Raw genomic sequence first — 72,089 nt, forward strand, 5'->3', positions numbered from 1 at the left:
TTGGAGACTTCATGGAGTTTTACTTTTATTTACTTTGATTATTTAATATTTTAATGATAAGTTTAGATAACTGTTAATGTAATTAGCGTTCTCTATTCAATTTTTTATATTACGCTTAGTTAAGAAATGCGTTCTCTTTATGTCTGGAGAACAGTTATTTAACTTAACCGTTCTCTATTATGTGTTACTTATTCTTGTTTTTGTAGTAGTAGTGGAAGGAGCCTACGGAAAAGAAGCCTTATAAAATTGGACATCCCGACTCACAAAAATATCCCCAGTAGTAATATCATACACACGCCAAGCCTTTTTATTGTGAGGATACCCAATAAAGACACACTTACGACTTCTCTTCGCAAATTTATCGCCCTTGGTATGTTGGTTATGAACGAAACAAAGACAGCCAAAGACGCGTAAATTAGCATAGGAAGGTGGTGAACCAAATAAAATTTCGCAAGGAGTTTTATTGTGAAGGAGATGAGAGGGTGTGTGATTGATCAAATAAGCAGCTGTTAAAATACATTCACCCCAAAAAGAGACCGGTAAATGACCTTGAAACATAAGAGCGCGAGCGACATTAAGAATGTGACGATGTTTACGCTCGACACGACCATGTTGTTGAAGAGTCCCGACACAGGAAGTTTGAAATAAAATGCCGTGTTTAAAGAAAGAGTCAGACATTTCATTAAACTCCGTACCATTGTCAGATTGAACAATTTTAACTTGCTTGGAAAATTGAGTATGAACCATGGCTAAAAAACTCATAAACATGCCTGTAACCTCGGATTTATCGAGTAATAAATAGACCCAAACAGCCCGAGAACAATCGTCAACGATGGTCAAGAAATATCGAATGGTCAAGAAATATCGAGTAATAAATAGACCCAAGCAGCTACTTTATTCGAATTCAAACTAAAGCTTTGACGACATTGTTTTGCAAGATGACAAACATCACAAATATGATCCAAATCAGACGAATTTAAATTGCTAACATTCTAAAAAAAAACGAAGGACTTTATTGAAGGGATGACCAAGACGCATATGCCATGTATCGACTGAAAAATCCATGCACACCCGGTTCACAACAACCCGTTCACTAGCACGCAAATAATAGAGCCCGTCTCGCAACTCACCGACTCCAATCTTCGTCTTCAAAGAAGCATCCTGAATGTGACAAGATAAATTCGTAAAACTGAACACACAAGAAGTAGAAGCCACAGTTGAGAAACGGAAAGCGAATTGCAAGTTAAACTCGAAACAAATAGAACATCACGAAGAATAAAAGAGTCACTAATTTGTACCGAGCCAGCTACAGTGGCAGAAAGCGTGTGGCCATTGGGAAGGCTAATCGGGCACGGTGTAATAGTCTGTGACTCTGTTAACCAACGAGCATCACCTGTAACATGACGGGATGCCCCTCGTATCAATTATCAAATCAAGAGACATACCACTCAGACGGTCTTAAGAAGAAGAAGAAGGTTCGGTCAGTAGGGCATTAGCATGAGCAGAAGACCGAGAACCAATCCGTTGTTTCGATTGAAGCTCCTCAAGAGTACGCGGGCGATCACCCTACCAGTCCGGGAATTTCTGTGTTTTAATAAAACAGTCATTAACTTCATGACCGGAGGCTTTACAGTGAGAGCATGTCAATTTTCTACGCTCTTGTCGCTCCGCATCTCGTAAAGCGCACCAATCGGGAACAGAGGATTTGAGGCAGAGGAAGCAGGTTGTACAACAAGGCCCATGACATCAGAGGCTTCGGGGACTGCCGCAGCACCAACTAGCAGTCGCTCTTCTTGTAAAACCGCGTGATTGACACGGTTAAGGGTTGGCAAAGGGTCGAGAGCGAGCTGATGATTACGAATGGGACCATACAGCGATTTATCAAGGCCCATAAGAAATTTATGCAAGCGCTCTGAATCCTGCCGAGCTAAAGCATTTTTGGTAACACCACAAGTGCACCCACTGGTCGTGCACGAAAACGGGGCTTCGTGGGTGGCAAGGGCATCCCATAAAGCCTTTAAATTACCATAATACGTAGTAACCGACATACCTTTCGCTTGACGGCACTCGTGTACTTGGGTTTTGAGGGCATGTATTCTCGCCCCATCAACAACAGCATACTGGTCTTCCAATTCAGTCCAAAGAAGACGAGCATCCTCGGTATCCGATACACTGTCCCAAAGAGACGGATCGATCGAATTCATAATCCATTGAACGACGGTGCAGTGTACAACTTCCCATTGACTAAGCATAAAATCATCTGTCGGTTTAGCAATAGACCGTCACAAAAACAGAACTTGCGTCGTGATTTAAGGGACCGACGCATAGAACGACTCCATTCCTCATAATTGTCGCTCCGGAGTTTGATATGGGTTATTGCTTGACCTGGACCCTCCTGATTAACAAGAGAAAAAGGGGAAAGAGAATCGATTTTAGAGGTAGAAGAAGAGGAAAGAGATGTGTCCGTGTCCGTTCCCGTCATCGTTGATCAGAAAAGAAGGAATTCCGAGCAGGCGATGATCAAGGACGGACGACAGTGGTAGGTTTTGTGGGAAAATATGATTTCACTGACTCTCCTGATACCATGTTACGAAATGTATTAGGTTAATTGTATTGTGTCGATTCTCATTAGCTCATCGGTTAATATAAATACAAGAGTTTAGTCGTGTGTCGAAGCCCATACATAAGTCACGGCGTAGTCGGCCTATTACTGGTTGTAGGATCTACTAACTGTTCGTAGTTCTTATGTCCTCCTACGCACAAGGTCAACAATTTTGGAAGTTCTACGCACAAGATGCAGAAGATACTTGTTATTTGTTTGTTGGTGAGAGAAAACGTTTTTGGACGTAAATAAATATATTTGTGTTTCATTTGTTGGCTTTAGTTTGTTCTAACGCTTTTGTTTCCTCATGAGATTAATGGGTTATAATCCTTGTTATGCAATTAAAACCGTTTGTTTATTATTCCCTCCATTCAACTCCACTTTGCAATTAAAACCGTTTGTTTATTACTCCCTCCATATGAACAAATAATCATATTAGATAAGTTATGAGTGAATCGACTTACAACTAAACATGAGATCATACGTGTTTAAACCAACAAGGATAAAAGAAATGATGGAATAAACAAGTAAGGCATAAGCAGCAATAAATAGATGGAGGAGAAAGAGAAGGAAACAGACACGACCACTTAGCCACGAGCACGTATTTCAAGGAGATATGACCAAACTAACCATCCAAATAACGCAAGACATTTATCACTCTTAGACTATGATTTCCCCGGGTAGGACTACGATAATAATACGGTCCTAGTCTAAATCTACAGATTCTCGGGTGTACATCTCGATTCGACGTGCGCCAGCACAGCACGCACCCAAGACTCGACTACTAAGGAGATCGAGTACCCCAGTAACACCCCCACACACCAGGACGCCTTACCAAGGACCATCCCAATGTATGAAGGTGTTACCATCTCGGTTACCTGAGGTAGTAGATCAAATAGACAATAAAAGAACTCTTATGTTATATTACTGTAACTCTTTACAACCAAACACAAAACTGATTACAAGTGATAACAATTACTACTATGAACTAATGCCTCCACATTTCTAGACCGGTAGCGTGATGACTCGACTCCCTCCATGCCCAGCAGTAACAGACCAACTATACCTACTAAGCCAACTGCTCACCATCCCCGAATGGATCACCACAGTTTTGAAAACATAACATGGGGTCAGTACTGCACAATCGAGATATGACAGATAAGATAAGTAACCAGCTGATCATCCACCATCTACAGTCTCCCGAACTCACACAGTACCCGACTACACACTGAAGTGTGTAGCCCTGCCAGATTACCCATCGCAACAGGTATTCCTCGCCGCCAGTGGGGGACCGCAGCCAATCCCCACCTAAATCCCGCTCATCAACGAGCGATAACCCTGTCCCTTAATGTGCACATCCCCTCCGGTGGCGGGTTCCACAGAGGGCTAACTAGGGCGTGAAGCCACTCCCGCAAGTGACTCCACCACAATCATCACAACACCACCATATCACAACCACCACCACCACACCAACGCTCCGATGATCAGCAGATAACAGTAAACACAATACAATCACATCTTAATTCAATCAACAGAAACTGAGTAGGGAAACCCTAACTTATTGCCAACCATGAAATGCATCCACACATATCCAAGCAAGACTCCGAGAAGAATCCTACAATGATGACCACATCCTATTATACAACTACTTCCAACAATCTATTGTAGGAATCCACAAGACAGCGATTTACCTAATGACGCGGACCGACGGTGACACGAACGACGACCACGCACACATCCTTCCTATGCAAATCCCGTCTTTCCCATGGTTGAGATGTAGGCTACATGTATGAGAGTGTATGGAGGTAAGGGTGATTGGTGAGAGAGAGGTGGTCTAGGGTCAGAGGAAGAGGAACCGTCGAAAATGGGAAAATGAAATAAATCTTGCGGATTCATGTTTTTATATCAACGCGTCAACAGCAGCCATACTCGGCCGAGTATACACAATACTCGGCCGAGTAGTCCCTGCTAGGTCGAGTAAACTCTCTCGTAACGCACCTATCCTAACCTAGGCCCTCACCTATCTCTTCATAACCGTCCTTCCTGGTCAAAGGGTCAGTCAAAAGAGTCCTTAAATATCCTGGGTATTACAGTCTTCCCCCCTTAAAAAGAACTTCGTCCCCGAAGTTCAGCCCACTCGTCTCAACAGCGAGGTTAGCTACCTCAAAGACGTTCCCCCTAGCATAAGGCGTACTAACATCGACCACCACAAAATAATACCACAAGTATTATCCCTAAACCTTCATTGTATAAGACAGCGATCAACACACAACTGGCCAATAACCCCACTATATCACTAAAATCTTATTCTCTTGTCGGTTATGACACTTTACTTCACCACAAGACAACATAGCCAGAAGATGAACATACAACATTGCCGGAAAATGATCATAGAAGACAAGCATATAAGGAAAGAAGGCTACGCACACAAGAACTTTGTTGTGACTTTAATTTATATGGACACTTTTATATCGCCGTGATATGTTATATCTACCCCACTAAAAACGAACTTCGTCCCCGAAGTTCAGTGCACTCAAAGACAACGCTTACCCGTAGATAGACATACTCGCAAGTCATACCTTTAGTGTATAATCACGAGACGTCTCCACTCATAATCCACGCTATACTATAACTTCTAGGAAAGAAAAGATGCACACGTACATTCCACCGAAAGAGCTACATAACAAGAAACATCATGATTCTAATGTCATGTCAACTCAGGCACATGACACATTACTTTACTACTACAACTAGGCCAGGTACTCTATAATAGCAATATAACATAGTACACACACGACTAAATAATTAAACATACGAATCTAGAACAAATTACATCACCACATCATGCGACACACAGATACTCGGCCGAGTATTAAGGATCACTCGGTCGAGTAAGCGTTACTCGGTCGAGCATTTGAGTCTACTCGGCCGAGTAACCTCTACTCGATCGAGTATTCTTTATACTCGGTCGAGTGTTGACAGGCAGAGAGCGATTTCCGTAGTGAAATCAATTTCACCCCCCGAGCTAACCTGCAAAAGTCACAATTCCATACCAAATGCATGTCCAAAACTAATCTGTCATACCCAAAGTATGCTAAAACAAGTAACGACCTTAAGGCCAAGTACAGTCATCCGAAATAAGAGTGTACAACAGAAACGATAAATATCCATCCACAATCGAAATAAGTCCAGACGAAACAAGAAAATCACTGATATGGACCCCCATCCATCTCATCATCGCCGCCTACACCTGAAGCTCCGGCTCTCGAAGTACTAGCTCCCTGATAACCCGTTGCTGAGTAATATCCTCCTCCTAGCTGGCTGCCATAGTTGGCTCCCCACGGTCCCGCGAGGCAGCCAAACTCGGTCTCCTCAGGTGGCCTCCAAAAGCCGGGGACAACTCCATAGCTGTGGAAGACTCCCATGTCTACCCCAGGTCCTCTCCACCAGACGGGCTGTGCAAGCTCAGTCCATATGCCCTGATTATGTGCCATCTCATGCATGTTGCGGAGCACCAAGGTGGCGGAGATCCGCTCGGTCAAGTTGCTCACCTGCATCCTTGGGTCATGAACTGTGGGGTAGAGCGGGTACTTCTGTGGGTAGAAGCTCGTCATATAGTAAGAGGACTCAGCCTCAACCGGGTCCGCCTTAGGTTGTCTGACCCTACGACGCTCTCGAGGTGGGGGAGGAGTCTGCAGTCCCTCAGGTACCAAGGTAGGCTCAGGTAGGTCCAAGAGGATGGTGGGATCAATCAAGTAGTACTGGGTCGAGGTCTAGGCACCCCAACTACAGGCTCCCACTCAGCTAGGTGGTCAACAACGGGAAGACGGGCAGGGTTGGGAAGTACCATCCACATAGATCCTCTCACTCTCCAGGCATCTTGCCATAGATGAACTATTTTTTTTTTTTATTGTATACAATTTTGAGACAAACTTTTAAGACAAAATTTTTCACCAAAACATCAATTATTTTACTCAAAAACATCATTCTCAATATCAAGGGGCTTTGAAATAGCATGTTAAAACAAGAAAAAGACTGAAATTTTCGACTTAAGAAAACCTTAGAAAATTCAAAAAGCAATTTCACCCATTAAATTGTTCTAGTGACGGCGTAGACGATGTTTATAAGCAATTAAATCCAAAGAATCAGAAGAAAAAGCTTGATTTCAGTTAAGCATAATGGGGATTCGAAGTTGGAACAAAAACATACCATAACTTTGACAATATAGGAAGAAATTGATTTAAAACCTTACACTGAAGGAAATTTTGGCAAGCAAAAAGCAAATAATCACCAAGGAATCACCCAAGAGCTTGAGAGATGCGAGTATGAGATATGAAGGTTTAGAGGGAAGAAGAAGGAAGTGTTGGAGGCGGAATGAGACGAAAGAAGAGGCATTATAGGGTTTTTTTTTAAATAACCCGGCTGAGCCACGATAAAACCGTACTCGGTCAAGTATGGGGCTTACTCGGCCGAGTATGGTCTACTCGGTCGAGTATCCTGAATACTCGGTCGAGTACTCGAAAACATTAGCGATTCTAATCAGACAAGAATGAGCACTCGGTCGAGCACCACCATACTCGGCCGAGTGTAGACTACTCGGTTGAGTATGCGTCTTTACTCGGTCGAGCGTCAGAGAGCAGGAACGAGATTTCGAATTTTAATACACCTGCAAAACAAGTAGCATTGTTTGGAGTTCCGTGCAATAGGCTCGTCACTGTTAGAGCTTACTTCTAACACATGCACACACATCATACACAAATTATGCATATCCCTTACCAGTTCCATCAACATTTCCACCTACATTCCTTGCTTCACTACCCCCACAATTACATCATAACCCTTATGTATAATTATTCAACTAATCACTACACCTGAAAAGGGTAATCTATATAGCCACAACATTACACACTCCACAATTCATCTTATACTCACCTTAAGCAAGACGTTTGTGAGACATTAACCATCGTATAACGCAGTCATTATTAAACAGGTCATTCAACTTAATCTTGCCATACGCAACAAAATTTCACATTGTACCACTCGAAATCTCTGATCACATTTCCGCAATCCTATTTACCAATTCAAGACTATTCCAATACCACAATCACTACATGCAAAATTCGTATTGATGCACATTTATTAATTCACAGATTCACACGACAACAGTTCTCACGCAACAACTCCTATCAACTACCCTTTCCTAGTGACTGGCTTAAGCACGATGGGGCCGTGATTTTGAAATGAGGGCGCCTAATTACCCAAAATCTAGCATCGGCTAGGGCTCCCAACGCACATACACCAGGTTCATTTTAATTTGACACCCTATATTCATTTGATTCATTGGTTCAGGTTCCAAAATCGTCGGCTCTGATACCACTTTGTAACACCCCCGCACACCAGGACGCCTTACCAAGGACCATCCCAGTGTATAAAGGTGTTACCATCTCGGTTACCCGAGGTAGTAGATCAAATAGACAATAAAAGAACTGTTATGTTATATTACTGTAACTCTTTACAATCAAACACAAAACTGATTACAAGTGATAACAATGACTACTATGAACTAATGCCTCCGCATTTCTTGACCGGTAGCGTGATGACTCGACTCCCTCCATGCCCAGCAGCAACAGACCAACTGTACCTGTTAAGCCAACTGCTCACCATACCCGAATAGATCACCACAATTTTGAAAACATAACACGGGTTCAGTACAGCACAATTGAGATAAGACAGATAAGATAAGTAATCAGTTGATCATCCACCATCTCCGGTATCCCGAACTCACACATTAACCGACTACACATCGAAGTCTGTAGCCCTGCCAGATTACCCATCGCAATAGATAATCCTCGCCGCCAGTGGGGGGCTGCAGCCAATCGCCACCTAAATCCCGCTCATCAACGAGCGATAACCCTGTCCCTTAATGTGCACATCCCCTCTCGTGGCGGGTTCCACGGAGGACGAAATAGGGCGTGAAGCCACTCCCGTAAGTGACTCCACCACAATCATCACAACACCACCACATCACAACCACCACCACCACACCAACGCTCCGATGTTCAGCAGATAACAGTAAACACAATACAATCACATCTTAGATAAATCAACAGAAACTGAGTAGGGAAACCCTACCTTATCGCCATCCATGAAATGCATCCACACATAGCCAAGCAAGACTCCGAGAAGAATCCTACAACAATGACCACATCCTATTATACAACTATTTCCAACAATCTACTGTAGGAAACCACAAGACAGCGACTTGCCTAATGACGCGGACCGACGGTGACACGAACGACGACCACGCACACATCCTTCCTATGCAAATCCCTTCTTTCCCATGGTTGAGATGTAGGCTACATGTATGAGAGTGTATGGAGGTAAGGATGATTGGTGAGAGAGAGGTAGGCTAGGGTTAGAGGAAGAGGAACTGTCGAAAATGGGAAAATGAAATAAATCTTGCGGACTCACGTTTTTATATCAACGTGTTAACAGCAGCCATATTGGGTCGAGTACTGCCATACTCGGCTGAGTAGACTCTACTCGGTCGAGTATACACAATACTCGGCCGAGTAGTCCCTGCTAGGTCGAGTAAACTCTCTCGTAACGCACCTATCCTAACCTAGGCACTCACCTATCTACCTAACGGTCCTTCCTGGTCAAAGCGTCAGTCAAAAGAGTCCTTAAATATCATGGGTATTACAACCCCAATCGCCAGAACAACACGAAAGTGGCGGAAAGACTAAGATAAGACTCACTTGCCAGAACAATACAAGTGGCCAAAAGCCGTACTTGCCAGAACACCACAAGTAGGCCAAACCCGTACTTGCCAGAACAGCGCAAGTAGGTCAAACCCGTGTTTGCTAGAACAGCACAAGCAGGGCGAAAATGTATGTCAAGCACATACGATAGTATTATGGAATTTCTACAAGAATACGACTCTTTACAAGTAATAATTTGTAGTGAATATTTCATACTTATATTATATTACTAAATGTTTCACTTTACAATTTAACATGCCGGTTAAATAAAATATAATAAGTGATAATGAATAATTTACGTTATATGAAAATTACGGAATAAATTTTGACCAAGCCCACAAGACTCATTTATGAGTCCATCAAACAAGTTATGAAAACCCAATACTTGAAGTCACAAGAAATCCATCAAGTTAATCATGCAAAGTCCAACCATGTAATCATGTGAAGTCCAACATTTAAAACATAGCAAGCCCAAAAGAAGATAGTATGTAAATTCCCCATATAAGTTATAGTGAACCCAATCTATAAAATATAATGAGCGGTAATGAATAATTTACGTTACGTGAAATTTACGGATTAAAATGGAAACTCACACAAGTGATTTCTTCATGAGCCTACTACAAAACATGACATTGGCCCAACCCATTCAATCATATAAGTCCAACAGAAGAAATATGGTGAGCCCAATAATTAACCAAATGAGCCTAACTTTTAATCTCAAATGAGCCCAATTGAAATAATATGCAAACGAACGATATTAACGAATTACGTTATATAAAATATGAGACGGAAATTAATTATTTCAAATAAACCGAACATGCGCCAAGAGCACTCATACCACGGCTCAATGGACCGTTTGACAGCCCTAAAAGCGACACAACAAGCAGCCATACCCGGCCTCACAACCCGCCACTACACAGCTTGCAAGAGGCCACCTGTGACCACTACCCAAGGCTGCTAAACAGCCGTTAAACCACCCCACAACCATAATAAAAATGCGGTCTAAGTGTCCAGTTTTGCGTTCTCAAAAACCCACTTACCTACACTACTTTAGCCAACAAGAACAACCCATGAGTAACCTCGGTCCAACCACCAACACTCGACTAAAGCAGACCCATACCACACCCGAACGACTCGCAACACGACCTCTAAAACAGAGCCCAAAATAGGTCGTGTCATGTCACCCATGATCACCATAACGACTACCAAAACAACCTGAAGTCCATCTAACCCGGCTCCCACAACGACACCCCAAACCTCGCTCAGACAAACCCGGATTATCCGTCCCAAAACAGCCATTACCAACAACAAATTAAGACGGAAATTAACATATAAGGGTGGAAAAGACACAAAGAACCAATCTTTATCGGATAAGAGCATGTAAAACGATTACAACAAGACAGAGTTTCGACATTTGTCGAGTAACCTATCACTGTTACCTTAGCTTCTCGAATTTCCGAGGATAACGTCTAAAAACATGAGCCTTTCTTCAGTCTTCAAGGTTTTCAACTAAAAGGAGGAAAAATGAGTTGTTTAAGACGGGAAACCGAGTTGTCTTTTAAGAAGACATTTTCGAAAACTCAACAAAATCGAAGCTTTCTTACCTTGAAAGAATGAGGAAGGAAAGAGGAAGAGAATGGAGTAAGAATTAAGGAAAAAGGTTGAGAAACGAAGTCGGGATCTGCAGATGAAACTCGCGAGAATGGTGGTGTACTGGCTCTGTTGCTTCTGTTTTGTTTTTGTTGTTGCAGGTGAAATGCGAAAAGAAGGAGGAGAAGAAATGAGGGAGTGGGTCACGGTATTACAACAACAACAATAATAATAATAATAATAATAATAATAATAATAATAATAATAATAATAATAATAATAATAATAATAATAATAATAATAATAATAATAATAATAATAATAATAATAATAATAATAATAGTAATAATAATAATAATAGTAATAATAATAATAATAGTAATAATAATAATAATAATAATAATAATAATAATAATAATAATAATAATAATAATAATAATAATAATAATAATAATAATAATAATAGTAATAATAATAGTAATAATAATAATATATAAATGTAGACTGTGGGGTGAGTGTATGAGTGAACAATTATTAGATTAGTTAGGTGCAAAAAGTAAGTGGTGTGTTGTCGGTATGGGATAGGTCAAGAATAGATTAGCCTCACATGTGAAAATGTGACGGTCTATGTTAGACGGAAATTAAGGTGAGAATCAATGTGTGTGTGTGTGTGTGTGTGTGTGTGTGTGTGTGTGTGTGTGTGTGTGTGTGTGTGTGTATATATATATATATATATATATATATATATATATATATATATATATATATATATATATATATATATATATATATATATTATAGGCTTTTTTCAGGCAATTCTAGAGATTCCAACTATTTTAAAACACGATTTTTATTTTTAATAATAAACTCAGCTGAAGATAATTATTTTTGAGCTAATAAAATAATAGATATAATAAATTACAAAAAAGATTGAGTTTGATGTTTCACCATCGTTCACCAACACCACTACCCGACCACAACAACCACCCAATTCAATTCTCCATCTTCAATTCCGAACTCGGAATTAAAACCCGGGTTCACTTCACCAACATCAGCATAAAAAAAAACAGGTCCACATCAACTCGATTCGCTGCTGCTCCTTCATCTGAAGTCCTCCGTTCAATTCGACAACCAGCAGCAGCAGCTTCACTGATTCGCCCTCCTCTGTCCACCGCAACAACAATCAGTAGCAGCCTGCCACCGTACGACCGCCATAAATTCGAACCATTGTCGCTTGGCCTCCATTTCTCCTGTGCTCCGTTCTACAACCACCATGTCTCGATTCATCTCCATCAAACCGCCAGTTCGACTGCCAGCACTACCACTTCATCATTCATCATCTATTCCGAGCAGTTGAACCGTGACCTGCAACCAATCTGACCACCAAGTTCGACAAATTCAACCGAAGTGGCAGCAGAACCCGAGTCCACCACTTCGACAGCCACCAGAGCACCGAGCTTCTTCTGCCACCCATTGATTTGTCTCGGTGATATTCATAATCCACGGTGTTTCCTGTGTGAATCGAGTTTTGGATTTAGACATTCACTTGGCTGAGTTTTGAGAGGGATGAGAAGGAAGACGGAAAAGACTATTGAGCCCCTGACAATTCATTTCTTTCATCGAGTTTAAGTGAGGGCAGTTTTGTAATTTGCTGTTTTGTATTGAGGGGATATAAAAGGCAGTGTTCTATTTCGTTACTCGTGCATAGCGATTATAACTTTTATATACACAAATCATAAAAAAAAGGTTAATTTATTTGTATATACTCATATTCTAAAAAAAAATATTTTAATGTATTTGTATATACTCACATTCTCACGAGAAAACTAATGTTAAGAAAGTAAACATAACTTCTCAATTGCGAAGATACAATTAGAGACGAATCAATATTATAACCCGTACAACGTACGGGCACAAAATCTAGTTATTATTATTACTGTCACTATTATTGTTCGACCAAAAATATGTATACATATATTCTTATATAAATTATGCCTTAATAATATATTTTAATAATACGTATTTTTATATAAATGAACTTTTATATATTACTTTTATAAAAATCGTGTTTGAAATAACATTAATTAAATTGAATAATTCAAAAATATAAAATAAAGTAATCAAACGGTTTAATAAATTTTAAATCTCAAAATGGGAAATTCGCGTGTGTTACAACACCAGTTCACTCATCTTCGATTGAAAAGGACATTTCTGACTTGAAATCTTCTGACTATGCCATTGTTGCGATTACTTTTCCGAAATTCAATTTCGTTTTAAGTAGATCTGGGATTAAAATTACAGAAATTTCGAAATTAGAGGAAAAGGTAGTTAAGGAGCATAATCGACATATGCGTCATCATCATGATGAACAATATGCGATTCCACACAGTTTCGTACAAATGTCGACTACCCACCACCACCACCTCCTGCTTCACTCTCTCCCCACACTCTTGGACACTCTCTCCACCACAACCCGTCACCAAATGCAGCCGTTCTTACCACAGAAGACTCCGACAACAACGCCGACCACCACGACATATGTGCTCCCGTGTCTCTAACTTCCCTTTGCCAAGTAAACAACCAGATTAGCGGACCACCACCTTAAACAACAATACTGACAATAAAAAAGGATGCCGACATCACCCGCCCAAAAACCCGAATCTGACGACCATCCCGGAATCTTCGTCGAAGAAGAGAAAACGAGGGTACTGTTGGGTTCCTTTTATTGATGATAACATGCCCATTTAATGTGAATTCTCTTAGTTTACCTTTTCAGGTTTTTTGATCAAATCAAGATTGGATTAAGATGTGTTGAATTGTTGATCACCCAAAGTTTTGAGTCATTTGTGTCATCTAATGTACAAGTTAGGGAGTAGAGTATTTAAAAGCAATAATAATAGTCAAGACCACTGTTACCCTTACAAGTAACAATGGTCTGGACTGTCACCATGATCCGTAACACTTGAAACTCAATTTCACTTTTCGAAAATCCTTTTTTTTGTTTTTCTAAAGTGACTTGGACTTAAAAGATAACCTTCAGATTTCTTTCTAAGGATTTGGGTTTTTAGAAAAAAAGGTTTAGCTAATTGTCAATTCAAATTGTTTCCTCTTTGTACCAATTTGTCTCCTTGGTCTTTTGTAAAACAAGGATTGCTTTTTGCCATTTTAGTGAAGGCTTGTCATCTTGTGACTTGTTTTCCACTCTTTGTTTTCTGAAAAACCAAAGGCTTATTTTGGATAATTACAAACCTTCTTTTCTTCTTTTGCCTTTTGAAAGAGTACCCTCTTTTGTGCAAGTTTGGGGAAGAGTTGGTCTTCATCACATGTGAAGACCTTTGAATTTCAAAACCCTAAATCACCTACCTTGCTTGCCCTCTCTATAAAAGGAGTGCCTCATCTCATCTTTTCCACAAGACTTTTCAAGAAAAATTAATTCAGTTTGCAAAGTTGTTTTTCAAAGTTTAAAACCGTGTCATTATTTTGCAAAGCTTTCAAAAGTCTTCAAGTGTTACAATCATAACCATTGTTGCTTTAAGTACTAAACTCTCTCACTTATGAACCGTTTGATCTTGTAAAGTTGTCCATATCAATTCTTGTTAAGAATCAGTCCGTGGAAACTTGATCCTTAAAACGTTCTAAGTTAGTGTGTAGAGTTTAGGACGGAGTAGTCCTTTGACTCTTTGGCAACCGGAGTAGGTTGCGAGTTACCTTGTTCTAGGACGGAGTAGTTCTTGAACTTGTGTCACAACCGGAGTAGGTTGTTGGTCTTTTTATTATACGGGTTTTTTAGTAGTCGGAGTAGATCACTAAAATTAATCAATAAAAAGTAGATTGGACGTAGGCATTTGAGTTCTTGCCGAACCAATTCAAAAATCCCTTGTTTGATCTTCATTTGTTCTTTATTCCGCTGCTTTTATCTTGTTTAGTCTTATTATTTGCTTAACTCTTGAGTAACAGTTCCACATACTGTCACATTCGGTATGTAGCCTATACTCCATACGCTGAGACGAATAGCAACACTCAGAACCATTGTTATCTTCAGACTTTAGCAAACTTATCTTTTCATACTCGTTTAATCCTTCAATATTAATCGATGTATTCACTTATCTCCCATATTATCAAACAACTTACTTTAATTCAACTTTAATTCAATAAATTTTAAGTTGATATTTTTAAATAGTACCTAATTCACCCCCTCCCCCTCTTAGGTACTTGAATCCATAAACTTTTCAATTGGTATCAGAGCCTCGTGCTCTTGATCGAGGCTAATCGCCTTAGAGTTTGATTCTTGGGTAATGGATTCCGAGAAACACTCCAAGATCCCGGTCTTTACCGGTGCGAATTTTGGATGGTGGAAACTCAAAATGGAACATTACATCAAAAGTATAGACTATCAATGTTGGACCATCATCCAAAATGGACCTCTTGTTATTGAGGAAACCGATATATTAAACGGTTTCACCAAAACCAAAGAGGAAAAAGAATACAATGAAAATGACTTCAAACTTGCCGAAAAGAACTCCAAAGCAATGTCGATTCTTCAACGTTGTGTTGGTGAGGGGGAAGTTAATCGAATCTCTGGATGTCCTACGGCAAAATTGATTTGGGATTCTTTTGTACTTATTTATGAGGAGACTTCCCAAGTTAGAAAACACCGTATTGACCTTCTCATGCAACAATATGAGATGTTTAGAATGTCAAAGGACGAGTCCATAAATAGCTTTTCTTCACGTTTTTCTTGTATCATTAATGAGCTAAAGAGTCTAGGAAGGAATTTCGAGTCCGAGGACATCATTCGAAAAATCCTTCGTAGTCTAACCTCTAAGTGGCAACCCAAAGTCACCGCCATAGAGGAAGCTAAAGATTTGTCAACCCTATCTCTTCATGAACTAATGGGATCACTAATGGCTCACGAGTTTAATCTCGACAAGCATTCTAGTGAGTCCTCAAAGGGAAAGAGTCTCGCCCTCACATCTTCTCCAAGTGATGAAGAAGATGAGGAAGAAGACGAGTTTGCTATGTTCTCAAGGAATCTAGCCGAGTTAGTCAATGGTAAAGGAAACAAAAGGTTCAATAATAATTACTCGAAAAAACGCTTTCCTAAGAAACGGTCTAATTCCACCGTGGGATGCTTTAAGTGTGGTGATAAAACTCACCAAATTAAAGAATGTCCCAAGTGGGATGAAATCAAATCTAAGGAAAAACGAGATAAAGTTAAAAAGGACTACAAACATAGAGTCATGAGTGCTATTTGGGGAATGTCCGGCTCCGAGGAAGATGAGGAACTCATCGAGCAGGAACTAGAGGCTAAAATGGGTCTTATAAGTCATCTTAAGGACAAAGTCTCAAAAACTTCAAAAATCGAACACCTTAGATGCCTCATGGTTAATCCCGATGACTCCGAATCAGATTCCGACAATGAGGTAAATCATCTAAAGGACAAGGATAGAACTTACTCCAAAGAGAAACTATGTAAGCTTCTTGACCAACTTTTTGATAAGTGTCGGTTTCAAAATGATAAACTTGAGGTCATGCAAAATGAGATTGAGGAAATTGCTCAAGAAAACTTTAACCTTAAAAATGAACTAAAAGCAACTGGCAGCGTCACTGTCACCTCTGAGGCTTATGATGAAGTAAAGAGAGTCAACAAATTCAACAAACAATTGACTAAAGAATTAGAGCGTCTTAAGATGACCCCCCCCCACACACACACACAAAAATGCAAGGTAATTAAATAGAAAATGGAGAGAGAGAATCTAGAAAGAGAGAGTGCTCTGAATTTTAGGTAAACAGCCGCCGTTTTCACAAATAATGACGAGGGCTCCTTCGTCCAAACCTTCATCCGCCATTAAAACTACTCAAAATACCAAAAAAATGTCGACTTTATCGTCTTCTACTCAAGCTGCTGCTAAAAAAACTGGACCTTGTCCTTCAGAGGTCCTTAAAGAAAAAAATGTGAATGAAGTTGTTGGTATTGCTCCATACGACCTTGATGCTGTTGGGGTTGTTGAGAATACTGAAGAATGGGTTGTTCAAGGGAAGAAAAATCAGTCCTTGGCAGCTATCCCTGAGGATCCTAAGTACTTGCAGTTTACGGCAGAGGATGTTGTTGAAGAGCTGAACTATTGGAAGTCTGCGGTCTACTGTCGGTGGAAGTTGTTGATGGGTTTGTCAGAAGGATATGGGCTAATTTCTCCATTGATAAGGTATCCTTCCTTCCCAATGGTATTTTCCTAGTCCGGTTTCAGAATGAGAAGTGTAAGGATACTGTCCTAAAACAGGGACATTATCTTTTTGATAATAAACCCCTAATTGTGAGGAGCTGGACTGAAAAAGTAGAATTTACTAAGGACAACGTTAAGACTGTGCTTGTTTGGGTTCGTTTAATGGATTTGCCACTCAAGTTCTGGGGTAAGTGTTTACCTAGAATTTCTGAACTTGCTGGTAAGTATATTCGCAGTGATGTCCCCACTATGGAAAAAACTCGTCTAGGGTTTGCTCTTGTCTTGCTTGAGGTGCCATTTGGTGCTAAAGTTGTTGATTCGGTGAAATTCTTAGATGAAGAGGGGCAAATTGTAAAAATCAGAGTTGAATGTGAATGGAGACCAATACTTTGTACTGAATGTGGGGGAGTTGGTCATGAGGGATCTAAATGTAGGAAACCAAAGCCTAAGGGTCCTTCCCAACCCCAACCTGCACCCCAGAAATGGGTCCCTAAGAAAGTAACTCATGTGCGTCAGAAAGCTCCCACTACTGAACCAGGTCCCTCTGTGGTTTTAGTGACTGATACTCATGCTGGGATTACTCTTGTGACTACTCCTGAGGAAGTTCAGCACAAGCTTCAGGTTACTTGGTCCAAAAAATTGCACTTATAGTCAAGTTAATACTCCTGCCAGGCCACCTATTACTTTCAGCAGACAAGAGATCATCAAAGCAGGGAAAAATCAAAGTGCTCTCAGCCAGTATACCTTCCAGGATGCTCTTAACAATGCTACACCTAAGGTGGGCATTAGTAATGCTTTGCCTAATGTTTCTCCTAGGGTTGGTGTTGGTACAAGTGGTAGTGTGTTACTCCCTACTAGGAGTAATGTATAGCCTTGGTTTTTGGAATGTTAGGGGACTGAATAGCCCAGCTAAACAAAAACAAATTAAATGGTTCTTACATTTTCATCAGGTGGGTTTATTTGGTCTCCTTGAGACAAAGGTAAAGCCTTTGTCTCTAAATTCTGTTAGATTAAATATGTGTGATGGATGGTCATTATCTACTAATACTTCTTACCATTCTGGAGGTAGAATATGGGTGCTGTGGAATCCTTCTGTGTTTCATGTTCAGTTTCTTTATTATTCTGCACAGCTTATTCATATGGAAGTTGTTGAAGTTTGCACTCAGTTCCATTTTTATTACTCTATGGTCTATGCTTTTAATGACACAGCTGATATGAAGAGTCTTTGGGCTGACTTGAATGGTATAGCTTCTACTGTTCAGGGGCCTTGGATGATTTGTGGGGATTTCAACTGTGTCTTAAGCCCTGCAGAAAGGCTTGGTGGTCACACAACTGAGGAAGAGATGTCTGACTTTCAGGACTGTCTTGATCAATGTCAATTGTTTGATAGTCCAGCTGCTGGATCTTTCTATACATGGAATAATAAACAAGATCCTTAGACTAGGGTCTACTCTAGGTTGGATAGGGTCCTTGTTAATTGTGATTGGGTTCAAGCTAGGGGGACTTCTTATGCTCACTTCTATAATGAAGGTATTTTTGACCATTCCCCTTGTGTGGTCCAAGATGCTAATAATTTTATGAAAGGAAGGAGGAGCTTTAAGTACTATAATATGTGGAGTCAGGTCCCATATTTTCTTGAGTGTGTACAGTCCCATTGGAGTTCTTATTGGGCTGGCACCAAAATGTTCAGAGTTGTTATGAAGCTCAAATCTTTAAAGAGACCTCTTAAGGACCTTAATCAGAAACTGTTTGCTGATATTGAGAATAGTGCTGCTCATACTTGGAAGAATTTAGATGCTATACAGGATAGGCTAAAGAGGGATCCTACTGATGGTTCCTTGATTAATATGGAAAAGGAGGCTGCTGCTCTGTCCAGGGACCTGCAGTCTGTCTGTCATAGTTTCTACATTCAGAAGACTAAAGCTACTTGGGTAAACCGGGTGACAATAACACTAGATACTTTCATAGTTTGATGAAGGGGAGAAGTACTAAGAATAAAGTTTTTCTTATTGAAGATCATCATGGTGTTACACATACTGATAGTGTTAAGATTCAGAATGCTTTCCTTGCCTATTATGAAGACCTTCTGGGGACTGCAGCTGCCACTACTCCTGTTAATAATGCTGTGGTTCAGATTGGCCCTGTCTTTTCCCCTGCTCATTGTGACATGCTGCTGGCTTCTGTTACAAAGGCTGAATCCAAGAATGCTATTTTCTCTATTCCTAACCACAAGGCCCCTGGGCCTGATGGTTTCTCTAGTGCATTCTTTAAGGACTCATGGAATGTTGTTGGTGAGGATGTTTGCCAGGCTATTTTGGATTTCTTTCAGACTGGTAAAATGCTGCAGCAGATTAATCATACATTTATCAGCTTGATTCCTAAGGTGGACATTCCACAAAATGTTACTCAATTCAGGCCTATCTCCTGTTGCAATATCTTATACAAGGCAATTTCTAAGATTTTGTGCACTAGGGTTTCTGCTGTCCTTCCTGATCTAATTAATAAGGCTCAAGGTGGATTTATTAAGGGGAGAAGCATTGTTGACAATATCTTAATTTGTGAAGACCTGGTTAGGCTTTATAACAGGAAGTCTATATCTCCTAGGTGCCTGATGAAACTTGATCTCAAAAAAGCCTATGACTCAGTTCAGTGGTATTTTCTAGAGCAGATGCTTCAAGCTTTAAATTTTCCTGGCAAAATTATTGAGTTAATCATGACTTGTGTCAGGACTGCATCTTACTCTTTGGTCTTAAATGGTGAAAACTTTGGTTACTTTAAGGGGGCTAAAGGGTTAAGGCAGGGAGACCCTATCTCTCCCCTGCTCTTTACCATATCTATGGAGTATTTGAGTCGAATCCTTAATCATGTCAATTTTATTTTGCCATTTAAATATCACCCTTTGTGTGCTCAGATGCAGCTTACTCACCATATGTTTGCTGATGATCTCCTATTGTTTAGCAAAGGTGATATTCCTTCTATCATGGTCTTGCTCAGGTCTTTTGCCACCTTCTCTGCTGCTACTGGTCTTCAAATGAACAACCTGAAGTCCAATATTTATTTTAATGGTGTTCATTCTTCCATCAAGTCTGATATCTTGCAAGTGTCTGGTTTCAGTGAAGGGGTTTTGCCTTTTAAATATTTGGGAGTTCCCATTTCTGCTGGCAAATTGAGTATAAAACATTGCTATGGGTTTATTGCGAAAATCACTGAGAGAATTAGAGGTTTTGCTACTAGAAAACTTTCTTATGCTGGCAGGCTTACTCTAGTTAACTCAGTTTTGACATCCTTATATTCTTATTGGGCTACCATATTTGTCATTCCTAAAGGAGTATTCAAAAGAATTGATGCATTGTGTAGAAATTATTTGTGGGATGGTTCCACTGAGTATCTTAGGTCCCCTCTTGTGAGTTGGGCAAAAGTTTGTGTGCCAAAACAGGAAGGTGGTTTGGGTATTAGGGATAGCTATGCTTGGAATCTTGCTGCAATCTGCAAGCTGTCCAATTGGGTTTACAATCATCCTGATAGTCTATGGGTTAAGTGGGTACACCATGTTTATATGAAAGGTGTGCCTTGGTCCAGTTATATGCCTAAAACTGATGTCTCCTGGAGTTGGAAAGTTGTGTGCAGGGTACGAGATAAATTTGCTGGTGCCTTCATCAGTGCTGGTCAGTGGATGCATAATCCTGCAGGATATACTATTACAGGTGGTTACTGCTGGATTAGGCATTCTCAGCCTGTGGTGAGTTGGGATAAGGCTGTCTGGAATTCCTGGTGCATCTTTAAGCATTCTTTCATTAACTGGCTGATTGCTAGAGAAGTCTGAATGCTTAGAGATAAACTGCTGCAGATTGGAGTTGTTGCTGATTCTGTCAGTTGCATTTGTGGTGCTGATACTAAATCACACAGGCATTTGTTTGTTCAGTGTCAGTATACTCAGAAATTGGTTAAGCTGTTGAGTTGCAAATTGAAGATAAAGTTGCCTGCTGTCTATCTGATTACTTGGATTCAGTCCAAGCCTTGGGCAAAAGTGAAGAAGAATGTTGTTATTGCGTGGATTCAAGCCTTATATTATGATATTTGGCATCAAAGGAACAAAGCTAGGCTTGAAGGTGTGTTGGATCAACCTTAAGTAGTACTGAAAAAGATTAGTAGCATGCTCCTAATGCAATCTATGTTTTGGCTTAAGTGTATTAAGAAGAGTAGTGACGAAACTTAGGTTAAGTCAATTCATTATTGAGTGACTAACTTATAGTTTCCTTGAAATTGTACCTTATATGGTAGTGTGTAAATTGTTTGTCTTGTGCTTTAATGAAATTTCTAACCTTTCACCAAAAAAAATAATATGACCCCCACGGACGTCTCTGACCTTGAAAATGTCAACACTACCTTGGTGATGCAAGTTTCCTCACTAAACAAGGAACGCGATGATATTTTAAAGGACAAAGATGCTCTCGAGAATGAAGTGTATGACGTTGTGGATGAGATAGTAGACTAGAGAGAAACAGTGTCTGGAACTGTTGTATCCAACAAAGACTTAGATGAGTCAAATGAGAAAGTTAAGTGTTTGGTCAATGAAAACGTGCGTCTAAAAGCTGATGTAGTCAATCTCAACAAAGAAATAGGAGTCCTTCACGAAAGGCTTACCTTCCTTCAAAAGGGTATGCCCGAATGTAGCACTTCTAGATCAAATCTTCACCAAAGATCCGAAGAATTCGTTGATCTAAACAAACGTCTTGATGAAATGACATCTAAGTATGAGGAGTCTAAAGTGAAAATTGGATACCTTGTGTCTAAACTCAATGCTCACACTCATGACTTCATAATTGAAAAAAGGTTGTCTATAGAAAGTGTGAAAAATGATGAACTCAAAAGGGAAAAAGAAAAGAACTTGCATCTTCTCACCAAAGTTAATGATTTGACTAAAGAACTTGTGAATGCTAAAAATACCACTGAGAAATGGGAAGGAAGTCAAATCGTGTTAAACTTCCTCACTAGTCAAACTGAAAGATGTAACAAAGTTGCCGGTTTGGGCTTCAAATGGAACAGTCAGACATACTGTTACATCCAGAAGCCTAAGACCGATTTTAGAAGAAGGAAATACGTTGTTCTTCCCGAATACATTATTTGCAACTATTGTGGTAAGAATGGTCATGTCTTTAATGCTTGTAGAAAAAGATTTAATGACATTAACAAGAACATCAAAGTTGTAAAGCAAATATGGATTAGGAAAGACACCGTAAGATATGTTGATCACAAAAGGGGACCCAAGTTTGTTTCGGTTCCTAAACTCAAAGTCTAATCTTGTGTAGGGCTTGGTGAGAGGCGGCTGCAATTGGTACTTGGATAGTGGATGCTCACGTCACATGACGGCTGATAGAAGCCAATTCTTCTCACTTAAAGCATATAATGGTAGCACAGTAAGGTTTGGTGACAACAAAAAGGGTGAAGTAATTGCCATTGGAAAGGTTGGTAAGTCACCATTACTTTGTATCGACAACGTACGGCTTGTCAAAGGTTTGAAGAATAATCTCCTTAACATTTCTCAACTTTGTGATAAGGGTAATATTGTAGAATTTAGTGCTAATTTGTGTCGAATAATTGATGCCACCACTTATGAATTAATTCTCGAAGGAAGACATGTCAAAGGCGTGTATTTAACCAACTTGAACACCTTATCCGGTCATACCATGTCTTTCATGAGTGTAATGAATAATGATCCTTGGTTGTGACATAAAAGATTTGGTCATGTTAGCACTAAAACTCTTAACACCCTTAAAAGACTCGACTTAGTTGAAGGTTTTCCCAATATGAAATTTGATTTTGATAGAGTGTGTGATGAATGTGCTAGAGGCAAACATGTTAAAAGCTCATTTAAATCCAAAAGAATTGTGAGCACGCTTCAACCTTTACAACTTCTACATATCGACTTGTGTGGACCTATGAGAACTAGAAGTAGAGGTGGTAGTCGTTATGTGTATGTCATTGTTGATTATTACTCTAGCTTCATTTGGGCACTCTTTTTAACCTCTAATAATGAGGCATTTGATGAGTTTCTAATTTGGTTAAGAAAGATTCAAAATAAACTTAATTTAAAACTTGTTTCCATAAGAACCGATCATGGAACCGAATTCGAAAACTCATCATTTGGTGCTTATTGTGATGACAATGGTGTAGACCATAATTTCTCGGCCCCTAGAACCCCACAACAAAATAGTGTGGTTGAAAGAATGAATAGGACCCTTGAAAGTATAGCTAGAACCATGTTCTTATGTAGTAAGTTGCCTAAGAACTTTTGGGCCGAAGCGGTAAACACCGCTTGCTATACTCATAATCGTGTCATGATAAGGAGTATAATAAATAAAAATCCCTATGAATTACTACGTGGAAGAAAGGCCAACATTTCATATTTTAGATGCTTTGGAAGCAAATGCTTTGTTCACAACAATGGTAAAGACAACTTGGGTAAGTTTGATCCACGTAGTGATGAAGGGGTGTTTATTGGCTAATCCGACCATAGCAAGGCCTATAAAGTCTACAATAAACAAACCATGTTAATTGAAGAAAGTGTCCATGTCATTTTTGATGAATCTAGTATGCTTGGACAAGTACAAAGTGTGGAAGAAGACGATGATGATGATGAGTTCGAGATTGCTCTTGTTCGAAAGGACTTTGTGTTTGAGGAAGTGGAAGCAATGAATAATGACGCTGATCAGCAACAACCTCAGGGACTGTCACCTTCAAAGGAAAGCAACATTTCAGGGCGAACACGTGGTATACCTGCCACTGTTTCTTCTCAGGATGCAACAGACCCAACGACTGTTGCCTCCACCTCCAGAAATGAAACAACTCACAACAGTGCTGATGATGACCACTCTAAACAGAAGGAAACAATCACTGAGACTGACACTGCTGAGGGGGAACAAGAAATCATTGTTCCAAGGAAATGGAAACATCAAAGCTCTCATCCACTCTCAAACCTCACAAGCGATCTTAACTCTGGAATTCGAACAAGATCATCTCTCAACAATCTTGCTCATCTTGATGAGTATTGTGCCCACAATGCCTTCCTTTCTCAAGTGGAACCAGCAAATGTAACAGTCATGCCGATCGATAATTTGGTTATTAGCCATGCAAGAAGAACTCAATAAATTCAAAAGGAATGAGGTATGGCACTTAGTCCCTAGACCATCTAATCGTACCATCATTGGTACTAGATGGGTCTTTCGCAATAAGCTTGACGACTCGGGAGAAATCGTAAAGAACAAGGCTAGACTAGTGGTGCAAGGTTACAACCAACAAGAGGGTATTGACTACGATGAAACCTATGCACCGGTAGCTAGACTTGAAACCATACGATTACTTATAGCTTTTGCGGCTCACAAAGGCATTAAACTCTTCCAAATGGATGTCAAAACCGCTTTCTTAAATGGATATTTGGAAGAGGATGTATTTGTGGAGCAACCTTCGGGCTTTAAGTACAATGATTTGCCTAACCATGTTTTCAAATTAGACAAAGTTCTTTATGGTTTAAAACAAGCACCTAGGTGTTGGTATGATAGATTGTCTAAATTTCTTATTGAAAATGGTTTTAAAAGAGGCTCCGTCGACAAGACATTGTTCTTAAAGTCACAGTCTACTGAACTGTTGGTTGTCCAAGTATATGTTGATGACATTATATTTGGTGCAACAAATGAACTCCTTTATGTGTACTTTTCAGAACTAATGAAATCGGAGTTTGAAATGAGCATGATGGGTGAGCTAGGATTTTTCCTTGGGCTCCAAATCAAGCAATCAAAGGATGGAATCATGATCCATCAACAAAAGTACATTAAGGAAATGCTTAAGAAATTTGGGATGACAAATGGTAGGTCTCATGATACACTTATGGTAGCCGGGTCCAAATTGGACAAAGATTAATTCGGTAAGAATGTTAGTGAAAAGGTGTATAGAGGTATGATAGGCTCACTTCTTTACTTGACCGCAAGTCGTCCCGCCATTCTCTTTAGTGTTTTTTTATGTGCTAGGTTCCAAGCAAATCCGAAAGAATGCCACTTTAAAGCTGTCAAACGAATTCTTCGGTATTTGATTGGAACACAAGATCTCTACTTGTGGTACCCCTTACATTGTCCATTTGATCTCATAGGTTTTTCGGATGCGGACAATGCGGGTTGCACGGTAGATCGAAAGAGCACCTCCGGAATTGCAGCATTCTTGGGTCCTTGCTTGATTTCATGGGGCTCAAAGAAACAAAATACTGTAGCTCTTTCAACGGCCGAAAGTGAGTATGTTAGTGCCGCACATTGTTGTTCTCAACTTCTTTGGGTAAGACAACAACTCCTTGATTTTGGTATTATTTTTGACTCCGTTCCCATAATGTGTGATAATACGAGTGCAATAAATATATCCAAAAATCCGATTCAACATTCTAAAACCAAACATATTGATATCCGTCACCAATTCATTCGTGATCATGTGGAGAAAGGACATGTTAGACTTATTTTTTGTAAAACCGAAAATCAAATTGCCGACATTTTTACTAAGCCACTTGCTAGAGAATATTTTGAGAAATTTAGACTAGAAATTGGGTTAATTAATTGCTTGTGATTTCTAACATGAGTCTTACTAATTTCCCCAAATGATTAACTAAAATGGACATATGTTTTTGCTTGTTCTAAGTGCACTCATACCATTTTTTGACCGAAAATTGATACCATACTCGTGAGTCGATAATCACTCAACCTCATATCTAAATTTACGTTTACATTACACTACCTTGCTTTTAATTTTGAGTGATCAACCTCATTTATTGGTCCGACCAACTACGACTTACCTCATTTATGATTGGGCCATTATACCACCATAATCCTTTCGTCCAAAATCCCATAACCCACAAAAACCGTTCCCCTTCCACTCTTCCTCTCCCTAACCTACCTTATAACCTCCTTTTACCCACTATGGTTAAAACATCATTCAACACCTCAATCCCCATCAAAGCCCCAAAAATGACGAACCCATCCGCATCAACTGACCCACCACCTACCTCCAAAACCACTCAACCTCAAAAAGAATCCTATGCCTTTCCTCGAAATCAAAATCCAACAACAACCCTTGTCACTGAACCCGTAATGTAATACCCGTCCTTTTAGGGACCCGTTGACCAGCGTTGACCGACCTTTGGGGGCAGAAAATAGCCCTTGGTGATGCGTGCCGGAGGTACCTGTTGCCTTGATTACCTTTAGAAGTGAGTGGTACTCGATAGAGTAGAGGCTACTCGATCGAGTAGATTGGGTACTCGGTCGAGTAGGTCGAGTAGGGGCTACTCGATCGAGTAAATGGGTTACTCGATCGAGTAACGTCTTTTCAGCGAGGGTTTATAATCGTGTTTTGTTAAAACCGCAAATTATTTCCGCCTCCTTCCTTCAGATCTATAGGTCGCCTCCTTCCCTTCCCTTCACCAAATACCTTCTATGGGAGCCTTTGAGGATGTTAGTGCCTTGGGGATGCGTTGCTTGAGTCGGGTAGTGGTCTTAACGTCGTTGTGAGATGCGTAGATACGTCGTCGTCATCGTCATCGTCATCGTCTTTGTCTTTGTTGTTCCTTGTAGGGTTGTATTGGTAGTAATAGGCTTGTGTACTGTTTGTATAGGGATTGCTTGCTTGGTTGATGTCGTATGGTTGATCGAGGAATCGCTGCTTTTGGTTAAAGGTAGATTCGCCTACTCAGTCTCTGTTGGTTATTAGCGTGTTGGTTGTGGTTGTTGATTGTTGTTGTCGTTGCTGTGGTTGTAGTTGTTGTTGTTGTTGTTGTGGTAATCGTTGTGGTGATACAGCTGCTAGTGACTGATTGTTTGTGGTTCTCGAGGTGCTCCTCGGCTGAGTGGAGTCACTTGCGGAAGTGGCTTCACGCCCTAGTTTCGCCCTCCGTGGAACCCGCCACGGGAGGGGATGTGCACATTAATGGGACAAGGTTATCGCTCAGTATGATAAGCGGGGATTTGGTGGCTACGGCTGCGGTCGCCCACTGGCAAGGCTGGTCCAGTGGACAGTCGGTGACGAAGATTGATTGGAGTGGGTGTGATTGTGTGTGTGTTTGGTTGTGTTTGTTTTAAGTGACAGTTGATTATTGTGTCTCACCTCAGTATTGACCTTGTGTGGTTTTCTTGTTTGTCTTGTGTGTCTGTCGTGATCCCTTATGGTGAGCAGTCCGTCTTAGCAGTTGTTGTCTTGGATGCTAGCTGGAATCCGGGTTGGGATGAGTCCTCGCGATAATGTCAGAAGTAGTTCTCTAGCTTTCGAGTTATAACTTTGTTTAATAGTTTAGATGTAACACTTGTAACATAACTGTAATTGTTCTTTTATCTACTTTTGATGATTACTTACCTCGGGCAACCGGGATGGTGATGCCCTTATATGCTAGGGAAGGTCTTCTTAAGGCTCCTTGGTATATGGGGGTGTCACAAAGTGGTATCAGAGCGACGATTTTGGAACCTGTAACAAATGAATCTAATGAACATAGTGAGTCTAATAAAATGAACCTGGTGTATGTATAATGGGAGCCCCAGCTGATGCTAGATTTTGGGTGAGTAGGCGCCCTCATTTCAAAATCCTGGCCCCATTGTGCTTAAGCCAGACACTGGGTATGGGAAAGTGGAGTCGGCAGGTATTTGTTCAATGTGTAGGGTGGTTATGCTAGTAGTGATTGCGGTTGAGTCTCTGTTGATGTTAACGTAGGCATAATAGTTACGTTAGAATCGTGTATGGTGAAGTTTTAATAGAGTTAGTGTGTGTGTGTATGTGATGATAATGAGGAACGTGAAAGGTTTTATACGATAGAAGTATGTGAAAAGAGCATGAATGTGTGCTGTGATAAGGAATGTGGTAATGTCTGTGTTGTTTCGGGTTGTTAGTAGTGATAGTTCTATACGGGTTTATAAGTCTTACAGTAATGATAATAATGATAGTTAAAAAATTGTCGAATTATTATGAGAATTATCAAAATAGTAGTGGGTACATGTAATGTATGAATGGTTGAAAGTTTCCGCATGTAACGTACTTTATTTGGGTAGATTAATTCGTTTGTGTTGAAGCATGAATATGTTGCTAATGTACTTGGATGACATATGGAAATTTATCGTTAGATATGTGTTTCGAGTAATGTGAATATAAGTTTGTTAGCGATGTGGTAAAAAACGTTTAGACACAATATAATGAATTAATTGCATACGTGAATGACTCAGTAGTGGGTAAACCATGTTGTGTGAGTTTCGCTATAGCATAACGTGTTATGAATCTTAGTTGATGAAACTGTACAATAATATTTAAGTAGTAATAGAATAATGTGAATGAGTATGATAACTAGTGGCGACTTCCGAACTTAGTTTGGGAATCGGCACGTGATATTGTTTTGCAGGAACCTTCTAGTTAATCTCGAAATCCTAACCGTGTACCCAACCTTACTTGACCGAGTGTGAGTGCCTACTAGATCGAGTAGACCTCACTCGATCTAGTTAGGAAGCTATGACTTCGAGGAAGTAGGAATTTCTTACGAATACTCGATCAAATAGCGCCTACTCGATCTAGTAGAGGGCACTCGATCGAGTACCCGAGACACTCGATCGAGTAAGCTACAGTATCGGAATTTTCACGGGTTCATAAACCCCTTTTCTTCCTCATTCTTCTTATTTCTTTCTCACATCTCGCAAACCCTAACCTGCATATCCCCCTCAAATTCTTATATCCTTGTGCATGTGGTGATTTATTTGGTGATTTTCTTTGTTTTTACTTGTCCTTTTACTTCCTATTTGATTAAGGTATGAATCTCTTCCCTATTTTAATGCTTTTCATTAATTAGGAACAATTAGAATGGTAGAAAAATCTAAAATTTCGATTTATATGGAAGAAAATTTGCTTGTGATTGTTGTAGTATAATCTAGATGTTTCCTTTTTATGATTATTGTTGCTTATGATACGAAACTCAAGTAGAAATTGCATATATTTGGGGCCGAATTTTTTAGGGTTTGAGAAATTAAATTGATTTTTGGTTGTCTTTTACATGTTGAAGGATGAAAATTGAGTAATGTATGTTGTATATGTCATGTTGGGAGTTGATTTTTGCGATTTTCACCTCAAAATTTGTCTTAAAACTCCGTCTTAAAAGTGCCTTAACCTGAAATTCGTCTCATATAATTGGATATTTGAGTACTACAAGAATGTAATTTGAAGATTTGAGTCCTAAAAGTTGTAATAGCTGAGTTAATTTATGCTAATCATGCCAAATTTTCACAGCTGTAAAGACCGTCTGAACCTTGAAAATTGGAATTTTTACTTGGCAATTGGGAATTGTTGGTGATAGTATGTACTTAGATGAATCTTTCATGATTTAATATGTGTACTTTGCATGTTATGGTGAATATGTGTTGGTATATTTACGTGGTATGTTGAAACAGATGCCGAGACTAAACTTAGGGACCAGACAAAGCAAGAGGGGTAGGGCTTCTCAGCCCGAAGTTGGGGAGGGTAGTGGACCAGTAATCCCAGCGGTACCTGAGTACCCATCAGTGGTGTTCATAGACTTTAACCAACGAGGGAGGTTTGTTGCTTTACAGTCTCGCAAGATGAGGCCGACCCGTTGTGCTGACACGACTATCTTAGAGGACCTGGGTATTGAGACGGATGTCCGTCACATATTTGAGACTTTGGGGTTTACGAGGTTATACCGTTTACGGAAACATTCATATGCTTTCCGACTCTTGAGTTCATGAGCTCGTTTAAATACGAGCGGTTGAGCAGATCGTATGCGATTTCGTCTTATGAACACCAGTTTTATGCTAACCATGGACCTGTTTGCTTCCCACCTTGGTTTGGCTAAGCCTCCCAAGGATGCTCTCCGTGACATACCGTCTGAGTGCGGGGTTTGCCGCCTTATGCCCTGCATTACCGGGAAATCTTCTCCCACCGCTAGTAACATGTCGCACATCGTTGATCAACGATGTGAAACATGTTACCTTGAGGATCTTTCTTCGTGATGTGTCGTGTCTCCTTTACGAGAGGTCTGATATGAGTAATTTAAACTCCCACGAGTTGTTGCTTCTGATGGCTTATCTTAACCCTGAGCGGACGGAGAGATTGGTCTTTAATGCTCCCGCTATTAGTTCGCTACGTGAACTCCACTCGCTACATCCATTTCACCCGCCTTATGCCAGTCTGGCTTTGATGGCCTCCTCTAGTACTAGGATCTTGAGTTATGGTGTTATTGCTACCCGGTTAACTGAAAAGCTAACTTCTTTTGAGGCTTCCTCCGAGTACGTTCCCTTAGCCACCCCGGTGCCTACCATGGATAGAGATTATTTCGTCGACCTGAAATGGTTGAGAATCTTGGTGGATGGTAGCCTAGCATAGAGGGTGTGGGGCATGAGCTGGATGAGGATACCGGCTCCTGAGCACCTCCCACCGACTGAGCCCCTAGCTGCGACTGTGGTAGCTGCCGACTCTGATGAGGAGGAGGATGAGGATGCACCTCCGGCGACACAGACGTATTTCATTGACCAGACGATCCTGCAGGTTATGCCCGAGCCGAGGAAGGGGGAGAATGTGAGAGCTGCGGAGGACAGACCTAGGATAGGGAGGGGACCACGCCGCGTGAGAGAGAGGATGGCTGAGACCCACCCACAGCCGACAGCACCACCACAGCGCCCATTTCCTTGTTACCCTTACCTTGATACCCCGGCGACGCGTGACAGCTACCTGGCAGAGAGAGTGTCCTCTACCTTGACCCTCCGAAACATGCACGAGATTGCATATGCTCAGGGTATTGGGACCTCGGGACCGCATCCAGTTTGGTGGAGGGGAGTTGGGGACTACAGCGGGGTTTTCCACTCTTACGAGATGGACGCGTCCACATGGAGAGCACCTCAGTCTTACCCTTACGGCGGTTTGACCCCATGGTACGTGAGTCCAGAGGTTGGAGCAGGGGATGATGCGGGACTTCGGACTTCAGGAGCTGGCACCTCAGGTGGTGGTGGAGATGAGGATTATGTCATGGATGAGCAGCAGCAGCAGCAGGAGTGATACTCCTTTCTTTCTCTTTTGATTATGGATGTTGGCTGTGTTGGATATTAGTTGTTCCATTTCGTACCTTTTTATGTTCGGTTTGTATTGGTGGTCATCAGGCCGTATTTGCTTTCCTAGACTTGTTTGCAGGATTTATGGTCGGGTCATCATCCGGCTCGCGGTTATGCGATTGTGTATATATATACTTTGTGTGACGTTAGAGAAGTTTTCGAGTAGCATTTGACCTGTGGCCACTCGACCGAGTGCCCCTCACTCGATCGAGTAGCTGCAGGTATGGTAGCTAAAAGAGTAATCTGATTTTGGGCTACTCGATCGAGTATCTTAGCTACTCGATCGAGTAAGGCCAGCTCGACCGAGTGCCTAACCCACTCGATCGAGTAGCACTGTTACATGAACTTTTTCGAAAATAAAATTGTTTGAATATTTCTATTTTTTCATGTTTGGGTACTTCTAATGGTTATTGAAGGTTAGTAACATGTTTGGGTCGACTTATTAGTTATGCTTGGGTCCATGCTCAACTTATAAATGATGTTTTGTGTGGGAATAGATGTGACATAAAGGTTTCTTTTATTGCTTTCACTAGCAAGCCTAACTTATTTATTATCGAAAAGACTTGTTACTTATTCCGCATAATTTCTATAACTACATTTTGTACAATTGTATGGTGCATGTCTTTTATGATTCTTGATAATTATTCTCGTAAGGTAGCAGATGTATATATATAGGACTATGTTCGTCGTGATTAGTGAGTAATGTCGACAAGGTGCTTTAAGTATACGAAAATTGTTTGATGGTGAACTTCGGGGACGAAGTTCCTTTTAGAGGGGAAGAGTAATGTCGCAAAATAAAAAGACCGATATTATAATAATTTTGTTGCATGTTTGTAATGTTTTCTATTATCCCGGTTATATTACTAGCATGAATTTGTATCTGTTTTGATCGTTTGATGAGTAATCTGTATGTTTAAGTAAAAGTTGAGTAATTTACAACGACAACATAGTCATAAAAGAGATAAGTATGTCGAGAACGGTAATAAAATGTTCGAATCACGTAGCGTAATAGGATTGTTGTGTGATATGTTTGATGTTGGTAGTTGCGTGCAAGTGAAAGTATAATCTCGTAGTTGCGTGGCTAAATGCTTGGAGTAATAGTATAGTCGTTGGTCGTGTTGGTACATGTTATGAGTTGGTAATTCAAGTTGTGGGTTGTAGGAGTTGGTGTATGTGGTGTGTCGTGCATGATGATGGTGACGTAGTGGGGTAATGCTTCTAGAGAATAGTGACCTATGTCGGGAGAACAGTGGTGTCGACCTTGGTTCCTTGTCTTATGAGTGGGGGAGGATGAGTTGAACTTCGGGGACGAAGTTCTTTTTAAGGGGGGAAGACTGTAATACCCGTCCTTTTAGGGACCCGTTGACCAACGTTGACCGACCTTTGGGGGCAGAAAATAGCCCTTGGTGATGCGTGCCGGAGTTACCTGTTGCTATGATTACCTTTAGAAACGAGTGGTACTCGATAGAGTAGAGGCTACTCGATCGAGTAGCTTGGGTACTCGGTCGAGTAGGGGCTACTCGATCGAGTAAATGGGTTACTCGATCGAGTAACGTCTTTTCAGCGAGGGTTTATAATCGTGTTTTGTTAAAACCGCAAATCATTTCCGCCTCCTTCCCTCAGATCTATAGGTCGCCTCATTCCCTTCCCTTCACTAAATACCTTCCATGAGAGCCTTTGAGGATGTTAGTGCCTTGGGGATGCGTTGCTTGAGTCGGGTAGCGGTCTTAACGCCGTTGTGAGATGCGTACGTACGTCATCGTCATCGTCTTTGTCTTTGTTGTTCCTTGTAGGGTTGTATTGGTAGTAATAGGCTTGTGTACTGTTTGTATAGGGATTGCTTGCTTGGTTGATGTCGTATGGTTGATCGAGGAATCGCTGCTTTTGGTTAAAGGTAGGTTCGCCTACTCAGTCTCTGTTGGTTATTAGCGTGTTGGTTGTGGTTGTTGATTGATGTTGTCGTTGCTGTGGTTATTGTTGTTGTTGTTGTGGTAGGCGTTGTGGTGATACAGCTGCTTGTGACTGATTGATTGTGGTTCTCGAGGTGCGTCCTCGGCTGAGTGGAGTCACTTGCAGCAGTGGTTTCACGCCCTAGTTTCACCCTCTGTGGAACCCGCCATGGGAGGGGATGTGCACATTAATGGGACAGGGTTATCGCTCAGTATGATGAGCGGGGATTTGGTGGGTACGGCTGCGGTCGCCCACTGGCAGGGCTGGTCCAGTGGACAGTCGGTGACGCAGATTTATTGGAGTGGGTGTGATTGTGTATGTGTTTGGTTGTGTTTGTTTTATGTGACAGTTGATTTTTGTGTCTCAACTCAGTACTGACCTTGTGTGGTTGTCTTGTTTATCTTGTGTGTCTGTCGTAATCCCTTATGGTGAGCAGTTCGTCTTAGCAGGTGTTGTCTTGGATGCTAGCTGGAGTCCGGGTTGGGATGAGTCCTCGCGATAATATCAGAAGTAGTTCTCTAGCTTTGACGAGTTATACCTTTGTTTAATAGTTTAGATGTAACACTTGTAACATAACTGTAATTGTTCTTTTATCGACTTTTGATGATTACTTACCTCGGGCAACCGGGATGGTGATGCCCTTATATGCTAGGGAAGGTCTTCTTAAGGCTCCATGGTATATGGGGGTGTCACACGTAAACCCTCACCCAACTCCTATTACCTTAATCCCTCCAAATAAGGTCCCATCTGACGACGTTCCGATCTCCACCATGAATGGGAGTCGAACCCGAAGCGGTCGCAAAAAAGGTACTGCAGTCTCAAGCTCCTCCACAGAAACAGTCACCGTGGTTGATGATGAAAACGAGGAAATCTCTCCGTCTAATGATAGTGTGAATCCTTATGAATCTGCCGACCCCATTCCGGCTCCGGGAAAGAAAAACAACAAGAGAAAAGGGAAAGCTTCTTCATCGTCCTTACCCCCTATTACTGAAAGTGTTGAGCAAAGTGAAATTGAAACCGGATCTACTATTTCAAATCTGACCACTATTCCTCTAAATGAAGCATCTCTTGAACCTCCTTCCAAAAAATCATAACCCTTAAAGAAACAATTGGTGTATCTTTTACCCTCATATTTCGTGTCCCTCATCTCCAAATGGGATATGGCGCGTGTTTGGCAACAACTCGAAGACTTGGATCTCCCCACCTCGATCTACAAAAAATGTGAAAGATTGATGTATCCTAAAGCAATTCACTCTCCCCGGGTCTATAATTAGTCCTGGTATGAGTCTCCTGCATTTCACGATGTGCAAGACATGATTGCTGCTCAAGGGTGGGAAAATCTATTGGAAATTCGTGAACCAGTGTTTGTCAGTGAAGTGGTTCAATTCTTCGCAACTGTCCGGGTGGATAAGACGGGTGATTTTCTTACTGCAAAGGTTAATGGTAAGCCGCTAAAACTTTATCAATCGGATTTTGCCACTGCCCTTCAAATCCCAACCGGTGGGTATGACGACCTCCCCAAAGAAACATGGGTTGCCCTACCTTATGCCTCACCATTAGCGGTTGCAAAAGTCATCTATCCCAAAGCTGTGACGTGTGGTCCTGTCAGTAATACCTCTATAACCCCTCCTCTCCGATTAACTTTCAACATGCTTTGTTGTTCTCTTTACCCCTCGGGTGACCGGTCAAAATTGTCCATAGCCCAACAATACCTCATTTATCACATTGCCACTCACAAAAAGATTAACCTTATTGGGCTCATGTTCAAGCGTTTTGCCCTCATCTCGGCCAAACTTCGAAGACCCTCTACTAGTGTGCTTCATCTCCCCTATGGAATGTGGTTGACAGTCGTGCTGAAGGCACATGGGGTGCATATTAGCTCTAGTGTGGGGTCCCTGGACATGTGTGATATGATGAGTGATGGTCAAATGGGAAAAATGTTAATCAAAGTGGAGAATGATGAGTTATTTTCTGTGAAAATCAAGTCGGATCCGGAGGGTGGATGGAACGGGTAGCATAAGGGAAATACTTCAAGCTATTGCGGATTTGAGTGCCTGGGTGAAGCAAGATGTGGGCCAAAAGGATGCGGCTCTCTCGGCTCTTGCCTCCACCGTGGTATGATTCGTGGTGAAGTGGATATCATCTCCACTGTGGTTTCCACCAATGATCATGGAGATGATGGAGCTGCTGACCCGTTGGATGAGGATCCCTTGGGTGATTAATTGGATGGTGACCAAGCTTCCTCCCCTTGAAACCCCTAACCCGTATATCTTTTGCCTGTTTTACCCTGGCCCTTTTGCCTATTTCACCGCCGGTTTTTCACTCTAAATTTATTTGTTGGTGGTGTATTTTAAACTCTATTTAGCTTTGGTGAACTTTGGTTGGACTTTGTTTGAACCAAATGTTTGTGTTGACTTTGTTATCTTGTCACGTTTATGTGTGTCTTTTCGTGTTTTCTTATGCGTGTTTGCTCTTGAATGCCTTTGACATCCCTGCCCGTTTTGATGATGTCAAGAGGGGGAAAAGGTAAACTCATGTTCTTAATTTCTTTGCAATTTGGTTAACTCATAACTAGGCCTAACCTTCACAATTTATACTCTTGTTTTGGGGCAATGTAAACTTGTCTTGGTAAGTTTGACATAGGCTCTTGCTCCATAAGGTAATATAGTCCCTTCTCCTATATGACTTTTCTTGATTGACCTTGAAATTGGATTCTCTCTTAAGCTTAACATTCGTTTTTTTTTTGGCTTGTCATCATCAAAGGGGGAATTTGTTGGGTTCCTTTGATTGATGATAACATGCCCAATTAATGTGTGTTCTCTTAGTTTACCTTTTCAGGTTTTTTGATCAAATTAGGCTTGGATTAAGATGTGTTGAATTGTTGATCACCCAAAGTTTTGAGTCATTTGTGTCATCTAATGTACAAGTTAGGGAGTAGAGTATTTAAAAGCAATAATAACAGTCAAGACTACTGTTACCCTTACAAGTAACAATAGTCTGGGCTGTCACCATGATCCGTAACACTTGAAACTCAATTTCACTTTTCGAAAATCCTTTTTTGTTTTTCTAAAGTGAGTTGGACTTAAAAGATAACCTTCAAATTTCTTCCTAAGGATTTGCGTTTTTAGAAAGAAGGTTTAGCTAATTGTCAATTCAAATTGTTTCCTCTTTGTGCCAATTTGTCTCCTTGGTTTTTTGTAAAACAAGGATTGCTTTTTGCCATTTTAGTGAAAGCTTGTTATTTTGTGACTTGTTTTTCACTCTTTATTTTCTGAAAAACCAAAGGCTTCTTTTGGATAATTACAAACCTTCTTTTCTTCTTTTGCCTTTTGAAAGAGTACCTTCTTTTGTGCAAGTTTGGGGAAGAGTTGGTCTTCATCACATGTGAAGACCTTTGAATTTAAAAACCCTAAATCACCTACCTTGCTTGCCCTCTCTATAAAAGGAGTGCCTCATCTCATCTTTTCCACAAGACTTTTCCTGAGAATTTAATTAAGTTTGTAAAGTTGTTTTTCAAAGTTTAAAACCATGTCATTATTTTGCAAAGCTTTCAAAAGTCTTCAAGTGTTATAATCATAACCATTGTTGCTTTAAGTACTAAACTCTCTCACTTATGAACTGTTTGATCTTGTAAAGTTGTCGATAACAATTCTTATTAAGAATCAGTCCGTGGGAACTTGATCCTTAAAACGTTCTAAGTTAGTGTGTAGAGTTTAGGACGGAGTAGTCCTTTGACTCTTTCGCAACCGGAGTAGGTTGCGAGTTACCTTGTTCTAGGACGGAGTAGTTCCCGAACTTCTGTCACAACCGGAGTAGGTTGTTGGTCTTTTTATTGTACGGGTTTTTTAGTAGTCGGAGTAGATCACTAAAATTAAGCAATAAAATGTAGATTGGACGTAGGCACTTGAGTTTTTGCCGAACCAATTCAAAAATCTCTTGTTTGATCTTCATTTGTTCTTTATTCCGCTGCTTTTATATTGTTTAGTCTTATTATTTGCTTAACTCTTGAGTAACAGTTCCACATACTGTCACATTTGATCGTAGAATCCGTACTCCATACGCCGAGACGAATAGCAACAAAAGTAACCATTTTTATCTTGGACTTTAGCAAACTTATCTTTTAATACTCGTTTAATCCTTCAATATTAATTGATGTATTCACTTATCTCCCATATTATCAAACAACTTACTTTAATTCAATAAAGTTTAAGTTGAAATTTTTAAATAGTACCTAAATCACTCCTCCCCCTTTTAGGTACTTGAATCCATAAACTCTTCAATTGGTATCATAGCCTCGTGCTCTCGATCGAGGCTAATCGCCTTAGAGTTTGATTCTTTGGTAATATGATTCCGAGAAACACTCCAAGATCCCGGTCTTTACCGGTGCGAATTTTGGATGGTGGAAACTCAAAATGGAACATTACATCAAAAGTATAGACTATCAATGTTGGACCATCATCCAAAATGGACCTCTTGTTATTGAGGAAACCGATATATTAAACGGTTTCACCAAAACCAAAGAGGAAAAAGATTACAATGAAAATGACTTCAAACTTGCCGAAAAGAACTCCAAAGCAATGTCGATTCTTCAACGTTGTGTTGGTGAGGGGGAAGTTAGTCGAATCTCTGGATGTCCTACGGCAAAATCTATTTGGGATTCTCTTGTACTTGCTTATGAGGGGACATCATTCGAAAAAACTAAAGAGTCTAGGAAGGAATTTCGAGTCCGAGGACATCATTCGAAAAATCCTTCGTAGTCTAACCTCTAAGTGGCAACCCAAAGTCACCGCCATAGAGGAAGCTAAATATTTGTCAACCCTATCTCTTCATGAACTAATGGGATCACTAATGGCTCACGAGTTTAATCTCGACAAGCATTCTAGTGAGTCCTCAACGGGAAAGAGTCTCGCCTTCAAATCTTCTCCAAGTGATGAAGAAGATGAGGAAGAAGACGAGTTTGCTATGTTCTCAAGGAATCTAGCCGGGTTAGTCAATGGTAAAGGAAACAAAAGGTTCAATAATCATTACTCGAAAAAACGCTTTCCTAAGAGACGATCTAATTCCACCGTGGGATGCTTTAAGTGTGGTGATAAAACTCACCAAATTAAAGAATGTCCCAAGTGGGATGAAATCAAATCTAAGGAAAAACGAGATAAAGTTAAAAAGGACTACAAACATAGAGTCATGAGTGCTATTTGGGGAATGTCCGACTCCGAGGAAGATGAGGAACTCATCGAGGAGGAACTAGAGGCTAAAATGTGTCTTACAAGTCATCGTAAGGACAAAGTCTCAAAAACTTCAAAAATCGAACACCTTAGATGCCTCATGGCTAATCCCGATGACTCCGAATCAGATTCCGACAATGAGGTAAATCATCTAAAGGTCAAGGCTAGAACTTACTCAAAAGAGAAAGTATGTAAGCTTCTTGACCAACTTTTTGATAAGTGTCGGTTTCAAAATGATGAACTTGAGGTCATGCAAATTGAGATTGAGGAAATTGCTCAAGAAAACTTTAACCTTAAAAATGAACTAAAAGCAACTGACAGCGTCAGTGTCACCTCTGAGGCTTATGATGAAGTAAAGAGAGTCAACAAATTGAACAAACAATTGACTAAAGAATTAGAGCGTCTTAAGATGACCCCCACGGACGTCTATGACCTTGAAAATGTCAACACTACCTAGGTGATGCAAGTTTCCTCACTAACCAAGAAACGTGATGATCTTTTAAAGGACAAAGATGCTCTCGAGAATGAAGTGTATGACCTTGTGGTTGAGATAGTAGACTTGAGAGAAACAGTGTCTGGAACTGTTGCATCCAACAAAGACTTAGACGAGTCAAATGAGAACGTTAAGTGTTTGGTCAATGAAAACGAGTGTCTAAAAGGTGATGTAGTCAATCTCAAGAAAGAAATAGGAGTCCTTCACGAAAGGCTTACCTTCCTTCAAAAGGGTATGCGCGAATCTAGCACTTATAGATCTAATCTTCACCAAAGATCCGAAGAATTCGTTGATCTAAACAAACGTCTTGATGAAATGATATCTAAGTATGAGGAGTCTAAAGAGAAAATTGGATACCTTGTGTCTAAACTCAATGCTCACACTCATGACTTCATAATTGAAAAAAGGTTGTCTATAGAAAGTGTGAAAAATGATGAACTCAAAAGGGAAAAAGAAAAGAACTTGCATCTTCTCACCAAAGTCAATGATTTGACTAAAGAACTTGTGAATGCTAAAAATGTCACTGAGAAATGGGAAGGAAGTCAACCCGTGTTAAACTTCCTCACAAGTCAAACTGAAAGATGTAACAAAGTTGCCGGTTTGGGCTTCAAATGGAACAGTCAGACAGACTGTTACATCCAGAAGCCTAAGACCGATTTTAGAAGAAGGAAATACGTTGGTCTTCCCGAATACATTATTTGCAACTATTGTGGTAAGAATGGTCATGTCTTCAATGCTTGTAGAAAAAGATTTAATGACATTAACAAGAACATCAAAGTTGTAAAGCAAATATGGATTAGGAAAGACACCGTAAGATATGTTGATCACAAAAGGGGACCCAAGTTTGTTTGGGTTCCTAAACTCAAAGTCTAATCTTGTGTAGGGCTTGGTGAGAGGCGGCCGCAATTGGTACTTGGATAGTGGGATGCTCACGTCACATGACGGCTGATAGAAGCCAATTCCTCTCACTTAAAGCGTATAATGGTGGCACGGTAAGGTTTGGTGACAACAAAAAGGGTGAAGTAATTGGCATTGGAAAGGTTGGTAAGTCACCATTACTTTGTGTTGACAACGTGCGGCTTGTCAAAGGTTTGTAGCACAATCTCCTTAGCATTTCTCAACTTTGTGATAAGGGTAATATTGTAAAATTTAGTGCTAATTTGTGAAGAATAATTGTTCTACTAGGTAATCTTCTAGCAATCCGTGACCATCTGCATTTAGTCATAAATAAGCCATAAGTTTGTGTCCTAAATTATTTTGGGTCAGTTAGTATGAAATTATGAATATCATATGGAAGCATTTGTTTTATTAAACAAAGATCTAAGAAGATTAATTTCTTACAGGGCCGGCCCTGTGGGTGTGCAACCTGTGCAGTTGCACAAGACCCCCAAAATTTTGGGGCCCAAAGTCTAAGGTAAAGCCCAGTCCAATAAAAAATAAAATTAAACTTTAATGCTAATCTCAAGAGCTAATTGACGGTTTACTGTAAGCATTGATGCACTTGCCATTAAATTGTAAAAATCTTTCCATATTCCCAACACTTAATTAAAGGCATGATTAATGGTCAATAATACTTTCCAAAAAATTAAATATACTTCCTTTTTTCTAAAAAATAAAGGGTTATGCTAATTACAACCCAATGGATTGTATTTAAGAAACTAAAAAAGGAAATAAACACTTAATATATGCATTAATTGCCTTAATTAATGTGTAATTTATTCTCTAATTTCTAAATTAATACCAAATTTGAAAGGGTATTAAATGTTTAAATATAACCCATTGGGTTGTATATAGCATTTCCCATAAATAAATCAGGCTCATTATAACACAATGTGAGTACTTGTCTCATTATGTTAATGCTTTTGTTTTAACTTAAAATCTTACTGTACTTATACTTGATATTTCAACTCATGGTAGTTATTACAAAAAACGGTTTTATTATGTAATAAAATATCTCATTTTATTAGCATTGAAAAAACAATTTCTTTTATAAAAATGGGCCGTCTCATGATGAAAACCGTCAGTGTGTTCAACTCTGACAGAGTATTTATTTCAAAGTAAATCTTGTAACAATGATATTAAAACTCTTTATATGATAAGTTTACTGAACACATACGACATAACACATAGCTTGATGGCCTGATACAAGCCCGAGCACGTCTCGTTTTGCCCCGGATCTGCTGATCCCCGATATTTTCAGGGGCCCATTTCAAAAGTTCGCACAGGGCCTCTGAAATCTCTGGGACGGCCCTGATCTCTTACAATGATGAGGGTTAAGATGATGTATTTTCATTTAGCATGCTTGTGTTCATATCTGTTTCCCCACTGTGAATGAAGTTCAAGGACAAGTTTCTCTTCATGAAGAGTCATCTTGCCTCGCTTTAGTCCTGGATGCAAATAATTAACCCATCGCAGCCGGCAACTTTTACCTGTTCTTTTCAAACCTACAAGAAAACTGCGGTTAAAAACAGATGCTCTTGGCAAATGTTTGCCATGCTCCAAACAAGCATACCTATCATGTGTCTCCCGCCACCTTCAAACCTGAAACTTTAGCTATGAAATCCCATCGTCGGTCCCCAAATAATCCCACAAAGCAGACTAGCTGAACATCTTCTTGTTCTGTCCATGGACCCTTTCGGAATTCCTCTTGAAGCATGCTGTGCTGTTTTTATCTTTTCAGTATTAACTTCTGTAGGATGGATGCTTGTGGTTATGGTTTCCTGGATGGAAGGAGAGTCACTTCATATGGCTAATTTATATAAACCAATTTGAGAATTTTCTAACCTATGAGATAATCCTGATATTGTTAGAATAATGTTAAAGTTGATCGTCACCGTACATGTGTTCCCTACCCTTTCTTGTCTTATGATGGCTACCTTATCAAATGATGTAAGCCACTTTAATACAAGGAAAATGTAGTTTAATACTCCCTCTCATCCACTCTTTTCTTCTCATTTAAAGTGGGCACAGAGATTAAGAGTTGGAAGTATAATACTCGTTCCTATTCAAGATAAACCTCGCTATTTCCATTTATGTCTATTCACAATAACTTCTCTATTTTCTTTTTTTGGTAAGTGTTTGTGTGCTCCAAATTTAATTATATGGTGGGTTAGTGTATTTGTGTGGTTCAAATTTATTTATATGGTGGAGTAGTGTGTTTTCTTAATTTTTGTGTCAAAATGAAATGGGAGGTTTATTGTAAATAGGAGGGAGTATTAATAAAGATAGGAGTGAGGTTTGGTTATTGGAGAGAGCTAGGAATAATTAGAATTAAATATTAATAAAAAATATAGTGGAATTTGATTAGTGGAGAGAGATAGGAGTATAATATTAATAAAAATTTTCTCAAAAAGGAAAGGGGAAGAAAATTCAAATAATCCGTTTTAGAAAATAGGGAAGAAAAGACTGGATGGGAGAGACTATAAAGGATTGACATGTTGCTCCAATTATGCGTACATCTTTTTCTCTAAACACATTAGCCACAGTGGTTTTTTTCATGCTTGAAATCTGAATGGCAGGTTAAGCTTTTGTATAATTTAATCCGTTACATTAAGTTTTTTGGATTAATTAACAATAATAATCCATACTTTTGGCTGTCTTCTCATGATACTCCGAACTTTATTTTAACCAATAATAAACCTTACTATTGTTCCCTTTTTCTCGTATTGCACTTAGATAATTTTTAACCCGCTAAACCCGGTTAAAATATTAATGTAGGTCCAAATTTTTAGTTAAGAAGCATTAATTCCTCCATTAACAACATCACCTTACATTATAGTATACCTTAAGGATATAACAACCATATCTGGCCACCTTACGTCAACCACCATATCCCACAGCCACCATCACTATCTCGACCCAGACCCACCATACAGCACACCTCCAAAAACCATCTACCTCCACTTCACAAACCACCATAAATCACCTCCGTCCAAAATACTACCTCCGCATCTCTTTATCTCCGACTTCGGACACCAACTTGCATAAAAAGGGCCACGACAACCACCCATCGCCACTTATCCACCGCCTTAAAACCCAACAACGGAGCTCATCAGCAGCAACCCTCGAGCACCATTCATCAAACAAACACCACCAGCCGCGCCCACCACCAAAGCTGCCCACGCGCCCACCACAGAACCATCGTCAACCTTACCCCCCGGTTCATTCGTCAACTTTTTGGGGTAAATTTTTGAAAACCCCAAAATCCCCATTTCAATTTAGGGGAAATTTAGTTTAGATTCTGGGTGGTTGTGTTATTACGACCATCGGAGAGTAGATGCATAGGAGTCGTGCATTGAGCATAAGTGGTCGTGGGATGGCTGTAGTGGTGGTGGTTATATGGTGAGGGAGAAGTGTTTGGTTAATTATTTGAGTGAGCTTATGAAGGGATAATTAAGGGTCAACTAAGGGGGTTTTGACTGGCTAAATAAGTATCCGGTTGCCATAGTCTACTATGAGAAGGAAAGGTAATAGTATGGTTTATTGTTGGTTAAAAGGAAGTTCGAAATATTATAAGAAGACGGTCAGTAGTATGGATTATTGTTGTTAATTAATCCAAGTTTTTTCTATTTTCTTTATTCTATTTCTCCTATAGGAAATGGTGGATGATTGGATGCTTATTATTGGCAGTAATCTATGTGGTTATATTTTTTTTTGGACAATTGTAAACTGGTGTATTAAAGGAAATATAGTGTCATTACAGATACAACCAAACATAGTAGTTTAGCCAGTAGCAAGGCTAACCGACCAATTACGATGTAGATGAAGTAGAAGGCGAATTTCACGTAATGAATTTCGCGCATCTATTGGGACTGGCCTTTGAGAAGCCAGAACTGAAAATAATTTTCGGGAGGTCACCCAAAAGGTGATCGATGAGAACGGATCCAATTGTGGTCGCAACATAAGCTGGAGTAAAGCTTGTGAATAGGCATCAAAAAGAGATGTTGCACGAACATAATAGCGGTCAACCAAACCCGAGAGAGATGTTGAGAAAGTAGCTGTGTAGCCGCTTTGGAAAGAGTTCCTGCAAATGTAAAGATGGTAAGAAAGAGAAAACGCCGGGATTGAGCAATGACTACCAGCCATTAAAGGGTTCGCTCTGGGATGATGACCATCCCAGCGTAAAGAAGGGAGGCGTAAATGTGAACCGTGCAAGGCGTCTGCCAACTGAAGAAACCGTGCGGGATAAACAACACTATTCTCAAAAACAATGGAGTTACGAGTGAGCCAGATGGACCGCAGGATGCAGAAAAAATAAAGTAAGGAATTAAATTCCGTTGATGAAATCCGATGAAGGTAGGATATATAATCAGCTAGCCATCGGATTAAAGAAACATTTGGGTTGGCAAGAGAGTGTATACCAAGTATAGAAGACCGCCAGACATGTTGAATAACATCACAAGAGCGGAATAAATGCTCAGGAGTTTCAGTGTCGGATCGACATAAAGGACATATTGTATCAAGACGAAGTTCCCTATGGGCAAGAATATAATCGTCTTAGTCGGGAGGATGTGATGTGCAAGCCGCCATATTAAAAGAGGAAATTTGCTTGAAAAAGGGAACAACCATACCAATTTCCAAGGAAAAGACCTGAGCAGCGGTGCCGGTGTCGAAAGTAGAGATAAAAGATACGTATATACAGACTGGATATTGTAACTTCCATCTTTAGTGTATTTCCAATAAAGAAAGTCATCAAATTCCAGAGCAGGTTGTTCCATAGCCAAGATATCCATAGCAGTATATTGTTCGAAAAGTCGAAAGATAAGTTGCGGTTTCCAGGAGCCATTATCGTGGACCAACTCAGAGATAGTTGGAACGGTGGTAGAATGATCCCGGCGCAATTTCGGTGGTTCACCCTGTACCCATGGACTAGAGAGAAAATTAATTAAAGTACCGTTGCCAACTTTCCAAGCCATAGCATCGGTGCATGATGCAGCAACACGAAAAATACCTTTCTATACATAAGAAGGCTGTGTAACTTTGGACTTTAGTTCAGGAACAGGAAGATCTTTCTGATACTTAGGCGTAAGATACTTTGCAAGCAGCCCAACCGACTTATGTTGAAGGCGCCAAAAATTCTTCATAAGATATGCTTGACTTAGAATGGTCACCGATTTAATACCAAGCCCGCCATTGTCTCTTGGAACGTGTAAATGTTGTTGAGATAGCCAATGAATAGAACGGCGTGATGATGTATTTTTACTCCACCAGAAAGCCGCAATTAAGGAATCAAGTTTTCGAGTAATGGAAAAAGGTAGAGGGACAGCAGCCAGAATATGAACCAGCGAACCAAGCAGAATAGAGTTAATGATGACAAATTTGCTAGCCTGGGACCGATGAAGAGATGACCAAGATGAAATACGGGTAGTGATCTTGTCAATAAGGCCATTAAAAACAGTCGTCTTTTGTTTAGGGAGATCAACCGGGACACTCAAATAAGTACCAAAGGAAGAGGATGCTTTCATGCGTAGAATAGAAGTCATATGGGATTTGAAATCATCAGGCGAATTAGGGATAAACTTGATAAAAGATTTTTCAAGATTAATCATCTGACCAGAAGCATCCTCAAAGCTATGAAAAATATCTCGAAGAGCCTCAAAGGAAGCAGGAGTTGCCTTGCAGCAAATAAAAGCGCCATCTGCATAAAAAAGATGCGAGAGGGGAGGAGCATACCGAGAGAGTTTGAGCCCATGGATTTGCTGTTGGGACTCAGCTTTTCGTACCTAACGAGATAGAATCTCCATACACATAATAAACAGATAAGGAGACAGAGGATCTCCTTGGCGTAGTCCACAAGTCGGATGAAAAGAAGACGAAGGTTCACCATTAATCATGATACTATAAGTAACCGAGGAAATGCATTCCCATATGAGATTACGCCAAGTGGTAGGAAAACCAAAACGTTCCAAAATCGACATGAGGAACTGCCATAAGACACGGTCAAAGGATTTATGCATATCTAGTTTGAGCACTGAGTAACAATTCGTGCCTTTCTTAATCTTGTTGAGATAATGCATTATCTCATGAGCAATAAGGCAGCCGTCAGACATGAGATGATTAGGAACGAAAGGTTGTTGGGATTCAGAACTAATAGAAGGAATTACCAATTTAAGCCGATTAGCCATACATTTGGAAGCCAAGCGGTAGATGACATTGCAGAGGCTAATAGGGCGATATTGCAAGACCAATTATGGTTTATCAGTCTTAGGTATAAGAACTATAATAGTGTTATTCCACTCCTTTAGCATGATGCCGGAATTTAGAAAACGTAGAATAGCCGAGGTAACAAGGTGCCCAATTTGAGGCCAAAAGGTATGGAAAAATTTAGGAGTAATACCATCTGGGCCAGGGGATTTCGATTCATCCATACCACGAAGTGCACTCAAAATGTCATGTTCCGAGAATGGTGCTTGTAATAAGGAGCATTCAACAGGTCCAAGCATGGGTAAGTCTAGACCAGATAGTAATGGGTGGACGAAATCCACAGGAGAAGCCAAGACATTTGTAGTGTGACGACATAGTAAGCTCTTGAAGTACTTGACAATTTCAGATGTAATAGAATCAGGGGTTTCTAGCCACACGCCATCGGCAGATCGAAGAGCAAGTATACGGTGCTTTCTCGCTCTTTGTTTCACTCTGCTAAAAAGAAAGCGTGTAGGAAAACCATCTAAAACCTCAGACTTGATTTTAGATCGTTGAACCGAGTAATGTCGTTGGTCACGCAGAAGTTGTAGTCGAGAGGATCGAAGCTGCAGGAAACAAGAAGCTGAGGATTCATCAACAATCTTTGCGGCAGTTGAGTCCAAATCAGCTTCAATATCCGACCAGTTAACCCCATGAGAAATACGATGATTAATTACCCATTGCAGAATAGCTCGTCGAACCGTGGCCAGTTTACGTGATAACACAAACATCGATGATCCAAAGAAAGGTGTTTCCCAAACGTTGGAAATTAGTTGTTGAACCTCAGGGAAAGATAAACACGAGTTGTCAATACGATATGGTCGCTTGCATGGTTTTGAAACTGTAAACAGCGTAAGGATGATGGGTGCATGATCAGAGACAAGAATAGGAAGATGAGATACAGAGGCAGAAGGAAAGAGATTAAACCCGTCCTGATTGGAATAAGCGCGATCAAGTCGTTCCATAATAATATTGTTATTGTACTGACTGTTCATCCAAGTAAACCGTGGACCGAAGAAAGGGACATCTATAAGGTCGTTGTTAATTTTCCACACGGTGAAATCACGTTGGCCACGAATGAAACGTGTGCCCCCAAACTTATCCGAAAACAGTTCAACTTGATTAAAATCCCCAATTATCAGCAAAGGAGAGAGATCTGAAACCAGCGAACTGATATGATTCCATAAAGTCTGTCGATAGTCAAACTGTGCTTCTCCATATATAAATAAAACATACATTACATAGTTTGTACAAGGTGCCCTTGGGAAGGTTATTTTACATAAGATAATGTGAGGTTCTAGGCAAAGGGTAGATAGTACAAGTGAGTTATACCATCGCAAAAGGATGCCGCCACTACGTCTAGTTGAGTCAACCCCGCAACAATGTGGCAAACCCAGATGAGAAGTCTTAGCTGAAGCCGAGTCTGTTGTAGTCATTGTTTCTTGCAAAAACAAAATGGACGGATGATATTGTTGGACGCTTCTATGTAGAAAAGGAATTGTAGGATCATCCGTTGTACCTAGCCCCCTACAATTCCAGCAAAAGATCTTCATTGGAAATGGGTGGCGAATTAAGGTCCGCCACCAGACCTAAATCAGGGACGACAGCTTCATCTCTGGAACAAGAAGAAGGAATAAGCATTAGTAAAGGTCCATCCATCAAATTAAGAGGACCAGCTTGTTCTAGCCGAGGTCGCTTAAACACAGGAAAGTCCATCCATCTATCTGGTTATATACTCCGTATGAAAATGGGTGGTCATTAATTAATTAGATTATATCTGAATTTTAAAGAAAGCTTGATGTAGGATGTTTGTCTGTTTAAGGTGTACTAATAATATCTCTTCCCATACACATTGAGATATGCTGGCTGAGTGTGTGGAGTCTATTGATCGAATACGAAAGAGGGGGGGGGTGGGTTGAATTGAGTATTAAAAACGATGACCGCTTTTTCGAAATATATGATATAAATTAATTACTTGATTTTATTGATTAAAATCAACTAACTAAATTATTAACAATAAATGCAAAATCGAAATAACAATAATAAAGAGAGAGAGAAAGAGAGACACACAGGATTTTGAAGTGGTTCAGTTTCACAAGTCGAAACCTACGTCCACTATTTTCGATTAATAATTTTTAGTACCTTTCTCCGGATTACAAAAATTACCAATCCACTCGTATAATCAACTATATGATTATAACTCAGATTGAGTATCGCAAAATACTCTAGGTTGCTGTTACGTTAATAAGAAAAATACAACGACAAATACTAATCTCACGTTATGCGAGTGAGTATACTATCCTTGTGTATTTAGTATCCTATAACGATTTTTCTTCGAGTTATTGACAAATTTGATGCGTGATTTTTGTATAAGCAAATATGAAAATAAGAATTAAAGCTCAAATGATTTTTGCTTAAAATATTTTTCTCTTTTGAAATTAGTAGATGTGTGTGTCAACAATTAATGTTGAATGAATGAGAGTATTTATAGTAGAGTGAATTAGGGTTTGGAATGTTCTGGAATTAGGGCATAGGAATGTTCTGGAAATATAAAACTTGAAGAACAAGTAAGGAGCAAAGGAATGGAGTTTGGCCTCCTAAGGTTCGGCCTCCTAGGGTTCGACCACCTAGGGTTTCGGCCTCCCTAGGGTTCGGCCGGCCCAAGGCCTCCTTCGGTCCATTCTTGCTTCTATAGCCCGCAACAAATCGAGATAGAATTTAGTTAAAGCCCTAGGTTGCATGACGATATAAATATCGTGTTACAAACCAATAGTTTATTTAACATAAATTCTAATTAATTAATTCCAAATAAAATAAATACTCTCTTATTTTTATAAACCATTAAAAATATATTTTCCAAAAATTAACGCATCATTTTTGTCTAGCAATGAAGTTATGTCTATTAGGTCATAACTTCACTAACCTTTAAATCAAACAAAGTAAAACCATTACCGGATGACGACCTATACTATCTAATCTTCAGTAGATCTTCAGTAAACGAATCGTCTCTTCACAAGTCTCTCATCTTGAGTCTCGTGGTTGATTTCCAATCTTGATCTCGCTTGAAAACATCGATCAAGTATATTTGAAGTTGTACCTTCTTGGTCCAAACTTCAAGCTTGCGTCATTGTAATTGTTCCTTTCTAAATTAAAACTTAAGCACACAATTACACGCATATGTTTATATATTAAGTCCACATACAAATCATTACTGTCATTATCAAAACAATTAATAAGGACTAAAGGTCCAACAAATTCCCCCTTTTTGATGATGACAAGTCTCCTATGATTTGTGTCTAAGTCTAGTTCCCCCTCAACATAATACTTCCCAATATTATAGAAAAGTTGAGCGTAGAAACTAATAATCTCTTCAAAGTTATAACTATAGAACGCCATGAGAGAATTAATCTTTGAGACGGTCGCAAATCATAAAAGCAATTCCCCCTCTTAGCATCATTGAAAAGATAAGAACAAACATAAAACGACCAGAATAATATATTATTAAACAGAAATAATTATGAAAAACATATTATATTAAACGCAATCTAGTTCTTAATTAGCATAATAATATTATATACTTGCAATCACATAAGGAATAAAATGCGGAAATGAAAAAGCTAATATCCATAAGAATGGATTTTTATTGTGAGCGAAGGAATTCAAAAGATAAAGCTAGGTTGAATGGATTAGGGCAAAATGGTCAAGGGTATCGTGGGCTTGGCGGGTTGGACCTCGGTCGGGTGCGGTATTCCAAGTCCTCGAGTCGCGCATGACAATGGTCGAGAAGTGCAGCTTGAGCGGTTAATCGAGTATCGAAGTTACCAATCCTCAAAGTCATTGCTTTAACTGCTTCATATATAGTTTGCATCTGAGACCTCATCTCCTTCCTAGATTGCAAAAGATCATCACCAAACTTAACCAAACTAGCCATACCTTCCTTTATTTGAGTAGACTCGGAGTGAGTTCATACGGCGGCCTTAAAAAAACTTTCAAGCCGTGTATCAAACCGTGACAACACGGTATTTAGGCGAGCCGGGCTGATTTCACTTGGTCCACTAGTATCAACTCTCCTTTCCCTTTTAATTAGGTCAAACAATTCTTCCAATTTCTTGTCTTGTTCATTAATCCGTCCAAGAATAGAAGTAAAGTTTGAATCCATCTTTGAATCCAACATATCAAAACTCACATTGCTTTTTCCTTCTTTTTCTCCTTTATCTCCTTTTGTCTCAAAACCTAATTCGTTGCCATTAATAACGAGCTTCATATAAGATAGATAAAGATCGCTCATCTCGTCATTAGTGATAACTCCATAACTCTGCTTCCCAATTACTCCTTTCTTCTCTAAAATTCGTGAGATCCAATTCCCATAACGCAAACTCAAAGTAGAAGCGAAATCCTCCATCTTAGCCGTTACACTAGCTTGTATAATTTTATGAAACACAAGCAAGGGTAGACTAACCTTTTCTCCTTCAAGCCAAGCCTTCATAATAATCATCTTATGTGCCCCGAATTTATCTCTACCTTCTTTTCGAGAAACAATAGTATTCCAAAGAAAGTTCAAAAAGAACCTCAATTTAGGCGACAACTTTGCAGTCAAGATAGTCTCAGACGAAGTTGCATCTTATTTGAAATACCGTTTCACTATCAACCTTTTTTCAGGTGACACACCTCCCCATTCTACGCTTGGATTGATCTCAGTTCCCTCGTTAGGAACATGAGCCAAGTCGCAAAAATAACCAGGTGAGACTTTTATGGAAGTCTCATTGACCACAGCAAACAAATTTCCTTCCTTAAGATGAATAGAAGCATAAAATTGATATACCTCAATAGGAAAGACAGGACCACTTACAGCAACAATATTTTCCCATCCTTGATCTTTGAGAAAATTTATGAAAAACCCAAGTGCTTTGTATTTCTTTAACCAATCAATCGAATATACTCGTCCTGCGTGAATGCGATATTGAGCAACTTGATTGACATCTCTTCGTTCTACTTGAGTTAATCTAAGATTATTCAGTCCATTGTTGGTGTAATCATCCATATGCTGTGCGTAAAGAATACGTGAAGAACCATCCTGAAGTTTATAGTTTTCAGTCTTTGAACTTACCTCAATTTCCGAAACCGTCTTTCCCTTACCCTTAAACAATTTTCGTCGCTTGGTGAGGTTGGCGGGTTGGTCGACGAAGGACCGTGGGGAGCGAGGGGGTTCGGCCGGTGAGGTGAAGCGAGTTCGAGGCGGTGATTGGCTTACCTTCTTTCTAATAACAACATGTTTCTTTGATTGAAAACGGGTTGTAGGTTGATTAGTCATTATTAAAATTGAAGATAGTAGTAAAAGATAATTAGGGTTTAGAGGATTAGAATTGATGAGAATTATGGAGAGATTGAAGGGGTATATATAGCATAAGGAATTTGAGTTTAGGTAAGAATAGGATTCCTAAAAGATAGAAAATAATACCAATTTCCTTAAATTCTTTAATGCCTTTCCCCTTTTTTTCGGCATCTTTCCCTTTTCGTGCCCTTTTTTTTTCACGGCACTTTCCTTTTTTTTTCCTTGCGTTTTTCCTTTTTTTTCGCACCTTCCTCTTTTTTTTTTTCGGTATTATCTCCTATTAAATGTAAGATTAGGAAAGAAAATCTTGAGATGGAGTTTGTGCAGGATTTGTGTAGGAATATAATAAGATAGAAATATCTTTATTATATTAAGGCAGTTTATGGTAGATTTTGTCGATTTTTGTAAGGAAATGTGATTATGCAGAATTTAAAATACTACCATACACATAAGCAAGATATAACACGTAAAATAAATATTATTTAACATAATTAAACTTGCAACAAAAATATACGGACACAATCGTACAATCTTATCTTCCTAGCCAGTCATTCAGGTTCCCAGACATAATTATGACGGATTTAATTATCACTAATTAAACCAATCTCAAGTCTCAATTACTCAAAGCGTTTTCTAGCTAATGCCTTAGTCAAGATATCAGCCCATTGCCTTTCAGTACTACAAAATTCAAGTGAAATGTTGCCTTTCTCTACATGATCCCGTAGAAAATGGTGTCGAATATCTAAATGTTTGGTTCTCGAGTGCTGGGCAGGGTTCTTAGAAATTACTATAGCACTCGTATTGTCACACATAATAGGCATACGACCTACATTTATACCATAATCACATAGTTGTTGCTTTAACCAAAGTAATTGAGAACATACCGATCCCATGAGATACATACTCGGCCGATGAGAGACATTGCAACTGAATTTTGCTTCTTTGATCCCCATGTGATAATACAAGGTGCAACAAATGTTGCATACCCAGAAGTGCTTTTCCTATCTAAAGAACATCCGCATAATCGCATCGAATATCCTACTAGATCGAAATTACACTCAAGTGGATACCATAAGTATAGATTAGATGTACCAATTAAATATCTCAAGATACGTTTAATCGCAATCATATGTGATTCTTTAGGGCACGATCGAAATCGCGCATACAGAACACATACGCTAAACATTATATCAGGACAACTTGCAGTTAAATATAAAAGTGAACCAATCATACATCGATATGTAGTCTCATCGACACACTTACCATGTTCATCTATAGTCATCTTCTTTTCAGGTACCATAGGTGTATCGTATGATTTTGCATTTTCCATACCGAACTTTCGGATTAGTTCCTTGATATATTTCTGTTGGTGTATCTTTATACCATCCTTTGTTTGTTGAATTTGTAAGCCTAGAAAGTACTTCAGTTCTCCCATCATGCTCATTTCAAATTCAGAAGTCATTAGATCAGAAAAATACTTGCACAATTTTTCATTAGTAGAACCGAATATAATATCGTCTACATAAATTTGTACAACAAGTAAGTTAGAACCCTCGGATTTTAGGAACAGGGTTTTATCGACAGATCCTCTTGTAAAATTATTTTGTAACAAAAACTTGGATAATCGGTCATACCATGCCCTTGGAGCTTGTTTCAAACCATATAAAGCGTTGTCTAATTTATAGACGTGGTTTTGAAACTTGCTATCTAAAAATCCGGGAGGTTGTTCTACATAGACTTCTTCCTCCAAATAACCATTAAGAAATGTTGTCTTAACGTCCATTTGGAACAGTTTCATTCCTTTATGAGTAGCAAAGGCAATAATGAGACGTATAGCCTCAAGTCTCGCTACAGGTGCAAAGGTCTCGTCATAATCGATTCCTTCCTGTTGATTGTAGCCTTGGACAACTAGTCGTGCCTTGTTTCTTGTAATAAGTCCTGTATCGTCTAATTTATTTCTAAACACCCATCTAGTACCAATAACAGTTCGATCACTAGGTCGTGGCACTAAGTGCCATACCTTATTGCGTTCGAATTGTTGAAGCTCATCTTCCATAGCGGTTATCCAATCAGGTTCAGCAAGTTAATATTGGTAGGTTCAATAGTTGATAGAAACGAAAAGAACGAGCAGAAATTATTCAAGGACCTTCTAGTTTTAATGCCTTGGTCTAGATCCCCTAGGATTTTGTCCAAAGGGTGGGAGCTTTGATGTTTCCACTTTTTGAGAATTCTAGGATCATTATCATTTGATGGACTAGCATCATCTGCTGACGAAGAATCATGATTTATTCCCCCTGAGTTGGACTCGGGATTTTCTTCAGAAGCATCACTAACTTCATTAGAAATATCATGATTTGGATCGGAAGTTACAACGTCATTAGGTATAACTTCAAGTTCTCTTTCTTTATCCAAGGAAGGGTCGATAGTATCATTAACTATGGACTCATCACTTCTCTTAGGATTGTTTGCAGAATTTTCTAGTTCCTCATTGATACCTTGAATATCTTCATCTTCATTTAAAGGCTCATTTCTTGCTAGAAAGAAATCGGGCTCATCTGGATCCTCTTCTTCCTGTTCAGCTTTATCAAACACATTATCTTCATCAAAGCGAACATGAACACTTTCTTCTATGCGCAAGGTTCTTTTATTGAACACTTTGTAAGCTTTACTATGATCCGAATATCCTAGAAAAACAGCTTCATCACTTCGGGGGTCAAATTTTCCTAAATTTTCTTTTCCATTATTGTGAACAAAGCATTTGCTCCCGAAGCAACGGAGATGTGATATATTAGGTTTTCTCCCTCTTAAAAGTTCATAGGGAGTCTTTTTCAAAATGGGTCGGATCATAGCTCTATTATGCACATAGCATGCGGTACTAACAACTTCTGCCCAAAAGCTTCTAGGAAGGCCACTACACAAAAGCATAGTACGAGCCATATCCTCTAGCGTTTGATTCATATATTCCACGACACCATTTTGTTGTGGGATACGTGGTGCGGAGAAGTTATTCCCCACACCATTTTCCCTACAATATTCTATAAATAATTGATTATCAAATTCCGTGCCGTGATCCGTGCGAATCGAAATAAGCTTATTATCAAATCTATTTTAGGCAAGCTTCATTAATACCACAAATTCATCGAAAGTTTCATCTTTAGAGGAAAGAAAGATTGGCCAGACATACCTTGAGTAATCATCGACTAGAACAAATACATACTTTGATCCACCACGGCTTCTAACTCTCATAGGTCCACATAAATCCATGTGTACCATCTCAAGTGGTCGTTTAGTGCTAACTATTCTCTTAGGTTTAAAAGAGGATCTAACATGTTTGCAGCGGGCACATGAGTCACACATTGTCTCTTGCTCGAATTTAATTGAGGGCAAGCCTTCAACTAAATCCATGGACTTAAGTTTCTTTAAAATAGTTGGACTAATGTGTGCAAACCTCTTGTGCCACAGGCAAGACTCATCGGAAGTTACTTTCATACACGCAAAGGAATTTGTATTGACAACATTTAAGTCAATTATATACACATTCCTCATACGGTGACCCTCAAGTAAAACATTACTAGTACCTTCAATTATGATACGACAAACATCGGCATGAAAAACAACTCTATTTCCTTTGTCACATAATTGAGAAATACTAAGTAAATTATGTTTAAGACCACTTACCAGATATACTTTATCGATTGAATGAGAGGTTGAAATTCCAATTTTTCCTACTCCAATAATCATACCCTTCTTGTTATCTCCAAAGGTAACCTTGCCACCAAAGAAGGGCTTTAGTGAAAGAAAAAGATTTATGTCTCCTGTCATGTGTCTCGAGCATCCACTGTCGAGATACCATAGATTATTTTCTTTCACTTCTACCTGCAAATGAATCAAATACAACTTTTAGGTACCTAAGCTAAGTTGGGTCCTTTATGGTTAGTAATTCTATATATTTGATCCTTTCTAACCCATACTTGTCTTATTATTCTTTTGGCTTTAACATTGGGTTGTCTTGGTCTTTGTCTAACAATCGGAACATAAGGTACTCTAGGTTTTGGTCTATCGAAAATGGCTTTAGGTCTAGTACCTTCATAAGACGCTTTAGGTTTAGGGTTATGAACTTTAGGCTTGAATGTATGCTTTCGATTCTCATTTATTTTGTTTGATTTTGAAGGAACAGATGAGTAATCGAAAGCCATATCATAAGTCCATCTAAACTCATTATTGCGTTCTTCATTGTTGTTAGGTTCATCTATAGTAGAGACATCATCTTCCACTATGAAATCACAAGTCTTAACAGTTTCAACATTCTTTTTCTTATCCCAAGCAAGTTTGACATAATTCACTTGTATATGTCCAGTAGAGCCATAGTAGTTGCAAATCAAGTATTCTGGAAGATTAACGTATTTTCTTTTTCTGAAATCATTTTCAGAAGGATTGGATTTGCATTTATCATGGTCTCTACGGCTATAGCATTCATGACCAAGTCCCATCTTCATGTTATTGTCAGATTGTTCAGTAAGGAAGTTTAGAACCTTTGTGCTTCCTTCCCACTTATCATGAACTTTTCGAGCATGTAAAAGTAATTCTTTCAAGGACTCAATTTCTTTTCCACATTTTGAATGATCTACATTCGAATCCTTGGAAGAGCTACCTTTCTCAAAGTCTTCACGAAATTTATCAAAACGTTCATTCAAGATACGTTTCTCTTTTTCATGTTGTACCTTGAGTTGAGACATACTTTTGCTAGTTTCATCCAATTGCTTAGAGAGAAATACAATTTCTCTCTTGTGTTCGAAAACCACACTATCTTTGCCATTAAGCTCATCTTTTAAAATCTCATTGACTTTCTTCAACTCAGAAGTTATAGCATCACTAGCTGTAACTTTAGCTTGAAGATGCTTAATGTTGAGTTTAAGCTCTGAAGTTATGGCATCACTAGCCGTAACTTTAGCTTGAAGATTCTTAATGTTAAGTTTAAGCTCTGAAGTTGTGGCATCACTAGCCTTAACTTTTAATTCAAGAGCGTTCTTCTCAGCATTTGTCATATCTGAAGTTGTAGCTGGAGTAGCCATAACTTTAGATTTGAGCTTTTTGGCGTTGGCTTTCAGAAGTTGGTTTTCCTCAGCAATATCTAAAATCTGTTCCTTAAGGTCTCTTAACTCTAGACTTTGTTCATGACAATGATCAAGGGAATGTTCACAACACTTAATTAAATTATCCTTAGAAAGTTTCTTAACACGCTTTTTAAGTTCAAGATAATTTACCTCTTCATCCTCTGAATCTGAATCTGAATTTCCAACAAGACACTTCTCAGCATTTGAAGCATTGCTTTCATTGTCGCTTTCGGAGAATAGGTCAAGACTGACGCTACATAGACAGACGTTGGCAGTTTCTTCTTCATCTTCGGATTCGCCATCTTCAGAGTCCAAGTCTCCCCAACAGTATGCCATCATAACTTGCTTGAATTCTCTCTTTGTTTTGTCACGTTGGTTTTTGTCTTTAATTTTCTTCCATGTAGGGCAATCTTTGATCATGTGATTATCATCACCACACTTGAAGCATCCACGATTAGAGAAAGACCCTTTTGACTCAAACGATTTCTTAGGGGTTTGCTTTGATTTGTTGTTTATCTTATTTTGATTTTGAAAGAAGGGCTTTTTCCTAAGACGTTTAACAAACAATACAGTTTCATCTTCAATATCTGAAGAATCATCAACTTTGCTAGACTCAGCTTGTAAGGCCATCTTTTTGCTTGTGCCAACTTCCTCTTCATCCTGATTCAGAGTAATCTCGTGAGCCATTAAGGTTCCGAGTAGCTCCTGATAGGATAATGAAGTTAGGTCCTTACATTCTTCTATGACAGATACTTTATGTCTCCATCTGCGAGACATACTTCTGAGTATTTTTCTAGCAATTTCCTCGGAGTCAAAAGTTCTTCCTAAATTTTTTTGCCCATTGATGATGCTAGAAAAGCGAGAGGACATGCTATCAACTGACTCGTTTTGCTCCATGGCAAACAGCTCGTATTTTTGCATTAGTAATGTCATACGTTGCTTTTTGACAACAGTGGTTCCCTCATAGGCTAATTCTAGACCATCTCATATTTCCTTGGCAGATGAACTGGTTGAGAAACGATCGAATTCAGTGGCAATAGTACCGTTTTGCAATAAGCTTATTGCTTTTGAATTCTTCTCAGCCTTTTTATAATCCGTCTCAATATAGTCTTCTTCTTTCTTTTCGACGGTAGTGCCATTACTGGTTGCAAGTAAGATCTTATTCGGACCATTCTTGATAATCAACCAACACTCCCAGTCGTTTCCCTTAATGAAGTGGGTCATCATATTTTTCCATAAACCATAGTTCTTCCCATTGAATATAGGACACTTTAGGTGTTTGGAATCCATTTGATAAAAAATAAATGCAGCGGAAAAGACGATAAATAGACCAAAAAAACGATCAACTCTAGCTGTTAGGCTATCAAGAGCACGCGGCTCTGATACCAATGGTGGAGTCTATTGATCGAATACGAAAGAGGGGGGGGGGGGGTGAATTGAGTATTAAAAACGATGACCGCTTTTTCGAAATATATGATATAAATTAATTACTTGATTTTATTGATTAAAATCAACTAATTAAATTATTAACAATAAATGCAAAATCGAAATAACAATAATAAAGAGAGAGAGAAAGAGAGACACACAGGATTTTGAAGTGGTTCAGTTTCACAAGTCGAAACCTAGTCCACTATTCTCGATTAATAATTTTTAGTACCTTTCTCCGGATTACAAAAATTACCAATCCACTCGTATAATCAACTATATGATTATAACTCAGATTGAGTATCGCTAAATACTCTAGGTCGCTCTTACGTTAATAATAAAAATACAACGACAAATACTAATCTCACGTTATGCGAGTGAGTATACTATCCTTGTGTATTTAGTATCCTATAACGATTTTTCTTCGAGTGATTGACAAATTTGATGCGTGATTTTTGTATAAGCAAATATGAAAATAAGAATTAAAGCTCAAATGATTTTTGCTTAAAATATTTTTCTCTCTTGAAATTAGTAGATGTGTGTGTCAACAATTAATGTTGAATGAATGAGAGTATTTATAGTAGAGTGAATTGGGGTTTGGAATGTTCTGGAATTAGGGCATAGGAATGTTCTGGAAATATAAAACTTGAAGAACAAGTAAGGAGCAAAGGAATGGAGTTTGACCTCCTAGGGTTCGGCCTCCTAGGGTTCGACCACCTAGGGTTTCGGCCTCCCTAGGGTTCGTCCGGCCCAAGGCCTCCTTCGGTCCATTCTTGCTTCTATAGCCCGCAACAAATCGAGATAGAATTTAGTTAAAGCCCTAGGTTGCATGACGATATAAATATCGTGTTACAAACCAATAGTTTATTTAACTTAAATTCTAATTAATTAATTCCAAATAAAATAAATACTCTCTTATTTTTATAAACCATTAAAAATATATTTTCCAAAAATTAACGCATCATTTTTGTCTAGCAATTAAGTTATGTCTATTAGGTCATAACTTCACTAACCTTTAAATCAAACAAAGTAAAACCATTACCGGATGACGACCTATACTATCTAATCTTGGTAGATCTTGCAAACGATCGCCTCTTCACAAGTCTCTCATCTTGAGTCTCGTGGTTGATTTCCAATCTTGATCTCGCTTGAAAACATCGATCAAGTATATTTGAAGTTGTACCTTCTTGGTCCAAACTTCAAGCTTGCGTCATTGTAATTGTTCCTTTCTAAATTAAAACTTAAGCACACAATTACACGCATATGTTTATATAGTAAGTCCACATACAAATCATTACTGTCATTATCAAAACAATTAATAAGGACTAAAGGTCCAACAGAGTGCCTTTAAATTTTGGTGGAGGCCACTAATATGAAAAAGAGGTGCTAGAAAAAGAACAAATGAACAAGTGTTTGTCTTATTAAAAGACTTTATATGAAGATACTGTTGGTAATTTAAGTGTAATTACCGGTTTATTTTGGCGTATTTAAGTTTGGTTCGTGGATGGGTAATTTCTAAATAATATCATGTGAGTCTGGGAAGTACAGAATGTATGCTTGCATAATTATTACGGAATTACGGTATATTTTTTGTTCGAATAACTATGACGGGGTTGAATCTGGTTGAATTTATGAAAAGTAACAACTCTTCAGAGATAGATTCTCCCATTTTCCCCTTCATATCTATATAAATATACATGGGGAATGTGAAGATTGATACAAAAAAAGAATCTCATCTTCTGCCATATACACACAATACTTCTAAATTCTAAATTACTTTTTTGACTTTTGGTTTGTGCCCAAAATTAGAGGGACACCGTCTTATCTCAATAGGAAATTCAGTTTAACTCGGGCACAAATAAGGGTTGAATTGTTTTATTAGGAAAGCAAAGTCGATTCGGTCTGGTTAATTATTCTCCATCCTTATTCGTGCATACTCAAATATCTAACAATCTAATAGAACATTTTTGAAATCTTTCAAGATGACGAATGCTAAAGAATGACAATGAAGGTTAACACTGGTGAAATTTGTGGGTGTTTATTTTAGAAGATGGCAAAAAAGGACGGAGAAGAAATTTGTATAATGTTGACTATATACGTCGAGGTACACTTTTTTAAAGAGTATTTTATTTATTTTGGATAAACGATCGACATATGAAAACCAGAGAGATTTGTTTGCGTTTTGGTGAAGATGAGAATGGGTATTAGTAATTGACTATACTACTGTGATGTTACGTTCTCATGGGGCACGACTCACGAGGGATTGATAATATGGGAATGGTCATGGAGTAAATTTACAAATCAAAATTTGGCAACACTAATGCAGATAAGTAATTCAATAACTAATTGTCATTTTGTGTCGCTTTAATTCATGCGGTAACATGTTTGGAGCATTTAGTAAACATATTCATTATTTAATTTATATGCACTTTGGCCGCCTGTGTTATGTTACTAAAATGGATGGATGACTTAATTGCATATGAGAATCAGTTGTTTGAATGCATTCTGATATGTTTTGGTGATCAATGGTGAAAGAATTATATTGCTTGCATTATCCTTGCTTCTCTTGTCTATTTATACATCACAATTACAATCAATTATTCTGGTCAAATACCAAGATTTCAGCCTAGAAATATGGAGAGTATCAAGCTAAATAAGGAAAGGATTATAACAAAATATTTACCAAATATTAACAAATTAACAAAGAATATTTACATATTCTAATACACCCCCTCAGTCGAAGCGGGACGAGGTCGTATGCTGAGACTGGAGCGAAAGTCATCAAAGAGGGCTTTGGGCAACCCCTTGGTGAATATGTCGGCGTATTGATATCGTGATGGTACATGGAGGACGTGAACTTGGCCGAGTGCTACCTTTTCCCGAACAAAATGGATATCCATCTCAATATGTTTGGTACGTTGATGATTTACGGGGTTGCCGGAGAGGTAGATGGCACTTATGTTGTCACAATATACTATCGTGGCTTTGGATAACGTACATCCGAGCTCTAGTAAGAGATTTCATAGACAACATGACTCAGCTACATAAAACATTAGCGACGCCACGGTATTCTGCTTCGCCACTAGAACGAGAAATAGTGGTTTGTCTTTTAGAGGACCATGAGATAAGATTGTCACCTAGGTAAACACAATAAACCGATGTTGAGCGTCGTGTATCCGGATACCCTCCCCAATCAGCGTCACTATAAGCTGTTAAAGTACCAATGGAAGAGGTCGTGAGGTGAAGGCCATAGTGGGAAGTCCCTTTAACATATCTGATAATTCTTTTTAATGCACTGAAGTGGGCTTCTCTTGTGTCATGCATGTAGAGACAGATTTGTTGGACAGCGTAAGATATATCGGGTCACGTAAATGTTATATATTAAAGCGCACCTGCTAAAATTCGATATAAGGAAGGGTCAGCGACACGTTTACTGGAGTAGGCGCCGAGTTTGGACTTTGTGTCCACTGTAGTTTGAGCAGGTTTACAGGTTGCCATATTAGCACGTGCAATAATCTCTTGTGCATATTTCTTTTGATGTAAAAACATCCCATGTTTGTGTCGAATAGCAGCTACACCAAGAAAATAGTTCAGTGGACCAAGATCGGTCATTGCAAATTTGGACCTGAGCTTGTCGATTATAGTCGTGCGCAATTTATCAGATAAAGTGGTCAAAATTATGTCATCGACATATAATAATAGGTATGCAATATGTGGTCCGTTGCGGAAAATAAATAATGAATTATCCGATTTGCTATGATGAAGTGCAATGGTTGAGACATAAGATGCAAACCGTTGATACCACGCTCTCGGGGCCTGCTTTAAACCATAGAGGGATTTTTGAAGAAGGCACACATGGTCGGGATATGTAGGATCACGGAAACCGGGAGGCTGATACATGTAAACTGTCTGAGCAAGATTTCCATGAAGAAATGCATTCTTCACATCTAATTGATGAATTGACCACCTTTTTGAAACGACCAAGCTCAGAACTGTACGGATCATCGCGGGCTTAACAACCGGACTGAACGTCTCATCACAATCGATATCCACCTGTTGTGACCTGCCATTGACAACCAAGCGAGCTTTGTATCGCTCTAAATCACCTTTAGATTTGAATTTATGTTTAAATAGCCATATACACCGAGTGATATTAGCATTAGCAGGACGGGGAACAAGGACCCACGTCTTATTTTTACTAAGATCATCGATTTCATCGGTCATGGCGAGTTTCCAAGTCGGGTCATTAAGTGCGGTGATGGGTAATTTTGGTATTGGTGAAATCTTGTTAGTGACACAAAGATCAAAAACAGGTTTAGGCTTAAAAATACCGTGTTGGGCTCGTGTTGTCATTTGGGGTGAAAGAGATGGTGGAGAGACTTGGGGCGACTGGTCTTGGGCCGTCATAATAGGTGAGGCAGGGCTGTTTGGTGGTGAGGTAGGGGAAAGAGGAGAGCCAGGTGTGTTGGTTTGTGGGTTTTTAGTAGTGGTAGTAGTGGGTGACGGGTCAGGGGGATGGTTGTGTAAGAATTGGGCAATATAGGGAGATACTGTTGTGTCGGATTCAAGGAAAGAGTAGGAGGATGTCGTGTGACGTTGTGTGGTGGCATATGGATAAACCGACTCGTCAAACGTAACATGTCGAGCAAATGATGATCTTACGTGAAGATGTGTCGAGGCACTTATAGCCTCGATGGTTTGACGGGTAGCCCAAGAAGACACAAGCAGTAGTACGGGCAGCGAGTTTGTGATCAGTCGTGGAAGGAAAGTGAGGGTAGCAAAGACAGCCGAATGTACGTAAATGACCATAGGATGGAACACGTTGGTACAAGCTAGTTGTTTGAGAAACAAGATGGTTGACTTTGCTAGGTAAAATGTTATGAATATAGGTCGCCATTTTGAGAGCATGGAGCCACATCGAGGGTGGCATATTGGCGTGAAGTAGGAGAGTTCGGACCATATTGTTTATGGTTCGAATCTTTCGTTCCGCCTTACCATTTTGGGGAGAGGTATGTGGGCGAGAAAACCGAAAAATAATGCCATTTTTGATGAAAAATTCGTGCAATGTGGAATTATCGAACTCACAACCGTTGTCGCATTGGAGACTCTTGATGGGTCTGTCAAATTGGGTTTTTATTAGATTGTAAAATTTTAAAAAAGTTTGATAGACTTGAGATTTTGGGTGAGAGGAAATGTCCACAAGAAATTGGTGTAGTCATCTAAAATTAACACATAATATCGATGTCCATAGATCTTAAAACGGGTGACGTCCACAAGTCACTATGCACTATATCAAATGGTAATAAGGTATTGGAATTGTAAGACGAAAATGCCAATTTAATGTGTTTGCCTAATTGACAAGAATGACAAATAAAAGAGTCTTTCAAACTAGAACAATTGATAGATTTATTACGACACAAAATATTAAAAATAGCATGGCCCAGATGTTCGAGACGACCGTGCCAAGTAGGAGATAAAACTGCAACAAGAGCTTGTGGTGAGACGGATGCAGGTGGTGTAGAGAATAAAGGATATAGGTCACCCGAACTACTGCATCTCATTAGGCGCTTCCCCGTCTGAAAATCCTTCACGGTAAAACCAAATGGGTCAAAATCGACAGAAACATTGTTATCGGTGGTCAATTTTCTGACGGATACGAGGTTTTTAATAATATGGGGAGCATGAAGGACATTCTTTAACATAAGTGGGGGGTGGGGAGACGATAAAGTCTTAGCACCACAACCGAGAATTGGAATCACGGTACCATTTCCGACTACTATACTTCGATTATTGCTCAAACTAAAATAGGATGAGAGGTTAACTTGATTTGTCGTCATGTGGTACGAAGCACCCGTGTCCATGTACCAATTATCATCAAGCGGTTGCAGTGTTATTGTCTACATTGCAGCTGCAATATCAGTGGGGACAAAAGTCTCTTGTGGTGTCCCGATGGTGGGTGTTTGAGCGATAAAAGCTTGTGGAGCAAGGACCAGATGGAGGAGCAGCCCACGAAGAAGTCGGATAGGGGCAGGGAGGTGTGACCCATCCCTGTTGGGACTGCCACTGTGAAAAGAGGACCCAAGTCCAGGTCCGCGCTCCCTGTGATTGTTGCTGCTCATTCGTTCCACCACCATTCTTGCCATTCGATCCTCCATTACCAGTATTCTTGCCTTTATAATTCCCGCGATAACACCCCCCCTTGTTCTTGTTATTGTGAGAACGAGAAGAATTGTTATTACCTCGATTATTAGGCGATGAATTGGAGCATGCATTGGAATCCCCTTGGGATTCGGTCTGAGAGGTGAGAAGGGCATATTCGGTGGAAGAAGCAGAGGCTTTCGCACGGCGTGATTCCTCGAGCGTGAGCATGGACCGTGCCTTATAAAATGGAGGGAGCGGGTCACTTTGTTGAATGATTGTAGCAACACCATCATACCCATCCGAGAGGCCTGCAACGAGTTGAAGAACAAGTCGATTGTTTGTGACAGTAGCGCCGACATTGGCCAATTGATCGGCTATCATCTTCAAGGCCTGACAATAAGCAGAGACATTAGGATAGTTATTCATGTGTGTCTGAGAGAATTGTTGCTCAAGGAACACAGCCTTTGAATTTTGATTGTCGTTGAAGATGTCCTTGAGACGATCCCACGCGGCTTGAGCCTGATGCGTGTCTTTTATATGATGTTTTACATCCCATTTTACACGCATTTCAGAGCTCATTCATGTAGTTTATGCTACATTTCTCCCTATTTCCGTCTACTTCCGTATTTTGTACATTATTGCAGAAATGTGAAGAATCGAGCTAAATCCGTCCCCGAGTATCCTGCATTGCATATGACGTGAAGTATTCACCCGAGGAACGATCTTGGTGCGCAATTCAAGGCCCAAATGACAAGTCCACGAGTTTATAGAAGTCAATAACAGCTCAAGCAGTCGATCGACTGAGGTCATCAATCGATCGACCAACCATCGGGTTCCAGAAGCTACTGTTTACTGAAGACCAATCGATCGACCAGTTCTAGCAGTCGATCGACCCAATTGCTATTCCAGACGAGAATTAAAAGATCGTGAATCTTGAAGCCCAAAGTTATGTTAGGTTTAGGAAATAAAGCTACGTTAGTTGCTATATAACGTAACCTAGAAACATCAGTTTAGCATTCAGTTTTTACATCAAGTTTTTATCTAAGTTTCACATTCAATTTTAGAATATCATAGTTAGGGTTTTGGATATTGATTGCATCGGATTTTTATTCATACTCCTAATCATTCCGTTACTGTTCTCCTGCGATTTTCGGTATTCTTCCTGTTCTACTTTCAGTTCGTTCTATTTCGTTATTAGTATAGAATTGCTAAGTTAGATTCCCGAAACCGTATTATTGTTGTATGTTAATTACCGCTTTAATCATGAATTCAATACTTTATTGCCCTAGTATTATTGTTGTTATCACTTTCAGCCCTAGTACCCCTTCTTTATCTGTTTAAGCCGTCTTTTTAGTTTATTGTCTTTATTTATTCTTAGCTATAGACCAATTTAACTCAACCCCCACACTCGTTACTTTAGACTAGAATTAGACAGCTAGAAATTACGTCTGCCTCCTTGTGGTTCGACCTTGTTACCACTAGCCTAGGTTAGTCTTAATAGGAAATTATAAATCTTATTTTTGGTACTCACAACGACGGGTATCAAATTTTGGCGCCGTTTTAGGGAGGCAATAGTTCTAATTTTTAGTTGTTCTATTTTTAGTCTTTCTTAGTTTAAGGGACTTCTGTTCCTTAAACTTTTCTTATATTCTTTTTGTAGTTTCTTCTTATGCGCAGGTCACAGGGTGGTGAACTAGTACCTTTAGATCCTGCGATAGAGAAATCTTTGCGCGAGTTGAGACGATCACAAAGGGTATTACCGACAGAGGAAGAGCTGAGTACTCTGTCAAGCTATCACGAGAACGAGCTGTTCGAGGAAGACCCACAGTCTTCACCCGTTTCCACCTCTTCAGCCGAGACAGTCACTTCTCCCAAAATTCCAGTCATGGCTGAGGAAGCGAGTATAGCTAGTCATTCTGAGCCGACAGCTGCAAATTTATATAAGGGGTTCGAATTACCAGGTGATGTGGGTGATGTCGTCACTCATCCAATCAAACACATTTATAATACTCAACATACAACTAGCTAGTGGTAAGTCGAGGTCGATCCATGGGACGGTGGTTACTCAAATTATTCAATCTAATTATGGTTATGCTTGGGGTTGTCACAATTATAATGGGTTGATGATTCTAATCTAATAAAGGCAATAAACAAGCAACAAAAGGAAAGATGTAAACAATTGATTAAAAAGCACTAGGATATCATGGGGTCATAGGGGAAGCATGGGAATTGATCATACAAACATGTTCTCAAATTATAAGCAAGCAATTATTGTTGTGATGGATTGAGTTGGGTTATATCTTACAATCCTAGGAAAGTTTGGGTCCCGGAGCCGAATCGATTAGATTGTACAACACCTACAACTCGACTTAATCTTCCCTACTCAACAACATGCAAGGTCTAATGAGACTCGAGTTGGTTTATGTCTTACAAGTCTCATTGAAAAGATAAGAGATGGTAGTAAATGCAAGGATTCATAGGCTTAGCATTTCATCAAACATAACATGTGCATGAGTTGAGATCAAAACAAGCAAGCAAATAAACCATGAAAGCATATTAATTTAAGCATGAATCATTCCCCATGTTGGTTTCCCCTAATTACCCATTAATCCTAGCTAAGTAACTACTCACTCATGATCAAGTTTAACATGTTAATAAGGTTGTCAATCATACTAACAAAGCTAAACATGATGAACAAGTAAGAAATATTAACAATAATTAAAACAAGGATTAAGAGAATTATACCTATGGAGATTCCAAAATAATAATGCAAAGAATAATAGAAGAACTTGATGATTGATGGAAGGTTGTCAATCTCCCAATAAACCCAATAATCTTCTAATTACCTAATAATAAACTTGAATTACTCAATAATAAACTTGAACAATGATTAAAGGAAAGATTAATGTATAATTTGTGGAAAGATTAAATGATAATCTATTCTAATCTACTACTAATCTAATCTAAGGAAGGATTGATTTAACGTAATGAAAACTTGATCGTTTGATTATTACAAATGGAGTATTTATAGTGAAAATTAGGTGGATGCATTAGGGTTAACTAAGGGCTAAACTAGTAATTACACTTTTGAGATTTGAGCAGGGAGGAGCCGGTATTTTTCAAAGGAAGGGCGTCTTTCACGGAGCTTGAAGAACACGAAAATCGCTGGAAAGGAATCCGAGCGGATTAGCCTCGGGACGCTCGGATTGTACCAGGGGAAGACGGGCGGATTCAGAGCAAGATGCTCGGGCAAAAAGAGAGGGAATCCGAGCGGAGTTGGAGCAATCCGAGCGGATTTGGAGCAATCCGAGCGGATTGTAGGGAAGACGAGCGTCTTCAGCTCGGGACGCGCGGATTCCTGAACAGCTTCTTTGTTTGACCTCGGATTGTAAAACGGACGTCATTTTCTCATCCGGACTCCTATTGGAGTGATTCAAAAGCCTAGATCACTTGTTTTTTCGACGCCGTTCCATCTAGCCTATTTTCAGAGCCAAAGGAGCAACCTTTGGTTTGCGTTCCGAGCAGTTTTCTTCATGAATGGTTTCCTTGCTTTTCCTCCTTGCTTTAAATCTTATGACCCTTCTATATACTCTTTATTCCTACATCATTGGTCATCATTCTTACCTCCTCTTCATACTAGTCCATCTAACATCATCAATAAGCTTCCAAATATCCACGAAAGACGGGAATTTCCGCCTTATTATCTTCTTTTCTACAAAACATATGAAATGCGATAGAAAATCAAATAAGAAGGTTTTGACGGGTAAAATGGTCATAGAATGTTATAATAGTATGCAAAATAGGCTCAATTAGGGGACTAAATGTGTGCAAATAATGTTCACATCAAATATCCCCAAACCGAACCTTTACTCGTCCCGAGTAAAGAGGTGACTAAAACTAGACCTTTATTTAAACTATCCTACTAATATAACCGATATGAGACAATTAGCGGGTCTCACTCCGCCCCTTCAACTCACAACAAGACAACCATGAGGTAGGATGCCTTCTTGCAAGGCAAGGTGGGTCTTGCCAAAATGGCGACACATCCAAACATTAAAGCACACAAAACAAGTAATGGATGCATCTACAAAAGAATAGCCACTCTCCTCATCTAAGTGGTGGAAATTATCTACAAGGGAAGCAATTCAAGGGTACATACTCCTTCATAGATGCAATTTCTTCAAACTACTAAGCCTAGAAGGATACCAATAAATCACCTCCAAGTTGTGTCAAGCTAGGGTACCTTTGTCCTCAATCGTTAAATGCTTTTGTCAAGAATAAACTCCCTATGGTGTTAGAAACACTGGAGGATCGCGGAATTTCCCCTCTTGCCTAGACAAGAAGAAGGGTCGTCCCCTCTCTACCATGCACAAAATTGGATACCATGGATAAAGGGATCAATAGATATTTGAGTTTCATTTTGGGAGTTTGCTTTTGTTTTTGTTTTTCCCCCCAATTTCTTGTGGCATATAACATTTGAGAACACTTTCTTTTGCCTTTTCTTTTGATTTTTGGCATTTCAATACTTGACAACTTTCAACTTTTGCATTTTCTTTTGAACATTTTCAAAGTCACCCCATTTGTAGGGAGGGTGCTTATATTTTGAAGCTTTAGGAGTTCTATTTTTGCTCCTCTTTTCTTTTGATGCATTTTGCAAACTTTCTTTCACTTTTCATTTCATTGAACTCAAATTGATTTATTTTTGTGCCCATTCCCTTTTTGATGACAAAATGTGGTAGAACATGGATGAATGATGGTTGCATGGTTTCAAGGGTCACCTTGGAATAAACGGTAGCCAAGGAGTTATCACACCACAAGGTACTCTTGACTAGGCCTTAATCCATGGGTCAAAGGATACTAGCATGACACATCCTAGGGTGTTTTACAAGTATTCTAACAAGCAAAGTCTTAAGAAGAAAAGGCATCTACTAGGGCCTATATACACTTGTCAAGCTTACCAAGTAGACGGTTTCGCAAAATTTTCTAACATGCAACTACATGCCATGATACAACTATCATATATACATCCTAATGCAAATGATTCTACCAACTAATATGCCATATAAACTAAATGCAAGTCCTAAGTTCACATTGTTGTACCGCATCAATCAAAATAAAGCCACATAGTCATTAACATAAAGAGGAAAAAGGAGATTGGAAAGATCATACCATGCGGTCTTCAATATCCTCATGTCTCGGATGTGGCGTAGTCAATCAATGTGAATAAGGATGAACAAACACAATATATACAATAATATATACATGACTACACTACAAAGGAAATGACCTTGTTTTTGGATTTTTAAATTTTTCAAATTTTTATGGGTTTTGTTTTTATGAAATTAAAAGACATATTTTTGGGATTTTTCAAAAATTTTCAATTTTTATCATTTTTTGGAATATAAATTCCCATCCACCACTTTATTTTGGACATTGTCCTCAATGTACATGTAGGAGTAGGAATAAAACGGAAATACATGTTTTTGGATTTTTGATTTTATGGAAATTGAAGTACAAATGCAAAATGATATGAATGAATGCATGCTCTAACTAAATGCAATTCTATATGACATATATAACAAATGAATACAATCTAAACTATACTATGTGATGCATGATTTCTAGTAAACTATGGTCACCTATGATCAAACCTCCCCAAACCGATTTAAACACTATTCCTAGTGTAGAAAAGAATAGGATTGGTCATTAGTGATTATGCATGAATTCTAGTCTATATGCAACTAACTACATGAATCATGTGAGATATAATACAATGCAAACTACACTAAATGCATATATACAAATTAATGGTTATTAAGGAACTCCATCAAACCAAGGATTATCAATAAACAATTTCATGGAAAATCATCACTAGCACTCAAAGCACGTAGAAGTCGGTCAAATTCTTGGGAGTGGGACATGAATAGGCATGCATAGCAATACAAGATTATGCAATTTAAGAATGCCCAAGTAAAAGACCAAACAAACATGTCAAGAATATTATGACAAAAATAATAAGAGAAATGATGGATGGAAGGAACATGAAATGGGTAGTTGGTTGGCAATTCTCTCAACTCGTCCTTCAAATAGTCAAAATCACCACATTCAATGGAAGTACTCTCATTATCATCCAAGGTGATTTTAAGGGTGTCTATTTGGGGTTCCCAAATGTCCTCATCATATTCCTCATCCCAACAAGGTCCATTATCAAAGGGGTTGTCATAGCAAGGCTCACCAAGCTCAACACAATTGTCTCCCTCAAATATGTCATCCTCAAAGGGTGAGTTTTCACTCAAGTTCACATCCATATCATTCTCACTTTGCCCATTAACATCAAATTCCATGGAGGTTGATTTCATTGAAACACAAGAAGAGTAGGATGACGGCATCCAAGCATTAGTTTCACAATCAAGAATGTACTCCTCCTCATCATCACTCTCCTCGTCTAGCACTCCATCTTCCCAAGGTGGGGTAATTTTGTGGACAAAGTGGGTTGACTCAAGGTTATAGGAAGGTTTCTCATCCTCACAAATCTCATTTTCATCATAGTTTTCCTCAATGAATTTTTGAAATGTGGCCTTTATCACTTCCATACCTTCCTTGGCACTCTCAAAGATGTCATGTATAATTTGCTTAAGACAATGAATGGTCATGAACTCAACAAATTCCCAAAATTCCTCACAACTCATCTCACATATCCTACCACCACTCAAGTGAAATGCCAAGTTGCGGGTTTCAAGGTTCATGCCATTATAAACAACACAACATGCTTCATAATTTGAAATAGTAAAACCGTGATGCCAAGCATGAGTCATATAATCTTCAAATCTTGCAACATATTTATCAAATGACTCATTTTCATATTGCCAAAAATTGAATGTAGACATGTTGAGCATGTGAAATAGAACAAGTACAATAAAACTCAAGAAAAAGAAGCACAACTAAAACTAGACAAAAGAACAATTCAAATAAACAACACCGTCCCCGGCAACGGCGCCATTTTGATGTGGGTGATGTCGTCACTCATCCAATCAAACACATTTATAATACTCAACATACAACTAGCTAGTGGTAAGTCGAGGTCGATCCATGGGACGGTGGTTACTCAAATTATTCAATCTAATTATGGTTATGCTTGGGGTTGTCACAATTATAATGGGTTGATGATTCTAATCTAATAAAGGCAATAAACAAGCAACAAAAGGAAAGATGTAAACAATTGATTAAAAACCACTAGGATATCATGGGGTCATAGGGGAAGCATGGGAATTGATCATACAAACATGTTCTCAAATTATAAGCAAGCAATTATTGTTGTGATGGATTGAGTTGGGTTATATCTTACAATCCTAGGAAAGTTTGGGTCTCGGAGCCGAATCGATTAGATTGTACAACACCTACAAGTCGACTTAATCTTCCCTACTCAACAACATGCATGGTCTAATGAGACTCGAGTTGGTTTATGTCTTACAAGTCTCATTGAAAAGATAAGAGATGGTAGTAAATGCAAGGATTCATAGGCTTAGCATTTCATCAAACATAACATGTGCATGAGTTGAGATCAAAACAAGCAAGCAAATAAACCATGAAAGCATATTAATTTAAGCATGAATCATTCCCCATGTTGGTTTCCCCTAATTACCCATTAATCCTAGCTAAGTAACTACTCACTCATGATCAAGTTTAACATGTTAATAAGGTTGTCAATCATACTAACAAAGCTAAACATGATGAACAAGTAAGAAATATTAACAATAACTAAAACAAGGATTAAGAGAATTATACCTATGGAGATTCCAAAATAATAATGCAAAGAATAATAGAAGAACTTGATGATTGATGGAAGGTTGTCAATCTCCCAATAAACCCAATAATCTTCTAATTACCCAATAATAAACTTGAATTACTCAATAATAAACTTGAACAATGA

The 72,089-nt window shown here is 39.2% G+C and overlaps 3 protein-coding genes across 3 annotated transcripts; 1 reads left to right on the forward strand and 2 right to left on the reverse strand.

Moving 5' to 3' along the window:
• The first annotated feature begins 16,827 nt into the window (after positions 1 to 16,827).
• On the forward strand, positions 16,828 to 18,616 carry LOC141628271 (uncharacterized). The gene is made up of 4 exons (XM_074441435.1): positions 16,828 to 17,159; positions 17,276 to 17,806; positions 17,850 to 18,042; positions 18,128 to 18,616. Exons 1-4 carry the CDS (start codon positions 16,828 to 16,830, stop codon positions 18,614 to 18,616), a joined length of 1,545 nt encoding a protein of 514 aa, XP_074297536.1.
• A 22,163-nt stretch (positions 18,617 to 40,779) lies between these two features.
• Positions 40,780 to 41,732, reverse strand: LOC141627046 (transcription factor MYB59-like). Its single transcript, XM_074440550.1, has 2 exons — positions 41,507 to 41,732; positions 40,780 to 41,409 (listed from the first exon to the last, which is right to left on the reverse strand). Exons 1-2 carry the CDS (start codon positions 41,619 to 41,621, stop codon positions 41,255 to 41,257), a joined length of 270 nt encoding a protein of 89 aa, XP_074296651.1. The 5' UTR covers positions 41,622 to 41,732; the 3' UTR covers positions 40,780 to 41,254.
• Positions 41,733 to 43,687: 1,955 nt separating this feature from the next.
• On the reverse strand, positions 43,688 to 46,089 carry LOC141628272 (uncharacterized). The gene is made up of 4 exons (XM_074441436.1): positions 46,069 to 46,089; positions 44,926 to 45,687; positions 44,609 to 44,820; positions 43,688 to 43,988 (listed from the first exon to the last, which is right to left on the reverse strand). The coding sequence occupies exons 1-4, from the start codon at positions 46,087 to 46,089 to the stop codon at positions 43,688 to 43,690; spliced, it is 1,296 nt and encodes a 431-aa protein (XP_074297537.1).
• Between the last annotated feature and the right edge of the window lie 26,000 nt (positions 46,090 to 72,089).

The sequence above is a fragment of the Silene latifolia genome, chromosome Y (genome assembly GCF_048544455.1).
Source record: "Silene latifolia isolate original U9 population chromosome Y, ASM4854445v1, whole genome shotgun sequence".
NCBI classification, from domain to species: domain Eukaryota; kingdom Viridiplantae; phylum Streptophyta; class Magnoliopsida; order Caryophyllales; family Caryophyllaceae; genus Silene; species Silene latifolia.

Coding starts and splice junctions, on each gene's coding strand:
- LOC141628271 (XM_074441435.1), top strand. CDS start 16,828: ATGTCGACTTTATCGTCTTCTACTCAAGCTGCTGCTAAAAAAACTGGA. Junction 17,807..17,849: donor CACAAGCTTCAGGTTACTTG/GTCCAAAAAATT, acceptor TACTCCTGCCAG/GCCACCTATTACTTTCAGCA. Junction 18,043..18,127: donor TACTCCCTACTAGGAGTAAT/GTATAGCCTTGG, acceptor CATTTTCATCAG/GTGGGTTTATTTGGTCTCCT.
- LOC141627046 (XM_074440550.1), bottom strand. CDS start 41,621: ATGCTTCAAGAGGAATTCCGAAAGGGTCCATGGACAGAACAAGAAGAT. Junction 41,410..41,506: donor TTTCATAGCTAAAGTTTCAG/GTTTGAAGGTGG, acceptor GTTTTCTTGTAG/GTTTGAAAAGAACAGGTAAA.
- LOC141628272 (XM_074441436.1), bottom strand. CDS start 46,089: ATGGCTAATCGGCTTAAATTG. Junction 44,821..44,925: donor AAGTTACACAGCCTTCTTAT/GTATAGAAAGGT, acceptor CCATGGGTACAG/GGTGAACCACCGAAATTGCG. Junction 43,989..44,608: donor GATGGAAGTTACAATATCCA/GTCTGTATATAC, acceptor TTACATTTGCAG/GAACTCTTTCCAAAGCGGCT.